This window comes from Mesoplodon densirostris, chromosome 1 (assembly GCF_025265405.1).
Source record: "Mesoplodon densirostris isolate mMesDen1 chromosome 1, mMesDen1 primary haplotype, whole genome shotgun sequence".
Taxonomy (NCBI): Eukaryota; Metazoa; Chordata; class Mammalia; order Artiodactyla; family Ziphiidae; genus Mesoplodon; species Mesoplodon densirostris.
In genome coordinates this window covers 237,789,633-237,861,721 of record NC_082661.1, presented here as the reverse complement: position 1 = coordinate 237,861,721, position 72,089 = coordinate 237,789,633, and the positions used below count along the sequence as shown (strand labels likewise).

The 72,089-nt window shown below is 37.4% G+C and overlaps 1 protein-coding gene across 2 annotated transcripts; it reads left to right on the top strand.

Moving 5' to 3' along the window:
* The first annotated feature begins 17,836 nt into the window (after positions 1-17,836).
* MAP9 (microtubule associated protein 9) lies at positions 17,837-53,224 on the top strand. 2 transcript variants are annotated; one of them, XM_060116620.1, is made up of 14 exons: positions 17,837-17,926; positions 19,529-19,676; positions 20,422-20,506; positions 21,830-22,147; positions 28,206-28,435; positions 35,738-35,831; positions 37,632-37,792; positions 39,591-39,661; positions 40,679-40,847; positions 41,606-41,695; positions 43,192-43,353; positions 43,474-43,619; positions 43,798-43,930; positions 50,804-53,224. In XM_060116620.1, the coding sequence occupies exons 2-14, from the start codon at positions 19,602-19,604 to the stop codon at positions 50,924-50,926; spliced, it is 1,857 nt and encodes a 618-aa protein (XP_059972603.1). In that variant the 5' UTR covers positions 17,837-17,926; positions 19,529-19,601; the 3' UTR covers positions 50,927-53,224. The 2 variants fall into 2 exon arrangements, with proteins under 2 accessions (XP_059972603.1, XP_059972594.1); XM_060116611.1 differs by having other exon boundaries at positions 37,557-37,792.
* The last annotated feature ends 18,865 nt before the right edge of the window (positions 53,225-72,089 follow it).

Below are 72,089 nucleotides of genomic sequence, written 5' to 3'. Positions count from 1 at the left end.
GCGCAAATCAGCCAATCCTCACCCCTCAGGGACTCACAGTTGCAGAAAATGAAACTTGCTAAACGGGCCACGCCCAAGGAACAGGTGTGGGCTCTTGAGAGTCAGGATAGACAAGGGGCTGCAGCTGCGGCTTGTTTTCTTCTCATTTTATCTGGTCCATGAGTGGAAAACAACTTCAAGAAGACCCTATACTAATGAGAGGAACCCAGGAGTCAGGGAGAGGAGTGATGGTGGGTGGAGACAGAGGTCTGGTGCCTGGCTGCAGTGGAAGTGTCTGGAAGACCAGGCAGAGAGAGGCTGCACAGAGTGATAGCCAGGGTCACAGACCTGTCAGAGCTGCTGTTTGTTAGTTCAAGTCCTGCTCTGTGGTGTTCTGTGTCAGCTGTGAGCGACAGGTGAGCTGGGGGTTCTCTGCATGGTGGGCTATGTGCACAGTTCCTGTGTTTCCAGCCCTGCTGGGGTACCTGCCCAGGGGAGCTCCATATCCTGGGAAGGGCCTGACTATGAGAGCCCCATGGGCTGCTGGGTAGCTGCACAGGTGAGCTCCATACCCTGGGAGGGACTTGACCACGAGAGCCCCGTGGGCTGTGGGGTGGGGGTGCAGCCCAGGTGAGCTCCATATCCTGGGATTGGCCTGACCACGAGAGCCCCATGGGCTGCTGGAAACCTGGTAAAGGATATCAGGACAGTCAGTGAAGCCACCGAGGATATATATCCAGTAGCTCCTATTTCCTACACCCTGCTGGTCATTCTACCATCCACCAGGCCATGGCATTCTGTATTAGACTTCAATGATGCCTTCTTCTGTATTCCATTCATCTCAGAGTCACAAGAATTTTTGGCTTGTGAGTGGCAGGACACAACATGCAACCAAAGCAATAATGCTGGGCCGTCCTGCCCCAATGGTTCAAAAATCCCCACACCATCATTGGGGAAATGTTCTCTAAAGACCTAAAAGTTCTACCTCTGTGAAAGGGAACACTCCTTCAATATGCAGAGGACATTCTGATCGCCAGGCCTACTAAAGACGCCTCTGAACTACCTAGCCAAGAAAGGATATAAGGTGTCCAAGAAAAAGGCTCAAATATCCCAGGCTAAGGTGACATGCCTGAGCTTCATTCTCACAGATATTCGGAGAAACACATCCCAGGATAGGGAAGAAGCCATTTGCAGCCTTACCTCTTCTAAAACTAGAGGACAGCTTAGGGGTTCCTGGGGAGGCCAAGGTTTTCTGCATCTGGATCCCTAACTACAGTCTAATAGCTGGGCCTCTACATGAAACACTGACATGAAAAAATGATGATCCCTTTGAATAGGATCCAGAAGCAGCCTCTCAAGAATGGAAAGAGCAGTCAATTCAGACCCTTGCCCAGGAACTCCCTAATTTAGCTAAACCCTTTGACCTTTACATACCCGGTCAAAGGTTAATTGCCCTTGGAGCCTTAGTGCAAAAACTGGGACCACTTGAAATGGAGCAACACAAGAATGCCCTTCATGTATGATAAACTATGGTCACCAAGGGCTTTGCCCACCGACTCATCAGGCCAGGATACTGGGGTATCTAAAAAGATGGAAATCAGCAGCCCACAAGGCCAGCTCCCTCCTAAGGGAAAAGGACCCCACGTGGTGATCCTAACAACGCATCATGCCCTGAAGTTGCAGGGGTCACTCTGTGGACACACTGACCTCGAGTGAGGAGGCCCTCCAACGCCAACCTACAGAGAGACAAACGGGGGCAACGGGCCACCAAGATGACTCGTGTGACCATCACTTGACCTGGAGTTTCTCTCAGAAAACAACAAGACTGTGCCCCGAAAGAGCAGACTACTGCTTGCAGGACTTACTGCACCCAGAGGGGAGCTAATAAGCTTGGCGGGGGAAAGGTATATCACGCTTTCACCATAGAAAACCCTACAGACACCACAGTGATGGTGGCCAATATGACCGGCTGGACTGCTGGCTACTTCTAAAGGCCATTGACTCAGTGGACCTCATGGCCCTGGATCACCACTGGCCCTGGACTGTCTGGGAGTTGCGCAGGCAGGGCTCTCACACATGGTGCTGTTTGTACATTAATTCAGGGACCTAATTAAAGAAAGCACAGACTACTGGTCAGAGCATCTAGGCTGGCAAAAACCGTCAGCCTAAGGTCGCCGAACAAATGTGGGGTGGGGTGAAACCTGCCACCGCAGCATCTCTGCGCATCTCTTTCCCGGACCTTAAAGGTCATTAGAATCTAAAACACTTCCAATGCTGGTGCTCAGGTGGACGAGAAGTGAGGCAGGAGGCCTTGGGACAATCAACCTCACCTGGAGGCTGGTGGGGAGACATTTTGCCCCTCCCCCCATGTATCAGGGCTCCCACCACAGCATGAAGCAGTTACAAAAGAGGGGTCTGCACCCTCAACACCCCAAGGATGAGGAATGGAACAAAAAGCAGAGGAGGTGTTCATCTCCGGCAACATTCATTAAAAATTCCTGGGAGATAAAAAGAGAATCTGGGCAATAAAATAAAGTCTAACCTGTTTTTCCTTTGTGCTTTGTCTAATTTCATGTGTTCCTAGGGTTCCGCATGCAGAGGTCCCACACCCGTCACTTCAGACCCGATTTCCTAGTGCAGAATGGCTGGGTCGACACCTCAGCTAGCGGGGTCCCATGCAGACTCTGCGGCATAGAGCCTGAGCTGCAGCCAACCCAGCCCTCGAGAGCTCCATCCCCTCCCTCCCACTGACGCTGCTGGGATCCCTACACAGCAGCCCAGCCCACAGCCCGTGGGGCAGTGCACGCTCTCACCTCTCCATTCTGTTTTCAAAATAATGTTTCCTTTGCTTCTGAACCAAACTCAGTCTTGATCTGTTGGCTCCAATGACACTGGGCGCGGGGACTCCTGTTGGGGTCCACTCTGGAGGATCAGTAACAGAAATTGAGAACATTGTAACTTCAATGAACAGGTGTGTGAGCCAAACTGTAGTTAACATAGAGCAGTGTATAAGGCTCGGGTAAAGTAAGATGTTTCTAAGACTTCCATTTGATATTTCCATCACTTTATTATAAGCAAGTTCAGTGAAGACATTTGTCTTATTTGTCAGGTCAACATTAGAGAAATGAAGTGATTTCTTTCCAAGGATGTACATCTAATACACTTGGCTGAAACTTCAGTCTTGTTTTGAATGCTTTTCCATTGAGAATTATAACTCTCTTTCAGCTCCCCCATTTCTGAGAAGTATAAAATCTTATAATTTATTATTACCAAAGGGGAAAGATGGGAGGAGGGATAAATTAACAGTTTGGGATTAACACATACACACTGCTATGTATAAAATGGATCATCAACAAGGAACTACTGTATAGCACAGGGAACTATGCTCAATATTTCACAATAACCTATAAGGGGAAATAATCTGAAAAAGAATAGATATTTTTTATCGACATCATCTATCAACGACAGATAAAATGTAACCTAAGGGAAGCCGATGGTGAGCGCTTCTGACCCTGAAGACTTCAGTCATCTAATGTTCAGACTCTGACTACTTCCCAAGGCCCTTAATGAACACACGTGTAACTGTAGCTTAAAAATTCCCCAGTTTGGGGTTCAGGGAGGCACTGATTTGGAAAAATCCCTGGTGTTCTCCTTACATGCACGGGACCCTTCCTACTGCTAAAACATGCCTGTCACACGCAGAGGATGGTACACCGTTTGATCAGGAAGAGTTTGGAAAAGGCACCTCATCTCCTCATCTCCTGGTGCTCGGGTTCACCCCTCCAGCATCTTTCCTAACAATCTCCTCACTTGGGGATGTCAGCACCGTCAACATCCTGTTGCGCACAGTTTGGGATTTGTCCAGAGGATGAAGCGGAAGGATGAGAAACAATGAGAGACAAGTCCTAGGTGCTTGGACAGGCACATGTCACTCTAATTTCCAATCATGAAGACGAATTCACCAAAGGCTAGGATTGCCCATGGAAACAGAATAGGGCTAGAGGAAATCCCACTGTTTTGTGGCCAGTTTCCAAAAACACTAGTTGAAAAAATGGAACTCAGGGGCACTAAAATTCACGAAACTGCAGAGTTGTAAATATCTATCGTCAAAAAATGTCTTGAGGTAAGTCACACAAAAGGACTTGTAAACAAGGGAGAATGGAAGGAAACTGATTTGAAGAGGTAGAAACGACTCGCCATTAAAGCACAAGCAAAGGGGTTGAACATTGCCAACGATGCAGCTGGCCAAAGAGAGCGTATGCATTTTTTCTGAATATATTCAAGGAAAGGGCATACACCCTTTTTAGCCAACCAAACAGGTGGGCACTGGAAATCAATATTACAAAATGTATCACTTCCCATTATTCAGAAGAGCAATCGTCATAAAGTGTAGACACCAGAAATTCAGGACAGGGCGAGGAGAAAAGGGAGCCCTGTGAGGCTGATAGTGGAAATGTAAATGGCCAATGGCCACTCTGGAGAAGTGTATTGTGTTTACTAAAACATATGAAAAATGAGCTACAGAGCATAGGGCACTTGCACTCATGGGCGTATATCTTGGGAAAAACAAAAATCGACAGGACACAGGCACACCAACGTTTACCACCTCTCTGTTACAAAGAGCCTCCACTTGGATATAACCTAAATGTCCCTGGAAGGATAAAATGGATAAAAAAGATGTGGTACTTATGTAGAGTGGAATATTACTCATCCAGAAATCAATGAAATAAGGCCATTTGCAACAACTCCGGAGGAGTTATGTACGATCATTCTAAGTGACATAAGTCAGAAAGAAAAAGACACATATCATAAGATGTCACTTAAAGGTGGAATCAAAAATGGCTACATATGAAATAAATTACAAAACAGAAACAGAGTAAAATATGTAGAAAACACACATAAGGCTGCTAAAGGGGAAAGGTGGGGAGGGGTGAGGCATTATCCAGGAGGTTGAAATTAGCAAAGATACCATTCCAAGTACCAAATTGGTAATCGACAAGGCCTACACGTACCTCAAAGAACTGCACTCAGCACACTCAAGTCACCGGAAAATACTATATACGACTGGTAAGAATCTGAAAAAGAACTTATTGATGTCTCTCAGTATGTGAATCAAGTGGATGTACAGCAGCAAAAAACAGAGCTTGGAAAATCAGCTGTAACCAGTATAATAATAAATTTTAAAAAAAGACAGACAGAGAAAAATTCTTACAAAATTTGCTCAAGGGCTATGATGCAACATGGATTGAACACATCTAGACCCACAGCAGGATGAGATATAAGGCTGGAAACTATTCACGCTAAGAGATATTAGTGAGGTTGTGTGAGGAAATGCAGACCTTTTCAAGTAATACTGCCTGGTACCCAATCCATGGCTCCCAAATCTGCAGGCTCAAGGGAATCTTCCTACAGAAAAAACATGCATGGGAAACCCAGAGGACTGTACACTGTGTGATTGGGAAAGGTGTGTAAAATGCACCTCATTTTTGATCTCCTGGTGCTCGGGTTCGCCATTCCAGCCACGTTACTAAAAATTTCCCAACTTGGAGAATCAGCGCCTTTAACCTCCTGTTTCACACAGTTTGCAATTTGTGTGGAGGATGAAAGGGAAGAGGGGGAACCATTGAGAGACTAGCTGTAGGAGTTTTGACAGGCACATGTCACTCTAATTTCCCATCAGGAAGAAAAATTAACCAAAGGCTCAGCCTGCCTCCCCGGAACCAGAATAGGGCCTGAAGCAATCGTGCAAATTTGCAGCCAGCTCACCAAAAAGAGAGTTGATAAATGGAGCTCAGGGGCAGTGCAGTTCACAAACTTGAAGAGTTATAAATGATAACTAACGTCCAAAAATATGTTGAGGTAAGGCAACAAAGAGGATCTGAATACAAGGCAGAATTGCAGGAAACAGATTTCAAGAAGTAGATTGCAATCGCCTTTAAAGCACATGAAAAGCAGCAGAACTTCGACAATGATGCACTTGGACAAAAAGGGCATATGCGTTTTTTCCTGAATATATTCAGGAAAAAACGCATATGCACTTTTTGGCCAACCAAGCAAGCGGGTAATGCAAATCCGCAGAACAAAGAAGTCTCACTTCCCACTGGTCAAAAGGGCCATCCGAAAAAATTGTAAAAACAAGAAATGCAGGACAGGCCATGGAGAACAGGGAGCATTGTTATGCTGATGGGCGGGGTATAAATTTCCAAGAGCCACTCTGGAGGAGTGTATGCTGTTTCCTAAAACATCTAAAAAACAGAGCTACAGAACATAGTGCACTTCCACTCACGGGCATATAACTTGTGAAGACTAAAAATCAAAAGGAAACAGGCACCCCAAAGTTTAGGGCTCCTCTGTTTACAAGAACCTCGACTTCGGTACACCTTAAATATCCCAGGAAAGAGAAAAATGGATAAAGAAGTTGTGGTACTTTTGTACAACGGAATATCACTCAGACATGAAATCAATGTCATAAGACCAGTAGCAGCATAATGAGTGGATTTAGGTACAATGATTCTAAGTGAAATAAGTCACACAGAAAAAGAAACTTATCATAAGATATCACTTATAGAGGGAATGTAAACATCGCTACACATGAACTGAATTACAAAACAGAACAGAGTCACACATTTAGAAAACACACTTATGCCTGCTTAAAGGGAAAGGTGAGGTGGGGTGATGCATAAAACAAGACTTTGAAATTAGCACAGATACCTATCTATAAACCAAATATGTAATAGAAAAGACCAACTCCTTGCTCAGTGAACTGGACTCAACACTCCCTATTCACTGCAGAGGAATATATATGACTAGTAAGAATCTTAAAACCTATGTATTGATATGTCACCGTAGGTGAATCAAGTGTGTGTAGAGCGGCATAAACACAGCAGTGAAACTCAGGTAAATGCCATTATAAAAATAAATATCAAATACAAAACACAAAGACAGTGAAAGAGAAAGAAATTCTTACAAAATTCTTTCAGGGGCTGTGATGCAACCCAGAATTACCACATCCACATCCACAGCTAGATGAGACATAAGGCTGAACACTCTTGGGGCTGAGAGGATTGGTGCGGTTGAGTGAGCAAAGGCAGACCCTTTAAAGTAATTCTGAGTGCTACCCACTCCATGGGTCCCAACTCTCCAGGCTCAAGGGAATCTTCCTACAGTTAAAAGATGCATGGGAAACCCAGTGGATGGTACACCGTGTGATCTCGAAAGGTTTCTAAAGCGCAATTCATTTTTCATCAACTGGTGCTCCAGTTCGCCATTTCAGCCACTTTACTAACAACCTCCTCACATGGAGAATCAGCACCTTTAACATCCTGTTTCACACAGTTTCCAATTTGTGCGGAGGATGAATGGGAAGAAGGGGAACCAATTAGAGACTAGCTGTAGGAGTTTGGGCGGGCACATGTCACTCTAATTTCCCATCAGGAAGAAGAATTAACCAAATGCTCAGCCTGCCTCCCCTGAACCAAAATAGGTCCTGAAGCAATCCTGCGGTTCTGCAGGCAACTCAGTATAAAGCGAGATGAAAAATGAAGCTCAGAGGCAAGGCGATTCACAAACCTGCTGAATTACAAAAGACAACTATCGTCCAAAAATATATTGAGGTAAGGCAATGAAGAGGATATGAAAGCAAGGCAGAATTGCAAGAAAAATATTTCAAGAGGTAGATTAAGGTCACCTTTAAAGCACATGAAAAGCGGCAGGACTTCGACAATGATGCAGTTGGCCAAAAAGGGTGTATGCGTTTTTTCCTGAATATATTCAGGAAAAATCACATACTCCGTTTTGGACCAGCCAAGCAAGCAGGCCATGCAAATCTGCACTGCTAAGAAGTTTCACTTCCCAATGCTCACAAGGGTCATCTGATAAAGGTGTAAAAACCAGAAGGGCAGGACAGGCCATGGAGAATAGTGAGCCCTCTTACGCTGATGGGCGGGATGTAAATTGCCAACAGCCACTCTGCATAAGTGTATGGTGTTTCCTAAAACATCTAAGAAACAGAATGACAGAGCCTAGGGCACTTCCACTCAGGGCCGTATAACTTGGGAAAATTAAAAATCAACAAGACACAGCCACCCCAAAGTTTAGGGCTGCTCTGTTTACAAGCACCTCGACTTCGGTACACTTTAAATATCCCAGGAAAGAAAAAAAAAAGGATAAAGAAGTTGTGGTACTTATGTAGAATGTAATGTCACTCAGCCATAAAATCAATGTCATAAGGCCAGTAGCAGCATAATGAGTGGATTTTGGTATGAAGTTTCTAAGTGAAATATGTCACACAGAAAAAGAAACTTATTGTAAGATATCACTTATAGAGGGAATATAAACATGGCTACACATGAACTGAATTACAAAAGAGAAAAGAGTTACACATTTAGGAAACATACTTATGCCTGCTTAAGGGGAAAGGTGATGTAGGGTGATGCGTAAAACCAGAGTTTGAAATTAGCACAGAAACCATTCCAAAGGCCAAATATGTAATAGACAAGACCTATTCCTTGCTCAATGAACTGGACAGAACACCACCTATTCACCGAAGATGAATATATCTGACAAGTAAGAATCTTAAAACCTATGTATTTATATGTATCCATAAAGGAATCAAGTGTATGTAGAGCAGCATAAACACAGCAGTGAAAACCAGTGAAACTCTATTATAAAAATAAATTTCAAAAACAAAACACAAAGACAGTGAAAGAGTGAGAAATTCTTACAAAATTCGTTCAGAGGCTGTGATGCAACCTGGATTGACAACATCTACACCCAGAGCTGGATGAGACATAAGGCTGGACACTTGGGGCTGAGAGGATTGGTGAGGTTGGGAGAGCAAATGCAGACCATTTAAAGCAATATTGCGTGATATCCATTCCAGGGGTCCCAACTCTCCAGGTTTAAGGGAATCTTCCTACAGCTAAAAAATGAACAGGTAAACCAGAGGATGGTACACCGTGTGGTCAGAAAAGGTTTCTAAAGTGCACCTCGTTTTTCCACTTCTGCTGTTCGTGTTGGCCATTCCAGCCGCTTTACTAACAATCCTAACCCATACACTAACACATATCCTAACACGTACACTTACACTAACCCGTTGTCATAGTGTAAACTGTACCCTAAATCGAACCCATTCCCAAACCCTAACTCTAACCCTAACCCTAAACCCTAACCCTAACCCTAGGACTATTCCTAACTCTAACCTTAACCCTAACACTAACACTAAACCTAAACCCTAACCATAAACCTAACACTAACCCTAAACCTAGACCCTAACCCTAACCCTAACCCTAACACTAACCCTATACTTAACCCTAAATCCTGACCCTAAGCCTAACCCTAAACCCTAACCCTATCCCTACGCCTTACCCTGAACCGTACCCTAATCCTAACACGTACACTAACACCAACCCGTGCCCTAACACGTACCCTGACCCTAACACGCTATTGTACCTTCACCTGTATGCTAAAACTTACCCATTCACTAAACCTAACCCTAACCCTAATGCTACATCTTACCCTAACCCTAAACCTAACCTTAAACCTAACCCTAACCCTAACCCTACTCCTTACCCTAACACATACACTAATCCTAAAGCGTACACTAACACTAACCCCTACCCTAACACGTACCCTGACACTAGCATGTTTCCATAGCCTCACCAGTACCCTAAACCTTACCATTCGCTAACCATAACCTTAACTCTAAACTTAACCCTAACCCTAACCCTACACCTTACCCTAACCCGTACCCTAATCCTAACCTGTACACTAATCCTAACCCGTGACCTAACACGTACCCTGACCCTAACACGTTTCTGTACCCTCACCTGTACCCTAAACCTTACCCTTTTGCTAACACTAACCCTAACCCTAAACCTAATCCTAAACCTAACCCTACACATTACCCTAACCTGTACCCTAATCCTAACCCATACACTAACACTAACCTGTGCCGTAACACATACCCTGACCCTAACAGTTTTCCGTACCCTCACCTGTACCATAAACCTGAGGAAACCGTGGTAATGAAGCATTGCCAGTGGAATTTTTGCCTTATTCAAAGTGATCGAAGAGTTTCCAAAGTGGATTCAACCCAATGTGTGAAGATTCTGAGATGTAGCACACATCAGACTCCCCCATGGCCTTCAGAGAGCAGCTCGTAGGATACACATTTTACACATCCTTCACTGTAGGCCATGCTACCGTGCTCACTGTGGTGAATACTGGTTTCAAGTGCCTCTTGTTAATATGCCTTTTTGTGCCCTTAAGGGCACCCCACGTACTTGACTTCCATTAGATCATCCACCTAAGGAGAGGGCTCGGCACGTAGAATTCCCTGCAGTTCCCAGAAAGCAAACCTTACTCTCTGTGTAAGAGACAGGTCTCCCCAAGTAACACTAAAGACTCGGCCTTTCAAATGATTCTACCAGTGGTCACCATTCCCAATGAAAGCTGCCCTCGGCAAAACTCCTTTGAGCAATGCCAGGGCTCCACACAGAGTGGGAATTTCTCCTTCTGTAACATTACCTTTTTCTCACCTGCCAGGAAGCAAGTCCCTTCAGATGGCATTTCAAAAAGGCTTTCTGCCTCACGAATAAAAGTCCTTCCCCTTGGCAGTTGGAATGCTTTTTCCTGTCATTCTCAGTTAAATTCCACAGGGAGGAGGGTGTTCAGCTTAAGCTATAAAATCAGCAGAGACCAAAGCCCTATACATAAAGCTCTTTCTTGAGCCAAGCACGAAGTCCCTCTCCACTGAGATCGTTGTCTTCTCAACCATCCTCCTTCAGTCTAGGAAATCTCACATATATTTTACCAGTTGGATACCAGCCTTTCATGCAAACTAAAGGAATTTACCTCTACTCACCCTAGGAAAGTAAACTGAGTGCTTCTCGTCTTTAGGCTTAAGACGAAGTGTATTTCAGAGCTCTGCAACATTTCACCCACCCATCCTGCTTCCTCTGGTGGGGACTCCATGACAGAGACAGTACACCGTGAGTGAAATCCCGTTTGTCTCCATGTGACAGGACAACAAAATTTACTGTTCCGGAAAGGTGCCTTTTTACATAGAGGAAACACTGTGTAGCCAACACAGGCTTGCACCTCCTACCTGAAGGCAGCTTTGAACTAAGGAGAGGAGACCATTGTAGTGCCGGCTTGCCGGGTGAATAGTAGCCTGTTCCATTGTGACTGAGGAGTCTCACATTCCGAATCAATACAGTGTGTGAAATTTCTAAAATCGAGAGTGGCTCCGAATCACCCATGACCTAAGGAGAGCAGCTCGCAGGATACACATTTCACAGAGTGTTTGCTTCTACCGGGTACGTGAAGATGAGTGCATTTTTCAAGTGGCTCTTCACATCTTGCTTGGACTGTCGATTTAACAGAGCTCTCCAGGTACTTGACCTCTACATGGTCATCCCCCAAAAGATAGAGTGCTGATCCTAGACTTTCTCTGCAATAGAGTGTATGCAAGCCGGAATTCTAGCATTATTCCAAAGTGCCCAAAATGTTTCAATGGCTGAAACGGTACAATGTGTGAAATTTCTGAAATCTCGTTTGCATCAGACTCCCACTTGGCCTTTGGAGTGCAGCTCGTAGGATACTCATTTCACACAGTCATCACTCTAGAGGATTCTACCTTTTATGCTGAGATGAGTGCTTCTTCTTTTTTCCAGGTTTTCCCTTTAACAGTGGTCCCCATGCACTTGCCTTACATTTGATCCTCCACCTAAGGCGATAGCTCTGCACCTAGACTTTCCCTGCAGTATCCAGTAAGCAAGTCCTAGCCTCCATGTACGAGAGACAGGTCTAACCAGACAAGATTAAACTTGTCCTTGCAAATGCTTCCACCAAACGGTCCACGTTCACAATGAAAGCTACCCTCAGCAAAACTCCTCTGAGAATCCCCAGGATTCCATGAACAGTGCGAATTTCTCCTTTTGTAATATTATCTTTTTCTCAGCCATCTGGAAGAGAAGGCCTTTCATATAACATTGAAGAAAGATTTTATCCTTCTGAAAGGAAGGTACTTCTTTGTGGCAGTTTGAAGTTTTTTCCCTACCATTCTAAGTTAAATACCACCGGGAGGAGGGTGTTCAGGTTAGGCCCTAGAAGCAGCAGCGACCAAAGCCCTATGCCTACAGCTCTCCTAGCGTGATCCAAGCATGATAGTCCATCTCCACAGAGGTTGGTGTCTTCTCAACCATCCTTCTTTTGGCTTGAAAACTCACATATATTTTACCAGTAGGACACCAGCCTTTCAAACAAAGTAAAATGCATTTTTCTGTAGTTACCCTAGGAAATTAAGCTGAGCGCTTTTTGTCATTCGGCTGAAATGAAGAGTGTTGTAGAACTCTACAGCCATTCTCACACACTGCTCCCTCTGTGGATGACTCTTTGACAGAGACAGTACACAGTGCCTGTATTTCCCTTCTTCTCAATTTGAAAAGACAAAAAAATATTTTCTGGTCGAAATACAGATCTTTTAAGGCAGTGGAAGCACTTTCTAGCTGACTCACCCTTGCTCCTCTTACAGATATAAACTAACGTGGGGAAACCATCATTGTGTAGGTCTGCCAGAGGAATTGTAGCCTTATTCCAAAGTAAGCAAAGAGTTTCAAAAGGTGAATGAATACAATGTGTGAAGTTTCTGAGATCTAGCATGCATCAGACTTACCCATGGCCTTTGGAGAACAGCTCATAGGATACACATTTCACACAGCCTTCACTCTAGACGATTCTATCATGTACGCTGAGATGAGTGCATTTTTAAAGGGCCTCTTCTTAATTTGCCAGGTTGTCCCTTTAACAGGGCTCCCCATGCACTTGACTTTCATTTCATCATCCACCTAAGGAGAGGTATCTGCACCTAGTCTTTCCCTGCAGTACCTAGTAAGCAAGCCCTTCTCTCCGTGTAAGAGAGACAGGTCTAACCAGGTAACACTAAGGATTCGTCCTTTCAAATACTTCCACTAAACTGTCAACGTTCGCAATGAAAGCTGCCATTGGTAAAACTCCCCTGGGCACTGCCTGGTCTCCACGCACACTGCGAATTTTTCCTTCTGTAACATTACCTTTTTCTCACCCACCTGGAACACAAGGCCCTTCACATAGCATTGCAGAAAGGCTTTCTGCTTCAGAAAGGAAACTATTTCTCTTTGGCTGGTTGTATGCTTTTCCCTCTCATTCTCAGTTAAACACCACAGGGAGGAGGGTGTTCAGTTTAGGTCATAGAAGCAGCAGATATATAAGTCTTACACCCACAGCTCTTCTCTCATTATCCAAGTGTGAAAGTGCGTCTCCACAGAGGTCAATGTCTTCTCAACCATCCTCTTTGTGGCTAGGTATACTCACATATGTTTTACCAGTAGGACACCAGCCTTTCATACACACTTAAAGGCATTAGTCTCTAGACACACTAGGAAACCAAGCTGAGCCCTTCTCGTCATTCGGCTGAAGACGAAGAGTATTTCAGAGCTCTGCAAACATTCTCACATCTGCTTCCTCTGGTGGGGACTCTTTGACAGAGACTGTACACTGTGAATGAAATTCCTTTTGTCTCAGTTGGAGATGACAAAAATATTTACTGGTTGGAATATGGGCCTTTTAATAGTGGAAACACTTCCTAGGCAATTCAGGCTTGCACTTCTTACTTGAAGGCAACTATAAACTAAGCTGAGGAAACCATTGTAGTGCAGGCTGTCAGACGAATAGTAACCTGTTTCCAATGTGACTGAAGAGTTTCACGTGGTGAATCAATACAATGTATGAAATTTCTGATATCTAGCATGCATCTGAATACCCATGACCTAAAGAGAGCAGCTCGCAGGATACAGATTTCACACAGTAATTGCATGTACCAGCTACCCTAAGATGAGTGCATTTTTCAAGTGACTCCTCTTATCTTGCTTGGCTATCCCTTTAACAGGGCTCCCCATGCACTTGATTTCCATTTGATCATCCACCTAAGGAAAGGTCTCTGCACCTAGACCTTCTCTGCTATATACAGTAAGTACGCCCTACTCTCCGTGGAGGAGAAACAGGTCTAACCCAGTAACACAAAGCCTCTTCCTACGAATTGTTTTCACAAACGGTTTCACTTGCCATTTCATACCGCCCTTGGCAACGCTCAGCTGAAGATCACCAGACCTCTAATTGCAGTGGGTATTCCATCCTTCCTAATATTACTCTTCACTGAAACGTCCGTGCCTGGCCTTGGTACACATGGATGTGAAGAAAGGCCTTGTACATAGGAAAGGAATTGTTTCTGCTAGGAGGGGTGAAAACTTGTGTCTTAACCATTCTTGGTCAAACACCTTATGGAGAAGCATTTCAACTGTAGCCCATATAAGTCTCGAAAAGACCAGTCCTTCCCCAATGCTTTCATTTCTCGGTCACTGGCCTAAGGTCAGTCTCCCAGTCTTTGGTATGTTCTCCCATTCCTCCTGGTAGCTTGCAAAAATCCGTATGTTTTACCCAGTAGGATGCAAGCCTTGCAACAGTCTTAAAGACATTCACTTCTAGTTACCCTAGGGAATTAACCTAAGTCTGTCTCTTCATTTAGCTGAAGATGCAAGAATATTGCCGAGCTCAGGAACAATTCACGAAGTCCTACTTCCTTTGGGGATGATTTTTTTGTTTTGTTTTGTTTTGTTTTGTTTTTACAGAGAAAGTACATCATGCCTGAAATTCCTTTCCTCTCACTTTCAGAAGACACATAGGATTACTGCACAGAACACAAGCCTTTTCAGGCAGTGGAAGTGCTTTCTCTCCCAGTCACATTTGCATCTCTTAGCTGGATGCAGTTGTAAACTAACATGGGGAAAAAATCACACTGTAGGTACTTGTTTGAATTACAACTTCTGAGTTCGAATTATGAGGAATCATGCTTCTCTTGCTGTATTCATGTATGTCTGCTTAACAGCCCAAAAGAATACATACTGCTATATTTGACTAAAGATGGCCATTGTAGTTCATCATGTTTGTCTTTCTTCAAGATTCTGATATTCACCTTCTATAAGCTTCTTGCTGTTCTTCTCCCACAAATCGGCCCTGGTATTGATTGGTAAGTGCACTTGAATCTGGGCTCTTTCTCCTATCCTCTGACAACATAGGTATTCAATGTTTAATGCAAGTATAATCTTTATCAATTGACAACCAGAGGGATTTGCTTTTGTAGCATACTTCTCAAGATGTTAGACACGTGCTGTATGTTTTCAACCACTGCTGCCTGTGAGTTCAAGATCAATTTTCTCTAACTGCCAGTCAAAAGACATTAACAATTTGCCTGTTCTTGTGAAGGCAGGGAAATTTTGGAGAGTCACTTTTCATTTCCTTCTTGATCTGGAAGTGGAGCTTCTCACTCCCCTCCTTGCCTCTCAGATAGAGCAATGTTAGCCTCCATATTCATAGACCATTTCCTCTGCTTAAAATTCTTTCTTATCTTCTAAATCCATTAATCAACTTGAATTCACTTTCTCTGTGAAAACTCTTTAGAACCTCCAGGAAGAATTTTTCTCTCTTGAGAGCTTCTTACTTTGTATTCCTATAGAGAAATTCTCACAGTGTACAGTCATTATGTGTTTACTCAGCCTTCTAGCTCTCTCTAGTCTACAGGATCCCCAGGCAGGGACGTAGTCTTCTTTACCTTGGAACTCACCAAATCTGACCCAAAATGTTATGGGTATACTTACTTATTGAATGAAGGCAAAGTTTGGAAATGAAAAGAGTAGTAAACTCAAAAAAGGTTGCTAGGCAAATACTTCTGTGATCAAATACATATTAGAAAAGTGAAATATAGAGAAAATGTTACATAAGCTACTGAAATTTTGTCTGTTGGAGTGTTTTCATTTTCTTAGGTGAGTATCCATGAGCTTTTATAGGAATGTTTCAAAAATTATTTTTCAGCTTTAAATGCTATTTGTTTATTCTTGATTTCATTCATTCATTCAACAGTTATTTATTGCAAACTATACATCAGAAAACATCATGTTATTAATTCAGGTTTATTTAATGTCATTATTAACATATTATTATACTGAAGCTACCTGAAAATATTAATAAAGTGCATGATATTCTGCGGCTTAACATAATAGTGGAAAAACATTGTGCTTTAGGGCTTGTAAGAAATTAACTAGTTCAGGTTAACTGTCTTATTTACTACAGCTATGTATGATATAGCTTTTATATCCTGTATTAATTATTTTGAATGAAGTTAAAAATATAAATCTAGTGGGTTCTGTAAAAAAAGATAGACTCTTTCCTTAAAGGCTCTTTTTATTAATATCTTTTTGAATTTTATTTTCTTAAGCCATATCTAAGTGAAAACTATATTAGCCAAATGGATGAAAAAAATGAACAGAGCATTTTGAATGAATATAAATATTTCAACATAAGCAAATTAGTACCCCACATATAAGGAAAATGTGGACATTGTCCTTTCTTTGTAGACACAGGTACTATGATGGAATCATATTTGTTGATTAATAACTTACATGGGTCAGAAAGTTAACAGTAAGTGGTGAATGAAAAATCTTTGATGCAGACATCCAAAAATGTTTGAAAACATCAAAGTTAAGCAAATGTTGATCAAAATGAGTTTTTCAAACAAGGACAAGTTGAGCATAAACTGAACATGGTATTTAAAAAATTGCACTGCACATATTGTTAAAAGCATAGGTTGTTTTTTACACTAAATTTCGTATTTCTTGTTATGCACATTTGGTTTCTCAACACATTGATTTATTAAACTTATATCTCAATGTGATTTGTTTATGAATAATTGTTGAACAAGTGAAAATAAATTTCAGAGTCAGGGGAAAAATACCGGCAACAAGTTTAATTACTTGTCAATGAATAATAACTGCATTCAGACAATTTAGGATTGAGCTCCTTCTAAATTAAAAAAAAAAGTAGAAATCCTTGTTATTTTAAAGTCTTTAAAGAAAAGTCTTTGTTTATTTGTTTAAGGATTACCTATGCTAATTAAGTGATGTTGATTTTGGTTACCTTATCAGCACACAGTCCTCTGCCTATTAGATCATTTTGTGGACTGGTTTGATTTTAGCCAGATTATCCACTGAGTACATATACAAAGCGGGGAACTTTACATTAAAGAAACACTCGGAATGGGTTTTCAGCTGTGTCGACAAGGGGTGACTTCTATCCAGGCCCTTTGTGGCTGAGTTGCACAAAGAGAGTATCTAACATTGACAGAATGCAATCCCAGGCACTCTTCCAAATATTCCATCTGCATGATTTCATTCAATACTGACAGCAACGCTCTTAAGTTGGCTATTAATATTATTATCTTTATTTATTTATTTTACAAAAGAGGAAACTGGGGTGTCCAGACGTTAACTTGCAGGACGTCACATGGACAGAGGGAGGTGCACCAGGATTCAAACGCGCAGTTGGACTCCTGAGCCTGCAAACGTCTCTATCTTGCTATTCTGACCCGTCTGTCAGTGCACTAGTCCGTTAGTGCACTACCTCGATTCACAGAACATCATGTCTCTAACAACTGTGGCAAAACGATGGATGTGCTTTGTGCGGCTGAAGATCTTAACGCCACTGACAAGCGCCAGCTCTCAGCGCGCAGGTGGGAGCTGGACAGGTCCTGTCTCCTAGGTAATGACTGAAGCACAGGCGGCCGATAAAGCACCCTTCTCCCCAGACCCAGAAGGCTGATGTCATTTCCTTCGTCTGGGCGGTTGCACCAGTGACACGGAGGGCTGTAGGGCGGTGTTAGGTACCCGAGAGACCCTGCGGCGCCGTATGTCACTTCCTCCCGGAGACGCTGTTTCCTAGCAACTGCTTCCCACCTCCGTTCTTAGTACCGCCTCCTCGCTCACTGCAGAGTTGGTCTCTGAGAGCAGCCAGGCGCAGGCCCAGGAGACGGGCCAACAGCTGGTTCCTCCGGTCGCGGGGAGACATCCGCAGGAATGCAGTGAGTACAGAACGCGGGACTTGCGGGTTGTGGAGAATCGGGGCGGAGGGGCGCTCGGCTGTGCACCGACCTGGCTGGTGGCGGGTGCTTGGTCGGCCACGCGGGGCAGAGCGGGCAGGGACAGGGCGCCACCTGGCCGGGTCGGAGCAGTCCCCCGCCCCGCGCTGCTGAGGGCGGCGGGGAGAGTGAGCAGCCTCCTCCTGGAGCACTGGAAACGTCCACAGGACCATTTAACAGAGATTTTAATGCAGTTCATCGCAGAAGCTTCTTTTTGTTTTATCTAATAGTACTTCAACACTTGTGAGAGGGAAGAGTGGCTGGAAAAATATCATTATTTACGATCTTTTTCTTTCCCAGCACTGTATGTAAACTTTAAAAAAAAATGGTTATGTTCTTAGTTATGTACACTAAGTCCCCTACCTATGAACCTTCAAGTTGCGAACTTTAAAAGATGCGAACCTGCATTCTCATGTCCAATCACGTACGTTAGTTCATGTGTATGGTGTACACTGTCACGTGTGTGCGTCCTCTACAAGTGGTTGTGCTTTTGTGTACTTTACTGTACAGTACTTTATAGGGCACAGTAGTTCAGTATCTTTATTTCAAGCCCAGGATCCCCGGAAGCAAGAGGGTAGATAGAATTGAAGGCAGCCAGGAAGGAGAATATGTGCCATCAAAGTCAGGCGTGAGTGAAATTGCAGCTCGCCCTCCGTCTCCTATTGCTGACAGTCCTTCAGCTCTACCGTCTCCCTCCTCCTCTCCCTCGTCCAATCAGTAACTCTTCTTGCCTGTTCACTTGATGCCGGCCCCTGTATGCTAGTTGTTGTACTGTACTACTGTTGGGTACCTAGGCTAAATTTGTTGGACTTACGAACAAATTGGACTTACAAACACAATCTTAGAATGGAACTCACTGGTATATAGGGGACTTCTGTACTTCAGAGGCCCCCAACCCCAGGCCGCAGACCCCTGTCAGGAACGAGGAACTGGACCGTACAGCAGTGGGTGAACGGCGGGCGAGTGAGCGAAGCTTCATCTGCCGACCCCTATCGCTCCCCATCGCTTGCATTACCGCCCGAACAATTCCCCCCACCCACCATCTGTGGAAAAATTGTCTTCCACGAAACTGGTCCCTGGTGCCAAAAAGGTTGGGGAACGTTGCTGTACTTTATGCTGACAGTCGTCTTCTTTGTAGCCTTTTAAATAAGTATGGCTGTTTTGTAGGCTATATTATACTTTTTGAATGGAAGAGAGGTGAAAAAGTTTCTATTTCAATTGGCAACAACCTATTGCACTCATTATTTAAATGAGTGCAATAATTGTAAAACTTATTTATGATAATAAAATAGTTGTAGCAATATTTTTGGATAACTTCAGTTTGAATTTTATTTTTCTGAAAACAAGTTTGTTGGTAGAATTTGCTTTTTCTTTACAAGAACTCTGTTTATTACTCTGCTACTTAAAAGTGAAGATATAACTCAATGTTCATATGATGCTTTTCTGGTTTTAGTTTGGCTTTGGGGTCAGGGAGGGAGTACTAAGTGTAGTAATGGAAATTCTCAAACATGAAAAAAAGTCTAATTTGTTTTTTATATATTTCAGCCACCATCAGAGGTTGAATTATCCCTATCATTTGTTAGCCATTTTATAAAATTAGAGAATTAAAATAAACACTATGTCTGATGAAGTTTTTAGCACAACTTTGGCATATACAAAGAGTCCAAAAGTCACCAAAAGAACTACTTTCCAGGTAAAGTATTTTTATTTTGAATGATTTTACCAGATAAACACTGTATTAGGAATATTGGACTTGAAAGTGCTTCCATTCAATACAACAGTCCTATGTAAAGCTGGAGTAAATCTATGTTTCTTTTGAAATTTTGTAGATGATTGTATTTGTGCTCCAGTATTACCAACTCTTCTGTGTGGCTTTAAGTCTACCAAATAAACTCAATACTAGGTTCTTACTATATTAAAAAGTTAAATTAGCTTTTAAAAGTTGAATAGCAGCTTCTAATTGCCATTTTCATATAAAAATTGTTTTTTTTCCCCCCTGGTGTAACATTATAACATTTAGGCTTTCTCTGTCCAGTCACTACAATTTTGAACTCAGCCTCTAAATTTGCAGTATTGATTACATCTGTTAACAGCAATATGCTGAAAAAAAGATCATAAAGAATACCAGTTTCTTCCATAATGCCAAATTATAATGAACCCTGTCTAAAATGAGTCCTTCAATTAATTTGCTTGGTGTTGTCTGTCTTCTTTAATTTAACCCAAAGCTCCATGAGGAAAGGAATTGTTTGTGATGTTCTGCATTGAGTCTTAGGGGTTGGGTGCATGGCATAAGGTAGGCTTTCAGTGAATATCTGTTAAATGAATGAAACTTAAGTTTTAAGGCAGTTATTAATCAAGCATTATTTGTTTAAAGAATGAATTCAATATATGAGACCTCCACATTTGGGTAGAAATTGATTTTAGTTATTTCATTTCAGGATGAACTAATAAAAGCAATTACAGCTCGCTCAACCAGACAAAAAAGTTCTGAATACTCAGATGACTTTGACAGTGATGAGATTGGTATGTGAGAACATGGGAAAGTAAACCACTTCTTTTCTTTTTGCTTCTTTAGTTAGGTTTAGCCCAACTCTGCAAAAAAATCACTATGTTGAAATAATACTTATGAACTCATAGGTTTTAGATCTCCAACTTTTCTTTTTTTTTTTTTTTTTTTTTTTTTTTTTTTTTTTTTTTTTTCAGTACGTGGGCATTTCACTGTTGTGGCCTCTCTCGTTGTGGAGCACAGGCTCCGGATGCGTGGGCTCAGTGATCATAGCTCACGGACCCAGCTGCTCCGCAGCTGGTGGGATCTTCCCAGACCGGGGCACGAACCCGTGTCCTTTGCATCAGCAGGCGAACTCTCAAGCACTGTGGCGCCAGGGAAGCCCTCCAACTTTTTAATGAGTAAAAAGCCACTCTTAATTTTAAAGAAGTTGTATGATTGTCCTTGGTTTTCTTCTGAATGTGTGTATGAAAATAAAATTTAACTGACAGCAGATTTGCTTGTTAGTGGTAAACCACATTGGAGATAACAAGTTCATCTTTAAGGTCAAGCCTATAAGGTAATAACTAGGGCCCATAGAACTAAACTTTGTGCACGTTAGGATCACTTTTATAATGCTTTTTTATAAATCAAGGGTTTTTTGGCTGTGAAAGGGAATCAGTTTAAAAAACCCAGTATATCAGTACTGTATGGTTAATTTGGTTTCTTTTGATTACGTAAAATATTAATATTTTACATTTCAGGATAAACATACAAAATTATAAACTTGAAATTCAGTGTTTTATACTTTCAGTGAATAACTCTCAATGTTCTCTGTAAAAGTAATCAGAACAATAGTTAAATCATTGCTTTATAGTTCAGTTAGCATTCTTTATTATTCTTCTCATAGTAAAATCTAATACTGTGGTATGGATGGAATTGCAGTTCCAAAATTTTTATGAAAAAACATTATTAACAAATTCTTCCATTTACAAATATTATTGATTTTATGAAGTTTTTGAAAAAAATAGAAAAGATTTAGAGTCCAAAATCTAATTTAAATGTCCATGGCTGATTATTACTTTGAAGAACTTTTGAAGGACTTTTCTCAGAGTAAGCACAGTGCTTGGCTTGACAAACTATTCATACTCAATAAGTATGTTTTGAATAAATTAATGAAACTGAAATTTTTATTTTACAAATGCCAGTAAAACCTGCCAAAGTTAGCTGTTTTGTAGGGCTGCAAATCTATTCACAGTTGTAAATTCATTTCCAGTCTTTAAGGTAATCTTTTTGATTGATGTAATCTTCAAAACTTTAAAATATACTATTGAAAATATTTTTTCTCTTCTATTTTTCAGTTTCCTTAGGTGACTTTTCTGACACCTCAGTAGATGAAAATTCAGTTAAGAAAAGGATTAATGATTTTCATATATCAGATGATGAAGAAAAGAATTCTCCAAAACTGTCTTTTTTGAAAACCAAGAAATCAATGAATGATGTGAGGAAAGATGAGCCAGTCGTCTCTATCAAAAACGATGAGATGGCACCTGATGGTGGTAACGGCATGATTGTAAATCCCTTATCTGAATCTCAAAATAAACAACAAGAAACTGAAAAGGAGAAAATTAAAATGGCAACGAAACCTAAAATTCTTCCAATCAAAAGCACATCTTCAGGTAATTTGTTAGGTTACTGTAATTGCATTTCTTGAAAATTTATTTTAAGATAATCAGTCACAAAATACTTTTATATGGTAGCTAAGAGATTCTTTTAAATTTTTATTTATTTATTTATTATTTATATTTGGCTGCGTTGGGTCTTCGTTGCCGCTCACTGGCTTTCTCTAGTTGTGGAGAGCGGGGGTTACTCTTCATTGCAGTGCACGGGCTTCTCATTGCGGTGGCTTCTCTTGTTGTGGAGCATGTGGGCTTCAGTAGTTGTGCTGCATGGGTTCAGTAGCTGTGGCTCATGGGTTCTAGAGCACAGGCTCAGTAGTTGTGGTGCATGTGCTTAGTTGCTCCGTGGCATGTGGGATCTTCCCAGACCAGGGAACGAACCCGTGTCCCCCACATTGGCAGGCGGATTCTTAACCACTGTTTATGGTGGCTAGTAGATATTTAAGAAAAAAAAATCAGACTTAACTTTTCAATTTTACAGATATAAATAAAAATAATAGAACCATAGAGAAAAACCATAATTCTGATGTCCAGTTGTACATTCAGTATTGTATCTCTGCTAGTGCCTGATAGCTGGCCAAAGTACCTTCAGTCATCCACAGCTGTGGCTCCAAAGCTCCTGGGTTCAGCCTTGCTTAGGCCTGTGAGCTCCAATTTTGTTTTTAGCAGTGGAATTACAATGGAGTCCTTTCTAATCCATCTCACACTCCACACATCAGGGTTATAGCAGCATTGGAGCTAGTCCTTAAAACAATCATTTCCATACAGCCATTTGCCAGAATTTTTTTGGCATTTGTATATTTGTAGGGGGTAGTGGGGGAGGTGTTGTTGCTGTCATTGTTTAAGCCTCCAGACTTTCCTTAAGAAAAGAGAATCTCCATTTGGTTTCTGTGTTCCCCAGGAAAATCCACTAAAACTCAATTTTCTGTGAGGATGTTCCTGGTGTGATTACAGTAGTTTCTCCACAGTTCTACTGAGCTCTGTGCATAGTGCAGCAGAGATGGAGTGAAGCAGGCACCAACTGCTGTGACGTCCTCTGGGCTGTCATGCAGAAACAAGGGCATAGAAGTTTAAGGATTTAGAGTCTTCCAGTCTTTTTCTTTTCTATAGAAAAAAAAATAGTAGTTGATGCTAACCTTCACAAAAACCTCTTTCCTCCATATCGTCATTAAATATGGTGCTGGTAAGTATTTCATACTTTATGTAATAGCACTGGTAACCTTAGGCAGAGCTATATTTCAGACACTCCTTTTTCCACCCCCACAATTCCATCCACTTTCAAATGAGGAGAAGATATGAGCAAGCAGGGATACTAGGGGAAAAGCTACTGCAAGTTAATTATGTGTGACCTCAGCCGTAGGGTAAGCCTCACTGTCTTCATGGGGGGTATGGGGAGGAAACCTGCTCTCCTTTCCTACAGAATTGTTTTAAGAATCTACTGAAGTCTGTCTCAAACTATAAACTTCTACAAAAGTGTAAGCACAAGGCCTAATGAAACAGAATTAACTTGCTAAAATGTACCTTCCCAGTGTACTGAGTAAAATCAAAAATGGGGAGAAGGGAAATGTAATCAAACAGTGAATAATCCATTACATCACCATTTCCCAGAGTATGTTCCACAGTTTGTTCATTGGTATTGAGGGGAAAACATAGAGTTATAGGAATTTTAAACCAATTTCTTTATGAACTTCTTGGAAGTGTTAATAAAGATATATGCACGATGAATCTTCAAGAAAGAGTATGCAGTATTTCCTAGTCTTAGTTGAGTTTAAAAACCTATTTTTATGGATTACGTTTATTCTATTTGTCCTGATTCTAAAAAGCTTTTCATTAGGTTAATAAGAAAATGTGAGCATATTATAGAAGCTAAAAATTAGTCTGATACAGATAGAAGTATATAATTAGAACATTATGGTAGATAATCAGCAATAATCCACCCATTTAATACCTTTTTTAAAACCTGTGAGAAATTAAAATGAATGGAGATATACTGTATTTTGACCACAAGATAGCTCAGGATTCTAAATGTGCAATACTGTATTTTTAAACAATCATTAACCATTTGCAATTCAGTATATGTAGGATAAAAAAAATTACCAAAACAAGTAATCATTTACATTTGATTGTAAAATAAAACATTTTGATAATGTATAGATGTATTTTTTTTTTTTCTGAAAACTTGATGATGCTTCTGGAAGTGGAATTTTGGTATAAAATATATTAAAATCATTATTCCTAGGTTATTCAAGTTGAAGAAAAAAGTTGAGGTTGCTGGTTAGTGCCTGGCATGTAGAATTCATTAAATATTTGAATGTATAAATGAATAAATGAATAATTCATTCATTAAAGAAGGAAAGTGGTTAATGAAATTGGCTTTATCCTCTAAATTTTTAGACTTTTTTTTTTCTTATAGAGTTAAGAACTTAATATTTTTAATGTGATGAGATATTGCTGAGTATCACTTAATCTTTTATAAAAATATTAGAACCTGAAAATTTCCTTTGTTCTTGCTTGTCTTCTGTAACTAGTACAATAATCAAACTCTTTCACTTTTATCAGGTAATGGTCACATTGGTAGTGATTGTAGAAAGTAATTTTTACAGGTTATGCTGTTTTTATTTTAACTTTAAAGCAGGAGAACCTTGATTCCATTAGCATTGGAGTCTGGGTGCTCCTGCTTTAATCCCACAAACTAGAGTTTATGACTATGGGCACGTGACCTCTTTGTTCCTCATTTTATTTACCTGTAAAATGGAGACAATAGTTGAACCACCACTAGGGGTTTGAGGCAATTAAATTGAGTTCATGTATTTGAAGTGCTTAGAGCAATCTTGGCATAAATTAAGTACTCTATAAATGCTTTTACTATTCATTTTATTATTCAGCATTTGTTCATAAGCAGATCATTTTATTTATCCCACATATTTATTGTGGGTACGATATGTTTCACTGTTACAAGCACTGTGATAGTAGCTATCACTGCGGCATTACAAAGACCTAGTACCAATCCTCCAATACTGTCTTAGTCCGTTCGGTCTGCTGTAACTGAATACCACAGACTGGGTAGATTATAACCAACAGAAACCTGTTTCTTACAGTTCTGGAGGCTGGAAGTCTGAAATCACAGGGCTCACATGGTTGGATAGGGCCCTCTTCCGGGTTTCAGGCTTCTCATTGTATCTTTTTGTGGTGGAAAGGGCAAAGGAACATTGTAGAGCATTGTTTTAAGGGAATTAATCCCATTCATGAAGATTCTACCCTCATGACTTAATCACCTCCAAAAGGCCTCACTTCCTAACACGTCACTTTTGGGGTTAAGATTTCAACATAAGAATTGGGTGGGGGCACAAACATTCAGACCATAGCAAAGACTTTACAATTTGGTGGGAAGGTGTATAAAAGGTATAGTAAGAACACAGGAAAGTGGGCATCTAAATTTACCTGAGGGCATTAAGGAAGGCTTCCTAGAGGAGCTGGTGTTAATAGATATAACTGACAAATAATAGTACCTGTAGTCAGGACTGTGAGATGCAAATGATCCAATTCAAACATCAGTGGAAAGAGTTTATCTCTATTTTGAGCATGGATGTCAGAAGTCCTTGCTTTAGGTGTGATTAAGTGTAGAGAATCGGTATTTCTATATCATCAGGATTCTCTCTTTTTACTTTTGTCCTCCCTCCCTGACCCTCTCATTCTCTCCTCCTGCACTGTCACTGCCCCATTTACTCCATCCCCTGGTCCATTTTTCTGTCATTTGGTTTCTTTGTCTCAGACAGCCCTTCACTTGGCAGCAGAGAATGCCACTAGCGGTCTCTAAATCACATCCTTCTAGCTCCATGGCCTTAAAGGCACATCCACCAACTCCAAGTAGAAAAATCCTTACCTCCTGACTGCCTGCTGTGGTCAGGGGAAATGAAGTTTCTGTGATAAGCTGCACAGGAAGGAGGGGGCTGCATCACGTGCCCATCATTCTCACTGAGGTATGGAGGAGATATTTATTAACCCACCAGAATCACATGGATAGAAAGGAGGAGGAGAGGATACCCAAAAAGAAAACAGGAGTGTTGGACAAACCAGAACAGGAAATGTCTATATAATCATTGATATTCATTGAGCACTTCCCATGTGTCAGACACTGTGTTGTGTGCTTTGTATGTATTATCTTACTCAAGTCCCATGAGCACTTTAGCAAATCTCAGCTAATTCTACCTATAGGAAAACTGGAGTGTGTGACAGTTATCTGATTCGTGTAAGTTTACAATGCTAATAAGTGTCAGAGCAAGATTCAAATATGAAATATCAGAAATAGGCAACCCATACAGAGAGTGGGTAGAATGGCGGTTATGAGGGGCTGGAGGGAGAGAGAAATGGGAGTTGCTAGTCAACAGATGTAAAGTTTCAGTTATGCAAGATGAATAAATTCTAGAGCTCTGCTTTATGGCATTGTGCCTTTAGCTAAAAATACTGTAATGTGCACTTGAAAATTTGTTGAGAGGGTGGACCTCCTATTAAGTGTTCTTACAATAAAAAAAATGACTCAAAACCAGGCATTACACAATATTCTGCTAAAACTGAGGTTCCAAAGACAGGCAAACATTTGTCAGGAGGAGAAAGAGGAAGTGGACATCCTAGGCAGAGGGAGAGCTTGGCTGGGAAGCTCTGGTGTCAGGAGGGATGAGGCACAGCTGCAGAAGGACAGTGAGCCCAGCATTTCAGGACAGATTACTAAGAGGGTGTGTCAGTGATAAGGCAGCACAGGTAGCCAGGGACAAAACCATGAAACAGTTTATATTGTTCAGAGACCATGAGCTTTTTATTCTGTAAGCCTGGCTGATGGGGAGCCACTGAAAAATTTTGTGGAGAGGAGTGGTGACCCGATTTGTGTTTTATAAATATCACGGAGGCAGTAATCTAGGCAAGAGTAGATGAGGAACTGAGAGTGGGGATGTAGAAAGTGGGATAAATGAGAGAGAAATTTAGCAAGTAGAACGGATAGGGTATTGTGATTCTTTGGATTTTGTGGGAGGAATCTAGGATGACTCTTGGATCTTGGATTGGACATTTGACCAGAGTTTAGGACACACATAAAATTGGCAATGAAACATTTATAGCAGTTCCAATTACGTATGTTTGTAGAATCTTCTAGCAGGATTTATAACTCCACTTATTGATAAAAAGGATAAAGGTATTCATTAGTTCAGTTTTGAAGTTTCATCAGAAAAATACATTGGTAGAACAATGGAGAGATGGATATATATAACAGGTAAACTTTAGGGAAAAGTTCATGTAAAATGTTTCTTATCGTGTTTTGAGGGCTGGAAGTATACCAGCATTAGACTGTTGTTTTAAACTTAGAAGTAATGAAATAGTAACTGAGATATTTTAATAACTGCTGGAGAGGTTTTATGGACTCAGAGAACAGCAGCTCACAAGTTACCCAATTGTCTGTTCCTCCTTCCAGGGACATTTAGCTCTTCTATTCCCTGTACTGACATCATCTTTATACTTGTAACAGCGCTTACCTTTGTCTTATAATTTTATTTGTTTAGAATCGTCTCCTTTCCCAACCTCTAAATTCCTTGGACAGGGCCATTGCCAGTGTCTTGATTCTGAGGTCCATTAATGTGAGTGATGTGTATGGGGCCTGACAGCAGATACTCAATAAAGGTTTGATGGATGAACTGCCTCATTTTATAAAGGCTGAAACTCAGGCAGTTTGGTTTTGTTCGTTAAAAAAAAAATCTTTTTTTAATACCATGAGAGTTGATGAGTTAACTACTCACAAAAGAGAAGTATATTAGTTACTTCCAGGATGACAGCCATTAAAAAAATTTATTTGGTTATGAACTATCGCCTCCTTGTACTTTCTGGAGTTCTGTGTAGAGAAGGGTGTGGGCTTCTTCTAGACTCTCCAGGATAGAAAGCCAAGGTGCTTGGGCACAGGAGGGAAGTGTGGTGGCACCTGCGGTGTAGGAGAAGCCATGGTCATCTAAAAAATGTATTTTTTTTACTGTATTAAATTGTATTTAATGTATTAAAATATTGTATTTTTCTGCAGAAAATAACAGCAGCCTTGAAGCAGACAACCACTTTAAGCCTTCACCTCGGCCAAGGAGCATGTTGAGAAAGCACAGCCACAGGGAGGAGAAAGACAGGCTAGGAGAAGACAAAGACACTGCCCTCCATGAAGAGTTAGAGGCACATTCTGCACCATCGTGCCTCCCAAGGCTGAATGGCAGACAACCAGAAGCTGAGGAAAATGTATTCTCTGAAAACCTTGACCCTGAGGTTTGCACTACTGCTAAACTGTGTTTCTAATTCAGGTTTTTGCATCTGATTATGAGAGAAAGAATATTTGTGTGTGCGCGTGCATGTGTGTGTGTTTTACATGATTTATTCAGCAATTGATAAGGAAATACTTTTGTTTTTAAAAATATATTATATTTTATTGGATCTAAAACTCAATTGTAAGATATAGCAAAAATACAACATTATTTTATGTACTGCTAAGAAAGAAGAAAACTGCTAAACTGTAACATACGATGCATCCAATTTCAGACAAAGTAAAATGTGAAAAAAAATGTTGCCTTTTTGAATCTATGCAACACTTTAATTGCAAGAGTTTTTATTTACATATCTTTGAATTATATAATTTATGGCCAGCATCATTTTATTCATTTGGTTTTAGTCACTCAACAAATGTATACTGAGTGTTCACGGAACAGTCCTATATTTTTTGGGATATACCAGAAGGGATGTAGATATGATCCTTCAGGACTTCATCAGGAGTTTACTGTGTATTGTTATTAGGGAAGAACACTTGGCCGCCTGTCTTTACATTTCACTATAGTTAGAGAAGTTCCACCTCACATTTCAGAAGGGATAAGTATGGGAAGAACATTCCTCCTCCACAATCTGCTTGAGCAGATCAGAGAAAAGGAACTAAACAGTACTGGCTAAGCTTCTTGCTTCTTCTCCTGACTCCTCTGTGCTACTGATGTGAGAAAAGATCTGCTCCCTGGGAGGTGGTACAAAAGCAGACAGAGGAAGTCCTTTGTATCACAACTAAACAGATTAAACTCTCCAATTCAGGTCAGAAGTATGAGCACAGTAGGCTCTGATTCCACTCATCCTGTAGGTTAGCTTTACCAGAAAAGCTGGCAATTTGATATAAATTTGCCTGACTTCAATGTGCTATGTCGTAATTTGTTCTGAAAATCAGGTGAAGAGGGGGTGTTATCAAAACCAAACAATTATTTTATGTTTAATAAATTCATCTGGCCAAGTGGACACTGTGTTAGTTCACTGGAGCTGCTGTAACAAATTGCCACAAACTAGATGACTTAAAATAACAGAAGTTCTCTCAGTTCTGGAGGTCAGAAGTCTAATATCAGGGTGTGGACAGGGCCATATTCCCTCTGAAGGCTCTAGGGAAGAACACTTCTTTGCTTCTTCCAGCTTCTGGTGGTTGTCAGAAATCTTTGGTAGTCCTTGGCTTGTAGCTGCATCACTCCAGTCCTTGCCTCCATCAACCCATGGTCTTCTTCCCTGGGTCTCTGTGTCTCCCCTCATTTTTCTCTAAAAAAAGACACCAGTCATTTGATTTAGGGTCCTCCCTACTCCAGGAGGTTCTCATCTTAACTAATTCCATCTGCAAACACCTTATTTTCAAATAAGATCACGTTCGGAGATTTGGGATAGACATGAATTTTGAGGGAACACTATTCAAACTGATAGTGATACCTAACTTTAATTGCTCTTTGTGATGTATTCTATATCCCTTGATTAAAGAAAAAAAGTATTCCTAAAGTTTTTAAAGTAACATTATATTATGACAGAAAATTTAATTGAAAAATATCTACCCGTAATCTCACCACCTAATAACAACTATATTCATTATTCTTACTCCCCTTTTGGGCTGTTTTCCTATACTTGTTTTTATATTTGTCATCTTAACATTCACAATGTTTTGTATCATGCTTTTTTGTTTAATCTCTTAACATTAGGTCATGAAGTGTTTCCATGTTGCTGGGTGATCTTGAGACTATGTTCACCTTAATGACTATAACATAGCCCATATTGTAGAGATATTATCTTTGTTGGGTATATTAGATGCTTCTGTTTTTAATAGTCTAAATTTTCCTTGTTCCTCATTATAAAATTTTCCTGACCATGCTCTGAATCTTCTTTAAACCCACATTTTCAGGGATTTCCCATTAATTTTGTGTCCAACCCTTCTCTCTCCTATGTCTATAATCTTTGGCTCTGGAAGAGTCTATTTTCATCCACATTCAACTATGCTGAAGCCTCTCTAACTTTGTATAAGCTTTCACATGACACTGTACCTCTCTCCCTATTGCCTTACCTTCCTGCAAATGTCACAGCTGGGTATCAAAAGGGTGACATTTTCTTTCTCTCTACAACCTCACTTCCCACCTTTCCTTTGTGTGTGCATGTGTGTGTGTGTGTGTGTGTGTGTGTGTGTGTGTATGATGATATATATCTATGTTTTAATGTTAAATTAACTCATTATTCCTGGGATAAAATCTAGTCAATCATGGTAGACCATTTTTGTGTGGGATTTGATTTTTTAATATTTTGTTAAGATTTCTAGATCAATATTTATGCAAGTTGTCTATAATTTTTTTCCTTATAATGTTGTTATCAGGTGTGAGTATCATATGAACTGGGGAGTGTCTCTTCCTCCTTTATTTTTGAAAAGTTTGTTTGGTATGAAACCAAAAGTTTAGTGTCATTTTCCCCTTAATTGAGATAATTCACCAGCGAAATTATCTGGGCCTAGAATTTTCTTTGTGGAGAGGTCTTTGACACTAAGTTTGATTTTTTTTTTTTTTTTGGCAAATATTTGGTATCCAGATTTTCTCATCAGTTTGGTAATGTATATCTACTTAGAAATTTGTCCACTTTATCTGAGACGTTGAATTTATAAAGTTTTTTGTGATACTCCCATATCCTTTTGATGACAGTAACATTATCATGACATTCCATCTTTCATTTCTAATATGTAGTTTGTGTTTTCTGTCTTTCTTGTTAAATTTTGATAGGCATTGCTCAGTTTTGTTAAAACTTTCCTAAGAACCAGTGTTGGCTTTGTTAGCTTTCTCTGTTGTTTGTTTCCAATTTCATTGATTTTCACTCTTTATTATCTCTTTCTTTTATTTTCTTTGGATTTAATTTGCTTACCTTTAAGTTAGAAAATGTGTCCATTCATTTTAAGCTTTTCATCCTTTCTGTCAAAACCTTTGAAAACTATACATTTTCCTCTAATGCACTGATTAGCAGCACTCAATTTTTTTGATGCCATTTATTTTCATTATCATTCCTTTAAATATATTTTCTAATTTCCTTGTGATCTCTTTTTTGACCAAATGGTTATTTTATGGTGAATGATTTTATTTCTACATATTTAGATCTTCTCTAGATATATTCTTGCATAAATTTATAATTTAATTTTATTATGATCAAAGAATATATCTTATATGAATTCACATTTTTAAAAATTGTTGAGATTTTTTTTTAATGGCCCAGACTAAGTGTGTCTTGTGAAAGTTTCATTTGTATTAACAAAGAATGTGTGTTCTGCAGGTGTTAGATATAACGTTTTGTAATTTCAGTTTGGTCAAGATGGTTGGTAGTGTCATTCAGATCTTCTCCATTCTTACCGAATTTTTGTCTAGTTGATTTACCATGTACTAAATAGAGTGTGTTAAAATCTCCAGTTATGTTTGTGAATTTCTCTGTACTTCCTTTTTGTTCTGTCAGCATTCCATGACTCTGTAATTAGACACATACACATTCATCATTATTAGTTCTTGACCCTATTTAGCATTATGAAATTTTTGTATCTCTGGTAATGCTTCATATCTTGCAGTTTGTTTTGCCTGATATTTCAACATTTCAGTATTTGCATGGTATCACTTTTTCCATCGTTTTCTTTCAAACAATTTTTTCCTTTTTCTTTAAATGACTCTTGTAATAGCAGTTTGGTACTACTTTTTTATCAAGTCTGACAATCTGCTTTTTAATTGCGAACTACTTATGAATTCATTATTCCATTTATGAGTGTTTAGTCCATATACTTTTTAAAAATAAATTTATTTATTTTATTTATTTTATTTTTGGCTGCATTGGGTCTTCGTTGCTGTGCACAGGCTTGCTCTAGTTATGGCAAGTGGGGGGCTACCCTTTGTTGTGGTGTGCGGGCTTCTCATTGTGGTGGCTTCTCTTGTTGTGGAGCATGGGCTCTACGTACACAGGCTTCAGTAGTTGTGGCCCTCAGGCTCAGCAGTTGTGGCTTACGGGCTCTAGAGTGCAGGCTCAGTAGTTGTGGCTCATGGGCTTAGTTGCTCCACAGAATGTGGGATCTTCCCAGACCAGGGCTTGGACCCGTGTCCCCTGCATTGGCAGGTGGATTCTTAACCAATGCGCCACCAGGTAAATCCAGTCCATATACATTTAATATAAGTACACTTAGGGCCAATTTGTTGCTGTTTGTTTTCTATTTATTTTATCTATTTTTTAAAAATTGAAGTTGTTGTTCCTCTATAACTTCTTTCTTGACTTTTTATTCAGAGTTAATCACATAGGTTTTAGTTTTCCATTAGTTTTCTCTGTTGCCTTTTGACTATACCTATTCACGTTATATTTTTAGTAGTTGTCTTATGGATTACAAGATGCATCTATAAATGATCAGAATAGAGTTGACACTGTATTGTTTCACATTTAAAATAGAAACCTTGTAACAGTATAGTTCCATATACTCCCTCATCCATCATGCTGTTGATATCATGTATATTACACCTAGATATGATATAATTTCCACAACACAGAGTTATAACTTTTCTTTAAAGAGCCTTTTAAACTTTTTGTCTTAGACTTTTAAATAACTAAAAGAAGAAAAGAATAAACATTTATAGTTTTCTTAGATATATATACCATTTATACGGATCTTCATTTCTTCCTATAGATCCAGATTACCTTCTAGTGTTATTTCCCTTCAATCTTAAGAACTTATTTTTGCATTTCTTGGTTTACCAGTGATGGATTCTCTCAGTCTTTGCTTATCTAAAACATATTCACTTTATCTTCATTTTTGAAGGATGGCTTAGTTTAATATACACTTCTTGGCTGACAGTTTTCTTCTCCTATCCTCAGCTCTTTATAGGTTACCATTGTTCCTGGCCTCTATTATTTCTGTTAGGAAATCAGCAAATATTTATTTTGCTATCCTCATTATACAATGTTTTGTTTTTTCTAGTGGCTTTCAGAATTATTTTCAAGATTTAATCTTTTTTTCTTTGAATTACAGCAATTTGACTATGAGGTACCTAGATGTGGTTTTCTTTATATTTATCCTGCTTGGGTTTTGTTGAGATTTCAGGATTTGTAAACTGATAATTTCCATGCAGATGGGAAGTTAAAATTATTTTTTCTGTTTTATTTTCCTTCCTCTTGTTTGTAATTGCATGTACACTGAAATTTTTGATATGTCTCACTGATCTCTAAATTTCTTTCATGCTTATTTAATCTTTTTTCCCTTTGTTTTTTTTAGATTGAATAAGTTGTATTGTTCTGTCTTCAAGTTCACTGCCTTTTTCTACCATTCCTGATCTGCTGTTCAGTCTATCAGTGATTTTTTTTTTAATTTCAGTAGTGTTCAACTCTAGAATTCCCATTGGTATTTTTTGTATTTTCTGTATCTAATAATAAGATATCCCATCTGTTCAGTCACTATGTATATATTTCCTCCTAAGTGATTGAACATATTTATAATCCCTACTTTAAAGTTCTTGTTTGCTAATTGCAACATCTGGGTCATCTCTGGATTGGTTACTATAGAGTGTTTTTGTTGTTTTTGTTTTCATGAGTATGTGTCACCATTTTTTAAAACTTTACTTATTAACTTTTTGATTGACTACTTAACATTATGAATTATATGTTGTAGAGATTCTGGATTCTGTTATGTTCCTCTGAACATGTGTTCTAGCACACAGATATTATGGCTAGACAAATTCCCAGCTCTGTCTCCCTTGCCATGGACATTGACTGAAATCTCTGCTTAGTTTTTTTCACTTTCTAGCTACTGTGATTTTATAGGACCCTCTGAGGTCTTTCCCATGCCATGCATAGATGAGCCAAGTGTTTGAGGTGGATTTATATGCAGATATTTGGGTTCATGCCTTCTGCAGCTCTTCTCCAAATTTATTGGCTGGCCTTCTAATCCTAAACTCTATCTTCTGACCCCTCAAGCCAGTCTAGTAATGCTGCAGCCTTCTACTAAGCTGCACAGTTGGGGGAATTTCCTCAGGAAAAAGGCGACTAACTTGCAAATCTCCTTGGCTAAATCTTCCCTTCTCAGGGTAGACTCCAGTGTTTGAGCCCTTCTGCCATCTGCCCAGATGGTTTCTCTCTATTGCTTTTGACATATAATTTTCTTTGTAAATATTATGGGAAAGAAAATTAAAATTTATTATCTATGCAACAAAATCAAACTTCTTACATTATAATATCATCACCTTTAGACTAGAGTATTATTTTATAAAGAGATGTTTAATTTATGCACACAAATATAATTACTTCATTTCAAATATAATAATTATTTTAATTCAGATATAGGAATTTTGAGGAAAACTAAAGTGTATGAAATCTATGTAGTTTTTTTTTTTTTTTTTTTTTTTTTTTTTTTTTTTTTGCGTTATGCGGGTCTCTCACTGTTGTGGCCTCTCCCCTTGTGGAGCACAGGCTCCGGATGCACAGGCTCAGCGGCCATGGCTCACGGGCCCAGCTGCTCTGCGGCATGTGGGATCTTCCCGGACCGGGGCAGGAACCCGTGTCCCCTGCATCGGTAGGCGGACTCTCAACCACTGTGCCACCAGGGAAGCCCCTATGTAGTTTTTTATCTAAAATATTTGGAAGTAACTGTCTACTTGGTTTTATAAATTGCTTTCATTTGGTCAACAAGTAATATTTGTTTGAAACTAGGTTTTTACCTACTATTTCCTTTATACTTTCTAATAAAGTATATACTTAGAGAAGGAGATGTCAAATATTTACCTTAAGTATTTCTGAGATTTGATTTTAGAGCAGGAGTTTTGAAAATATAGAGGTTTCAGTCAAAGAACTGGAATAGCTCTTAGTGACCTCTTTTATTATTATTATTTTTATTATTATATATATTTTTTACGGTATGTGGGCTTCTCACTGTTGTTGCCTTTCTCATTCTGGAGCAAAGGCTCTGGACGCACAGGCTCAGTGGCCATGGCTCATGGGCCCAGCTGCTCCATGGCATGTGGGATCCTCCCAGACTGGGGTATGAACCTGTGTCCCCTGCATTGGCAGGCAGACTCTCAACCACTGTGCCACCAGGGAAGCCCTGACCTCTTTTAATGATCAAGATATAAAGGCTTGAAAGTTAAGCATATTATAACCTCCTTTGACTTACTTTTGGTGTTTAGCAGAAAACTAATAATGCAGATTTCAGAGTTATGAAGTAGTTTTAATAATCCTATTGCCCCCCCCCCCCAAATCTTGAGAACTAAACTTACTAGTAAATACATTTTCTTTAAATAGGATGCATGGTTAACAAGTCTATCATCATCATCCCTTAAAGAAAGTCTCGGAAATTCCTCTTCACCAGTATCTGGGGAAAAAGCCTCCATTACAGGTGATTATATCAAATTATTTTCCCTTATTTTATTTATGAACTCAATGTTGCTTAGAATGCAATTTGTAAAAGAAATAATACTTTACACAGTTATAGGGAAAATATATGTTTGTGTTTGCCTGAGTTTTAATCCCCAAAATCCAATTTATTAACCATGTGAGTGTAGATGCAGAGCTAGATCTCTCAATGCCTCAATCCCCCAAGTTATAATAAGACCAATCTCATAAGGCTATTGTGAAAATTAAGTGATACTATGCATTTTAGCCACTAACTCAATTCCTGGCACAAGTACAGTATTCACTAAATGTGAGCTATTATTTTGTGGGTGTTGCTGCAATAGTCAGCATAATGGTTAGGTGAACTTTTAGAGTGAGACTAAGCTGGATTTGAATCTAGGTACAATTACATGAGACAGTAACTAACCTTTCTGACCCTGAATGTTGCTCTTTAAAATGGGATTAATAAGAGTAGGGTGGTTGTGAGAATTAAATTAGTTTTAATATATGTAAAGCATATAGAACAGAACCATCGTTAGCACATAGTAAGTGTGAGGTATGAGTAGTTAACATTGTTTCTTTCCTTAGTCTTATGACATATAACTTAATGAGAGCTAAAGGCATAGCTGTTTTTAAGACTGGGATGTATAACTTACATTTATTAAGTGCTTACTATGTAGTATAATTTTTGTCATATTACGGATGAGAAAAACTGAAGTGCAAAGATATTGGGAAACATATCCAAGGTCAGTGATGGAGCCATAATTTGAATCTTTGGCTCCAAAGTCCTTGTTCTTTTCACTGAGTACTTTGATTAGCAGCTCTAAAGAATCAATTAATGATACTTTGAATCATGAGTAGTCTCCAAATATGAATGTATAACTGGAATTATAAAGTGATATTATATCTAGCTTACCTCAAAATGAGTTCCCCAGAAATGGCTGTAATGAAAGCCTCGTAATTAAGACTTTGACAGTAAAGATACAGGTTGGCCAGTAGGTGGATCCTAGTAGAACTGAAAGTTGGTGATCAACGCAGAAAGCACTGGTTTTCTGTTTACACATTCTAAAAGAACTGTTTACACATTCTAAAGTGTGGTAGAATCAGAATAATAGAAGCAATTCTGTAAAAGCAAAACTGAATCCTCCATGCCAGAGTTTAAGCCTGTCCCTTGAGCACTGAGAGGGTAAGTACTAGGCCTTCCTTTCCTGCCCTTTTGGTATCAGAGGCAACACTGTATCTAAGTGGGAGTAAAACTCTAAAGGATGGCTTTATTCTCTCTGTGTGGTGGCCTCTTCTAGAACTGCATTGATTCTTTGTTCTCTCTACATCTGTACAGTATTATAAGTGTATTGTTAGTAACTGTAGTATCTTAGAAATCTGTGCCTCTTGCTCCAGCTAAGAAACACAGGCTTTTGAATAGAATAGATATTGCCATTTCACTTACTTGGTTTATACACCAACAAGGGCTTGTGACATGTCTATGGTTTAGGGTTGTTTTTCCATTTTCTAAGGTGTGTCAAATGCTTTAGTAGATTTAGTAGCCATTTTTTTCTTTTGTAGCTCACTTGGGAAAAAAGTTTATTCAAGTTGAATATGATAGTTTTCTCTATTATTTTGCAAGAAAGAGATTATAGACAGTTTTAATTTAGCAGAAAGCAAATGAATCTGTTATCCACCTTATTAATTCAGAAGGGAGATTTAGTTCTGTTACTCTGTCACAAAATAGATCAGAATGAAGAATGCACTGAAAACCATAATTCCTTGAAATCAATTGAAAATGAAGAGAACTCATTTTTGATAGACTTTGTTACTACACTTGAGAAACCCAAGGAAAGTCAAGTGACTACTGATGACCTTGAAGAAGAAAAGGAGAAAACTGAACTGATTATGAGTGATGACTTAACAGTTGATGATCCACCACTATTTCAACTTCAGAGTATCTTATGCACTGAGTCTGTAAAGGTATTTATATAAAATTGTACCTGCTATACTACAGCTTAAAATTCAAAATAGAACTTTTAAATATTTTATCTTCCATGTTAGGTACATCTGAATTATCTGTGGAAATAATGGTATTATACTGTCAAGTGATTCTTATTCAATAGAATTTTAACTTCAGGGGAGGTTTGCAGTGAAAATAATAAAACCCAACATTTCATTAAAAGTTATTAGAGTATATGATCATAATATACTTTTAAATGTTTCAGAAATACATACCCAGAAGTGGGTAGGTTTCTGTAGGTCTTCATGTTATAAAAATGAAGCTGTCTGGAATAATTTCTAAGGTTTCAAGTTAGTGAAGGATATTCCTTTGGATATCATTTTTAAATATTTTATAAAATTTAATAAAAGTCTTTAAGAAAAGTTTATCAACATCCATACCTATTTAAATGGATGGACAGGATCATTATCAGGAATATTATTATTATTACCTTGAGAAGATTTGTGATATGTAGGATTACTTGTCCCTACACTACATTGCACCAGAGTACTATACTGTTAAAATTTATGGGGAGCACTTTAGTCTTTATTTCTCCTAAATTTTCTTTTTCTTTCTTTTTTTTCTTTTTTTGTGGTACACAGGCCTCTCACAGTTGTGGCCTCTCCTGTTGCGGAGCACAGGCTCCGGATGCACAGGCTCAGTGGCCATGGCTCACGGGCCTAGCTGCTCCGTGGCATGTGGAATCTTCCCGGACCGGGGCACGAACCTGTGTCCCCTGCATTGGCAGGTGGGCTCTCAACCACTGCGCCACCAGGGAAGCCTTATTTCTCCTAAATTTTCTTTATGCAGTTTCTCCTGCAGTTAATTGGTGGCTATGTATACTTATTACTAGGGGAGATAACAGTTAGCTGAGAACTTGTGGTTGAACAGGACTTTTATAATACAGAGTATTAAGTTTTTATTAAATTTTATGGAGAAGGTTCATTAAGCCACATTCCAGGTATATTGTCATTAACCAGTTTCCTTAGGAAAAAGTGCTAATGCCAAGCTAGGGATGTGTTTACATCTGCTCTCACTTTAGTGTTAACACCCATCTGTCCGTGTAAAGTAGAAAAGTTATTCCTTAAAAGGAAGAAGGGTACTCTGGAATTTATAGACAGGTCTTAGAAATGTTTAACAGAGGTAATTCTAAATTAGAACAGGTGATTTATATATAACAAGTAAGATTATAACATAGTTCTTTCGAATGAATCCTTAGCTTTATTCTTACTCTCTACTGAGTAATCTGAAGTCTAATTAATCATTCCCCTCTAAGGTTTCTTTGTTGGATTCTCCCCATGGAATAAAATGCAGACTCCTCACCACTGGAGATCTCATACGATTCTTCCCGGACCTTATACTCCTCAGCTCTCCCTGCCATTCACTGTGCCTCAGCATCTTTCACCTTTTTTGGTTTCTCAAAATTATCAAGCTCTCCATAGAACATCATGTGACCCTTTGTTATTCATCATTTGTCTCAGCTCTGATGTCGAGCCTTCAGGGAGGCCTTCCCTGATCACATTCATTATTGTGGCTCATCAACTCCACTCTGTCACTGTCACTGGACCCTAGTTTATCTCCTTCATGAGTGACATTAGTTTACGTGTTTATTGCCAGTCAACCTCCCTAAAATGTAATATCCTTATTTGTTCCTGGTGACAGAAATACTTGACACATAGTAGATGCTTAAAAGACATCGATTTACTGGAAGATTGGCCTCTAAGTCTAACTGTGATAGATACAGTGAGTAATCCATCTTTGGCTTTTTCTATTTAATAGAAAATAATTCAAGATAGAAATATGAAGAATAAAAAGTCAACAAATAATAGAGCATCCAATGCATCTGGCAGGTAATAAAATTATCATTTTCCCTCACTTATGGGTTTACATTCCAAGAAAACTAGTTTTAGTTTAACTTCTGTACAGTGAATTTCATTTGGTGTCACTTAATTTTCTTCTTATGAGAACAATGAAGTAGTTTCTTCATAGTAAATCTCCCTAGTTGAATATATTCATTTATAAAAAGGAATTGATCAATGATCCTCTATGTTCTACATTGCTCCTGGGATATAGTTTCTTTCTTTTATTTTTCCTGAGACAGTAGATATACAGTGGTAATAAAGCTGAAGTCCAGTATTCACCTTCTATATTAAATGTCTTTGTCCAACACATGAAAAATTGTACTTTAAACTTAGAGGTTCTATGGACTAAGTTGGTTTATTAAAATGATAAGAACTCATAAATGCTATTCAAAACCTTCTGAATCTTTTAAATTATCATTAGTCAAATAGAACAGGGGTCAGCAAACGTTTTCTGTAAATTTGCCATTTAGTACATATGTCAGGTCTTGTAGGCCATATTGTCTCTCTTGTAACTACTCAGTTCTGTTATTGTAGCAGGGAAGACACTGTTGGTATTATGAAAATAAATGAAAAAGCCAGGGTGCAATAATCTTTATATACCAGAATAGATGGGGGCCAGATTTCCCCACGAACCCTGAAATAGAGGTTACTAGTCTAACTTTATATTTAAGATGGTTTATGTAGCAAAATAACATAAGAAACTTTTAAAACCTACTTATTAATACTGTCTTTTCCCATGTAACTTGAGTCCATGTTTGTTAAAAATGTTTTAATTACAAAACCTAAAAAGAAAAATTGCATTGAAGCTATATAACTTAAAGTAATAAAATTTAAATTATGTTGAATAGGGGTCTTTGTGTACTAAGAACACATCATTTTCAAAGTAATTATAATTTATTAAATTATAATGTAATTTTCAAATATAGTATTTGCAAAATCTAATGAATCTCTCTTCTACCAAGTGCAATTGTAATAGTTAATTTTGATTCATTTGGATCTTTTCAGATTAGTGACCTCTGAGTTCTTAAAGAAACCTGGTTCTCTAAGGAGAACTCCGTTGACAGTTCCCACTTCTCACTATTTAGGGACTTTGAGAGTCTTGGACCAAAAGCCTTCACAGAAACAGAACACAGAACCTGACAGAGCAGATAACATAAGGGCAGCTGTTTATCAGGTAAAAAGGAAAATATTTTTTTTAAAAAATTAGAAGAATTAATCACTTACATAAGGTTTGTTTATCAGGAAATAAAATGACCCTGTCAGAGATGATGATTTAATGTTTAATTTATTTCCTTTATAATACATGAGCAATCCAAAGCTTTTTTTCTTTTTATACTAAATTATCTCCTTCCAGGCTTTGTTTAACTGATCATAGTTGTTCTTAAGGAAAGAGAATATGCCATGGCAATTGATAAAAATACAGCAAAAGCAAAATATAGTTGAGGTACACCTATGTTCTATACTTTTTCTCCTTAAAGTTTATATAGTTATGAACAAAAAGGGTTTTAATTTTTTTTCTTTCCTGAGACTTTCTGCATTTGAGTTAAACTGACATAGAAGAAAGCTGTCCGAATTTTTTTACAATTCTAAAAAAGAAGTCTTTTTTTTTTTTTGTCTTATTTGTTGTACAGAATATTGTACACTTTGGAAAATTGTCCATGTGAATTTCAGAGAAAAATGTTAATATATGTAGTCATTATATTACACATTATATTACACATATATAAATCATATAAACACATGATTTTCTTAATTCTTGCTCATCTTTACTATTAGAATATTATCAGAAAAAGAATGATACTAGTACATATAAAATCTATGTTTTATGTTTTGCTTTTTAAAAGTTTTAATCATATATTTCAGAAATAAATAAGAATTCTACTTCATTTGCAAAACTTTGAATATCATATTGCCTTTTTCTTTTTCCCACAGGAGTGGTTAGAAAAGAAAAATATTTATTTACATGAAATGCACAGAGTTAAAAGAATCGAAAGTGAAAACTTAAGGATTCAAAATGAACAGGTATTCTGAATATAGAAGTGAAAAATATTCTGGATTTTTAAGTCAGTAAAATAGTCTGAATGTTTAGTATTTCTAAATCAACTGTTTTTTAAATGGTGAAATAAATTGTATATAAAAGAATTGATTTTTGATTTTATTTCTCTGGTACTTTATACACTTTTAGTTTGATATAAATATAACTGTTTTACATGAAAACATGGATGCACAGAGATTTTTATTATTTATATGTGAGCAATAGCTTTGGCACTACTGATTATGAACTTATTTTTTCTGTGACCATGTACCTATTTCATTATTAAAAATTGACTTTGATATTGCAACTTAGCCAGGAATATAAAGGATCATCAGACATTAACTTCAGTTTTCCCCTTTTCTATCTTGAGTTTTGTATGTATCTTCAAGAGCAGCCTGTACCTGAGTATTTGCCCCTATCCTTCCCACTGTCTGGAGCTGGGCTCTCATTTCATTCTCTCCTGTACTTCACCCTCTGCCTCTAACTCCTGCCTACAACATGCTCCAGTTCTTTCCCATCTTCTAAAGTAAAATCCCAGAAAAAAACAAAAGAAAAAAAAAAACCCTTCATTGTGCTTTTAATACTACCATGGATAGAAACATATTTCTCCAGTGTACAGCACTGTGTGGAGCAGCCCTGCAGGGGACGTGCCTGGACACTGGCACTGCCTTTGTAGCATTATCTGCCAAAGTCAGTGCCAGATACCTCATTTGCTCTTCACAAATCAGTGAGGGAGCTCATACTTTTACTTCTAAATTATGTTATCTCTGTAATAAAGCTTTATATCATTTAATGCTAAGCAATATTATAAGACAAACATAGAATATTATGGGATTAGATTGAAGTAAGTAAAGTAATAACATACTTGCTATATGTTCACCTACATATTTTCTAATCTGGCACATGTTTTCAACACTTGGGATATGTTTATGCAGTAAGAATTTTATGCTCTGATGTCAGTCAAAACTCAGGGTTAAAACACAGACCTGTAGTTTACTGTGTGACTTGGCCAATTTACCTTACTCTGACAGGCCAGAAAGGTCAAGTTAAGGTTAAAATATCAGGAAAGTTACAGGCCAGAAAGGTAAAGTATATAAATTTACCTTTCTGGCCTGTAACTTTCCTGATATTTTTCTTTTAGTGTGATATTGCATTATGAGCACTTTGCAGTACCAGTTAGCCTTTTACAGTTTATTTTCATAGCATTTGTTCAGTATACTTCCAAAAAATTCCTTCCCATGCATGGTAGTAGATCAATATCTGATAAATGCTTAAGAAAGGACATTTTAAAATGTAGTGAATAATTCAGATAACATTTTTATCAATTACCTTCTCTAAATCTATTTTAAATAGATTGCTTTGAAACCTAAATTGGTGAATATGAAAGGAATTAAAAAAATGAATGTATGTATATCTATATCTATCTATATTTGTCTATTTATACACATACATATTACTGTCTATGTAATATTTTCCAAAATAGAAAAGAGCTGTTAAGAGAGAAGAAGCCTTAGCATCATTTGAGGCCTGGAAATCCATGAAAGAAAAGGAAGCAAAGAAGGTAGCTGCAAAAAAAAGGCTTGAGGAAAAAAATAAGAAGAAAACTGAAGAAGAAAGTGCTGTGAGAAAAAGAGAAGCACTACAAGTATACAGTGGTTTTGAATATCTTAATTATTTTTAAATATTTGAAAATTAATGATTAACTGTGTTTTTACTATTTTATTATATTCACATTAAATAAGAATGTAACTCTGAACTTTTTCAGTCTTTTGAAAAATGGAAAGAGAAAAAGATGGAATATCTTAAAGAGAAAAGTAAAAAGGAGAAAGAATATGAAAGAGCAAAGAAACAGAAAGAGGAGGAAACTGTTGCTGAGAAAAGGAAAGATAACTTAACTGCTGTTGAAAAATGGTAATCCAAAATGATGAATGTTTTGATAGATCTTAAATTAGTAACACTTTAGGCTTTTCTAAAATTCATTTACTTGAATGTTACTAATGCACTCAGTCTCATTATTGCAAAGACACATTAGGGAATCTTTATTATATATTCTCCTTTAACTTGCCAGTGTTTTGACTATCCTACATAGGAATGAAAAAAAGGAAGCTTTTTTCAAGGAAAAGGAAAAAGAGAAAAGAAATGAGAAAAGAAAAGAAGAACTGAAAAGAGCTGAGAAAAAAGATAAAGATAAACAAGCTCTTGATGAATATGAAAAATGGCTGGTAGGTGTTATTTGTTAATGCACTGTGCCTTTTAAATGTACCTGTTCTGACTTTTCTGTCCCTAATTCCAGTTCTATTTGTCCCATGACTACTGACCATTTCTACATGGAAGCTACCTTGTTGAATTCATTCTCTCCTACATATATCATAATTTATTTGATCTACTCATTTCTATTAATGATTCTACTATTCCTTAAAACACTCAGGCTTAAAATTTTAATCATAATAATGTTCCTTACCTACATCCCCACATTTAGTCACTTACCAGTCATGCCCATTCGTCCTTTGCAATGATTCTTCTACCTAAAATTATAAAAAAGTGTACTGACAAGTGTATTACTGAAGGTATACCAGGTTAATTTAGGTGGAACTTGGTCCTGAGACACAGTAAAATTGTATTTAATGAGAAAGTTATTCCATTTTTTATTTTCTTTTGACCTTTCTGATGACCTCAAGGAGAAGGTCTTATTTAAGTGGTTTTTTAATGAAAGCAATCAAGTATGAATGTTGGGAGAAATGATATGTAGCAGGACTTTATGTTCTTTGTTTCAATGTACTTATGTTTATAGTTACTTTTCAGTGATAGCAAGCAAAATACTGTTTTCTGTTTTAAAATATCAATAGAAATATGTATTTTATTCATTTATTTTTGAATAAGTAAACAAGTAATACATTTCAGATGCATAAGTACTTTATGTGAATAGTTAACACATTCACGTGTTCAGCAATCAAAAAGTGCAAAATTTCTCCACAGGGCTTAGGGTCCAGTAGGGTTTCTTATCAAATTTTTTGAATTCATGTCTATCAGCAAGTTAAAAAAAATGTCATCCAGAGTATTTTTTTATTTGCATTTCTCTGGTTAGGATTGAGCTTGAGTATCCTTTCAGTTGTGTGAAGATAATTTGTATTTTTTTTCCTGTAAAGTGTCAATTCATAAACTGAACATTTTTTCATTAGTCTTTTTCTTACTGATTTCTAGAAGCTTTTTTAGGTACTAGGGAAATTAGCCTACCATTTCTGATATGAGTTACAAATTCTTTTCCCATTGTATTGTTGGTCTCTCAACTTTGCTTATATCATTATTTTAGTAAATTTATTTATTTATTATTTATTTTTCACTGTATTGGGTCTTCACTGCACACAGGCTTTCTCTAGTTGTGGCAAGCAGGGGTTACTCTTCATTGCGATGTGTGGGCTTCTCATAGCAGTGGCTTCTCTTGTTGTGAAGCATGGGCTCTAGGGTGCATGGGCTTTAGTAGTTGTGGCACGTGGTCTAAGTAGCTCTGGCTCACGGGTTCTAGAGAACAGGTTCAGTAGTTGTGGCACATGGACTTAGTTGCTCCACAACATGTGGGATCTTCCTGGACCAGGGCTCAAACCCGTGTCCTCTGCATTGGCAGGTGGATTCTTAACCACTGTGCCACCAGGGAAGTCTTATATCATTTTATTCCATGAAGAATTTAATTTTATTTTCAGGTTTCAAATGTATCAGTCTTTTTTTATGGCTTCTGATTTTCAGGTGTAGTTGAAAGGACTTTCTCCAAAATTTAGGGTCAAAGCTGCCATTTTTCTTCTAATAACTTTATGATTTTAATATTTAACATTTTAACATTTGCTCTACTTAGAATTTATCCTAGTGTATGATGGGAAATATGATTCCATCTTTATTTTTTCCACATACATCTTTCATAAAACAGCACATCTTTTACCCACTGATTTGAGGTACTGTCTTTATTATATGATACATTAGATCATTCCCATATTTTCAGGTCTGCTTGTTTCTTAACTTTCTGTTCCATTGGTCATTCTCACTGTACATATTCTAGTACGGCACTGTTTCATCATCAGGACTTTATATATTTTCATATATGTTTGGGTTAATCTCACTTCATAACTCTTCATTCAAAGTATTTTTGAATATTCTTGGGTTTTTTTTTTCCACATACATTTTAGAATCGGTAGTAGCTAGAGACACACACAGGACCCAAATCAGGCTATTTAAAAATAGGATAAACAGATGTAACACTTAGGAATAAACCTAGGAAATGTGCAATACCAATATAAAGAAAACTTCTGAAGGACACAAATGAATACCTGAGAAATTAGAACAAAACTGTCCTTGTATAGAAACAATCTTATAATAGTGCTATAAAGATGTCAGTTTTCCCTGAAGTAATTTACAAATTTAATGCAATCCTAATAAAAATACAAACAGAATTTATTGTTGTTTATGTGTTGACTTTAGTACTGCTATAATGCTAAATCCATGCAGAGAAACAGTAATAAGGCAATCAAAATTAGTTCAGTCGTTTGAATGAGGATAGTAGTGTTCTATGATGATTTCCTTAGATTAAACTCTTAAATAATGCTTTGTTCAAAGAAAAATAAAAAATCTTCTTATATTAAGGGGACATATGCTAATTCTGCTAGTATCTTTTAGAGTAGTAACTGAATGTAAATGTTTCAGTTTTCAGTTTTATTTTCACATTGTCTTGAAAATGAGATAGAATTTCCTTAGTGACTAAGTCATAGGTACACAATGTTTTATTACAGTGGTTAGTCACTTTCTCATTCTAATCAATCCTCTGGAAAACAAAAACTCATCAAAGACCTAAGACAAAATAACTTGCTTTGGTATACAATATATCCCTACAATACAGCGCTACCTAAAAAAAAAAAATCCATGTACAACATGTTACAGCTCTATTCCCCATCTTACCAGTTTCTTATTGAAATTTGTTTGCAGGGAGAATGGAAAAATACCCCTATAAAGAAGAGCTAATTACTTCAATTTTCATGTAAAGTAACATCTCAAAATTTTGATGTAAAACCTAGTTTGGGGAGTGAGCAATTGATGGGTCACTGTTTTAGGTGAAAATTGTAGCCAAAGATCAGGTAAGATGCTTCTTCAAGCTGGTTCCCAGATTAATTCATAGTTACCTTTAATAAGAAAATAAGCAAAAGATTCAACCCCCAGCAAACAACAGACAGAAGGACTTTTTAAGTAACCTCTTTTAATTATTACTCAAGATAACATTGATTCATGTAAATTGATATTAAGTTTGATAATTATTTGCCTATTTCCTGCCCCGACTTTTTAGCACCTACCGGCAAACTCAAGGTTGTGTCCAGTTCCTCTCTCTCCCTATGTTAAATGGAATGGACAATGAGGTTTTTTCAGTCAGTTTCTGAGGACACTGTATGGTCACTGCTTTTCTCTCATCTAGCTAGAGGGCCTGCCTCTCTCTAAAGTAATAAGATGATTGACCGTGGTCCAATTACAGCTTTTATTTTCTCAGTTAGGATTCTGAAATGAGGTTCTCTGTTTATTAGAAATAGCAAGGATGAAAACATTCTCATGATGAAGAGCAAAATGTTAAGACAAAAAGAAAAATTCACACCTCTCTTCAATCCTTTTGTTATATGTGAATAATTATATGTTAATGGAACCTTACATTACCATATTCTCCTTGTGACATTATCAATTCCATTTATGTACTGATGAAAGAAGCATAGACACCTAATAATTTACCAAAATACCACTCCTCCCGAGCCATTCAGCCTACAGAGGCAGGGTTGCCCAAGTGTTCCGTGACACCACTGCTCTTTGGAATACAAGGAAACCACTAAACTTTATAGTTTTAGAAGAAACTTGAAGAAACAGAGAGACAGTCCAAGCTGCAGGATGAAAGGCCAAATGCTATTAACATTTCAAGTATTCCTAGATCATTTTTTAGATTTCATATTAATCCTCAGATAGTCATTTCTTGGAAGGGAGTATAGCAGGGAAATGAAATGGTTCTAAAATTCACCTGGTATCATAAAAATGTGAGATGATGGAAGATAATATTTTCAAAATAATATGAAGCAGGACTATACCAATCAAGCAATGAAATATGAACTTACCATTTCACTCTCCTGTGAATCTGCATTCTTCTACCCTCCTGGATTATTCCCATCAAGTCTCAGGATAAGTAATCTTAATAAAAATAAACTCTCTTAATTCTTCATTTCCCTCCAGCTATGATCCTCATCTTTTTTTTTTTCTTTTCTTTTTCTTTTTTTTTTTTTTGTGGTACATGGGCCTCTCACCACTGTGGCCTCTCCCATTGCGGAGCACAGCTCCAGATGAGCAGGCTCAATGACCATGGCTCATGGGCCCAGCCCCTCCACGGCATGTGGGATCTTCCCAGACCGGGGCACGAACCCATGTCCCCTGCATCGGCAGGCAGACTCTCAACCACTGCACCACCAGGGAAGCCCCTCATCTTTTTTAATAGCTGAACTTCTGGAAAGTTTGTTTACACTTCCTTAGTTCTTCATATCCTTTTCTTCCTCAGTAAACCCCCATCTTATCCCTTTTCTGAAACTAAACTTTGAGAGTTATGATTTTGCCAGAGCATCTAGCCTATGGTATGTATTCTTTTCTGCCCTGTTTCCTAGACCTCTGGGCATTCTGCACAGTCGATTTCCCCTTCCACTTGAGCTGTCTCCTCCTCTGCTGCCACGTTCCCCAGTTTACCTCTCAGCATTCTGCCTTTCTTCTCCAAATCACCTGTTGACAACTCTTTTTTTTTTTTTCCAAACCTGTGTTCTAAATGTTACCATGGCCTGCCAGGCCCCGTCTGATCTTACACATATACCTTGTCATTCTCATCTGGAACCCCGCTCCCATCTCCCACCAGGCTTTATTCACACTGGCTCTCTGGCTTCCTCTCCCATCCCAAGTTTTCCCCACTTGTCAGAGTCCTCACACACACTCTTCTGTCTGCATGGGGTGCCCTCCCCTCAGTGCACATCACCAGTGGCTCCTCTTACCCATCACGTCTCAAAGTGACTTTCCCTGAATCCACTTTTCTTTGAAAGTAAGTACTTCCTTTCACTTTTTATCAATCACAACAGCTTGTTTATATGTTTCACAGAATTTCACACAATTTGGAATTATCTGTTGTTTATGTACTTGTTTATTAGCCATCTATTTTGAAAGTTCCCTAAGGGACAGGAACAGTAACCTGTGTGTTTGTATTTTATAATCATTTCATGCATGGCTCCCTGTATACTTCTTGACCCAGAGTAAGATCTCAATGCTTAACATTGAATGAATGAGCACAAATTACAGTATAGTACAAGTAGAATAATAGCCTCAGAACCTGTTACCTATAAGGATGTACTATATAATACAGAACACAAATTAGTGGATGCGAGGCAATAACAGTTAGGATTATTTGTGACATTTGGACATAAAATCACTTCAAGCAATTACTTTACTGCAATACAAACTTCAAAAGATTTAAACATTAAATATAAAGTGCCAAACAATAGAATACAGCATATTAATAATACAAAATAAAAAACCAGTATATTTGCTGGCTGGAGGGTAATTTCCTACAACTTTGGAGATTAAATCATTATTGTCCAGCAAAGTCGAATATATTCATACCCTACAAACTGGCAATTTCACTCCTAGGAATATACTTGGAGAGAAAATCTTAGCTTATAAGCACAAGGAATCAAACAGGGATATTTACAGCAGCATTGTCTTTGTGTGGAATAAACATTAGAACATCATGTCTTCAACACAAAAATAGATCAGTAAACTGTGATATGTTGATATACTGGAATTCTGTGCATCAATGAACTAGAGCTACAGCTCCATATAGATGGATCTTAGAAATATGGTCATAAATAAAAGACAGATGCAAAAGAATATATAGCATGGTACCTTTTAACATAAACTCAAAAAACCTGCAAAACAAAATTATTTGTTATTTGGTGATGAAAACGTGTGTGTGATAGAGGTATTAACGGATGCACTGCAACTATAAGCACTAAATTCAGTAATGGTTATCTCTGGGTGGTGGAGAGAAAACAGGTGTGGTGAGGGAGTGGGTACAAGGGCTGCACAAGTGTTGGTCATGTTTTATTCCAAAAGGCAGGTAGTGGGTACACAATTTTTGACTATATTACTCTTTAAACAGTTTAGTTCTCTATGGTTGAAATATTAATATTTTGGTAAAAAATTAAGGACTAAAAATAATGTAGATAAAATGCTGCAAGGATAATATTTATTATATGAAAATATGTAAATTGCTAAAAATTACAAGCACAAATACCCATACAGTTAGAAGAGTCAAATAATAGAGCAAAAATTTCACAGAAGCACTAAAGAAATGAAAATATGCTCAAGCTCAATAACAAGCAAAGAAACATGAACCTCAATATTCAAATATTTTTAAACACTGTGAAGTATCCTCTGCTGCCATCACATATTCAACCTTTGCACCCAGTAAATTTATTTCTGAGACTCTGTTCTCAGAAAGTCATCACTAACTTCTAATAATTATTCCCTTTGAATTATAGGATTACAGGTCTTTTTTACCCTATTTTACATAATTCTTTTAAAATATCACTTTTGGGGCCTCCCTGGTGGCGCAGTGGTTGAGAGTCCGCCTGCCGATGCAGGGGATACGGGTTCGTGCCCCGGTCTGGGAGGATCCCATATGCCGCGGAGCGGCTGGGCCCGTGAGCCATGGCCGCTGGGCCTGCGCATCCGGAGCCTGTGCTCCGCAACGGGGGAGGCCATAACAGTGAGAGGCCCGCATACCGCAAAAAGAAAAAAAAATAAAATAAATAAAATAAAATATCACTTTTAATATTTAAAAAATTAAGTGGTGCGTTAACGCCTATTGATAGTATACTCATAAATTAGCAATATTCTCTAGCTGCTATTACTTTATAACCAATTAAGCTAGCAAATGACATTTAAATACCTTATAATGATTATTTTGTTCTTCAGCAAGCAACTTGATTTGAAAATAATGGTCATATTTGTATATAACTTTATATATAAATAGTTTTGTATTTTCTCTTTAGGAAAAAAAAGAAAAGAAGGGAAGAACTGAACGAAAACCAAAGAAACATCATCCCTTTCTTGAAAATGAGGCACTTCCTCCATGGAGCCCTCCAAGCAGAACTGTGTTCTCAAAAGTGTCTTGATAATTCTTATTCTTGCATTATTTAGTTATTTATCAATTCACCAATTTTAGCCAATCTAAATTTAAAACTATTCAATTATTTATAGTTAGAAGAGTCTATTTTAATTAAATGCTGGTCACTTCTGCTGACAATGAAAAAGATGCTTTATAGTTTAATCAGTGAAAGCATTGAAAGCATTTTGAACTGTAGATAAACTGCTTCAAATGAAGAGCTAATAATCAGATTGCTTTTATCATTGAAATACATAACCCTTTATCATGTCCTGATAATTCTTATAGTCTGATGATCCATGATCACTTTCCCTAACCTGTTCATGTTATTAGTATGTTTATTCTCCAATATAAAAAGAAAACCAGGGCTTCCCTGGTGGCGCAGTGGTTGAGAATCTGCCTGCCGATGCAGGGGACATGGGTTCGTGCCTCGGTCCAGGAAGATCCCACATGCCATGGAGCGGCTGGGCCCGTGAGCCATGGCTGCTGAGCCTGCGCATCCGGAGACTGTGCTCCACAACCGGAGAGGCCACAGCAGTGAGAGGCCCGCATACCACAAAAAAATAAATAAAATAAAAAAATAAAAAGAAATAAAAAGAAAACCATCTAGGTACCATAATCATAGAAATAATTCATTTTGTGAATGATTGCACATCTAGATTCGGGTTTTAAAATGAATGGTCACTGGGGTGTATGCAAAGAAGGTGCAAGAAATGGTTAACAAAGACCTAGAAGAATTAAAGAAAAAAACAACTGGAAGACTTAAAGAACAAACAGAGATGAACAACACAATAACTGAAATGAAAACTACACTAGAAGGAATCAATAGCAGAATAACTGGGGCAGAAGAACGGATAAGTGATCTGGAAGACAGAATGGTAGAATTCACTGCCATGGAACAGAATAAAGAAAAAAGAATAAAAAGAAATTAAGGCAGCCTAAGAGACTTCTGGGACAACATTAAACACAAAAATGTTCACATTATAAGGGTCCCAAAGGGGAAGAGAGAGAGAAAGGACCCAAGAAAATATTTGAAGAGATTATAGTTGAAAACTTCCATAACATGGGAAAGGAAATAGCCACCCAGGTCCAGGAAGCACAGAGAGTCCCAAGCAGGATAAACCCAAGGAGAAACAGGCTGAGACACATAATAATCAAATTGGCAAAAATTAACGACAAAGAAAAATTATTGAAAGCAGCAAGGGGAAAAAAACAATTAACAAACAAGGGAACTCCCATAAGGTTAACAGCTGATTTCTCAGCAGAAACTCTACAAGCCAGAACAGAGTGGCATAATATACTTAAAGGGATGAAAGGGACAAACCTACAACCAAGATTACTCTACCAGACAAGGATCTCATTCAGTTTTGACAGAGAAATCAAAAGCTTTACAGACAAGCAACAGCTAAGGGAATTCAGTACCACCAAACCAGCTCTACAACAAATGCTAAAGGAACTTCTCTAATTGAGAAACACAAGAGAAGAAAAGGACCTACAAAAACAAACCCCAAACAATTAAGAAAAAGGTAATTGGAACATACATATTGATAATTACCTTAAACATAAATGGATTAAATGCTTCAACCAAAAGACACAGGCTTGCTGAATGGACACAAAAACAAGACATATATATATATGTTGTCTACAAGAGACCCACTTCAGACCTAGGGACACATTCAGTCTGAAAGCGAAGGGATGAAAAAAGATATTCCATGTAATTGGAAATCAAAAGAAAGCTGGAGTAGCAACACTCATATCAGATAAAATAGACTTTAAAATAAAGAATGTTACAAGAGACAAGGAAGGCCACTACATAATGATCAAGAGATCAATCCACCCATCATAGGAGCACTTCAATACATAAGGCAACTGCTAACAGCTATAAAAGAGGAAATCAACAGTAACACAATAAAAGTGGGGGACTTTAACACCTCACTTACACCAATGGACAGATCATCCAAACAGAAAATAAATAAGGAAACACAAGCTTTAAATGACACAATAGACCAGAGAGATTTAATTGATATTTATAGGACATTCCATCCCAAAACAGCAGATTACACTTTCTTCTCCAGTGCACATGGAACATTCTCCAGGATAGGTCACATCTTGGGTCACAAATCATGCCTCAGTAAATTTAAAAATTGAAATAATATCAAGCATCTTTTTTGACCACAACACTATGAGATTATAAATGAATTACAGGGAAAAACACATAAAAAACACAAACACATGCAGCCTAAACAATACATTACTAAATAACCAAGAGATCACTGAAGAAATCAAAGAGGAAATCGAAAAATACCTAGAGACAAATGATAATGAAAACATGATGATCCAAAACCTATGGCATGCAGCAAAAGCAGTTCTAAGAGGGAAGTTTATATCTATACAAGCCTACCTCAAGAAACAAGAAAAATCTCAAATAAACAATCTAACCTTACACTTAAAGGACCTAGAGAAAGAAGAACAAAGAAAACCCAAAGCTGACAGAAGGAAAGAAATCATAAAGATCAGAGCAGAATTAAATGAAATAGAAACAAAAAAACAATAGCAAATATCAATAAAACTAAAAGGTGGTTCTTTGAGAAGATAAATAAAATTGATCAAGCATTAGCCAGATTTATCAAGAAAAAGAGGGAAAGGACTCAAATCAATAAAATAAGAAATGAAAAAGGAGAAAAAACAGACACCACAGAAATAAAAGCATCTTACAACTAAGCATCTTACAAGCTGTAGTAGTTGTTTGAATACTACAAACAATTCTATGCCAATATAATGGGCAACCTGGAAGAAATGGACAAATTCGTAAAAAGTTATAACCTTCCAAGACTGAACCAGGAAGAAATATAAAATATGAACAGACCAATCACAAATAATGAAATTGAAACTGTGATTAAAAATCTTCCAACAGGGCCTCCCTGGTGGCGCAAGTGGTTAAGAGTCCGCCTGCCGATGCAGGGGATACGGGTTCGTGCCCCGGTCTGGGAGGATCCCATATGCCGCGGAGCGGCTGGGCCCGTGAGCCATGGCCACTGAGCCTGCGCATCCGGAGCCTGTGCTCTGCAACGGGAGAGGCCACAACAGTGAGAGGCCCACATACCGCAAAAAGAAAAAAAAAAAAATCTTCCAACAAACAAAAGTCTAGGACCAGAGAACTTCACAGGTAAATTCTATCAAACATTTAGAGAAGAGCTAACATCCATCCTTCTCAAACTCTTCCAAAAAATTGTGGATGAAGGAACACTCCCAAACTCATTCTATGAGGCCACCATCACCCTGGTACCAAAACCAGGTACTTCAAAAAAAAAAAAGAAAAAGAAACTTCAAAGAAAATTACAGACCAATATCCCTGATGAATATAGATGCAAAAATCCTCAACAAAATACCAGCAAACAGAATCCAGCAACACATTAAAAGGATCACACACCATGATCAAGTGGGACTTATCCCAGGGATGCAAGGATTCTTCAATATATGAAAAATCAATCAATGTGATACACCATATTAACAAATTGAAGAATAAAAACCATATGATCATCTCAATTGATGCAGAAAAAGCTTTTGACAAAATTCAACACCGATTTATGACAAAAACCCTCCAGGAAGTGGGCATAGATGGAACCTACCTCAAAATAATAAAGGTCATATATGACAAACCCACAGCAAATATCATTCTCAGTGGTGAAAAACTGAAAGCATTTCCTTTAAGATCAGGACCAAAACAAGGATGTCCACTCTTGCCACTATTATTCAACATAGTTTTGGAAGTCCTAGCTATGGCAAACAGAGGAGAAAAAGAAATAAAAGGAATCCAAATTTCAAAAGAAGTAAAACTGTCACTGTTTGCAGATGACATGATACTATACATAGAGAATCCTAAAGATGCCACCAGAAAACTACTAGAGCTAATCAATGAATTTGGTAAAGTTGCAGGATACAAAATTAATGCACAGAAATCTCTTGCATTCCTTTACACTAATGATGAAAGCTCGGAAAGAGAAATTAAGGAAACACTCCCATTTACCACTGCAACAAAAAGAATAAAATACCTAGGAATAAACCTACCTAGGGAGACAAAAGACCTGTATGCAGAAAACAATAAGACAGTGTTGAAAGAAATTAAAGATGATACCAACAGATGGAGAGATATACCATGTTCTTGGACTGGAAGAATCAATATTGTGAAAACGACTCTACTACCCAAAGCAATCTACAGATTCAATGCAATCCCTATCAAATTACCAATGGCATTTTTCACAGAACTAGAACAAAAAATCTTAAAATTTGTATGGAGACACAAAAGACCCCAAAGAGCCAAAGCAGTCTTGAGGGAAAAAAGTGGAGCTGGAGGAATCAGACTCCCTGACTTCAAACTATACTACAAAGCTACAGTAATCAAGACAATATGGTACTGGCACAAATACAGAAATATTGATCAATGGAACAGGATAGAAAGCCCAGAGATAAACCCATGTATCTATGGTCAACTAATCTATGACAAAGGATGGAAGAACATACAATTGAGAAAAGAGTCTCTTCAATAAGTGGTGCTGTGAAAACTGGACAGCTACATGTAAAATAATGAAATTAGAACACTACCCAACACCATAAACAAAAATAAACTCCAAATGGATTAAAGACTTAAATGTAAGACAAGACACTCTATAAAACTGTTAGAGGAAAACTTAGGAAAAACACTCTTTGACATAAACCACAGCAAAATCTTGTTTGACTCACCTCCTTGAGTAACAGAAATAAAAATAAACAAATGGGACTTAAGTAAACTTAAAAGCTTTTGCACAACAAAGGAAACTATAAAGAAGACAAAAGACAACCCTCCGAATGGGAGAAAATATTTGCAAATGAAACAATAGACAAAGGATTAATCTGCAAATTATACAAACAGCTCATTCAGCCCAATCTCAAAAAAACAAACAATCCAGTTAAAAAAATGGGTGGAAGACCTAAATAGACATTTCACCAAGGAAGACATACAGATGGCCAAGAGGCACATGAAAAGATGCTCAACATCACTAATTATTAGAGAAATGCAAATCAAAACTATAATGAGGTATCACCTCACCCTGATCAGAATGGTCATTATGAAAATAGCTGGAAACAATAAATACTGGAAAGAGTGTGGTGAAAAGGGAACCCTCCTACACTGTCAGTGAGATTGTAAATTGATACAACCTCTATGGAAAACAGTATGGAGCTTCCTTATAAAACTAAAAGTAGAACTACCATATGACCCAGCAATCCAACTACTGGGCTTATACCTTGAGAAAACCATAATTCAAAATGAGACATGCACCCCAATATTCATTGCAGCACTATTTACAATAGCCAGGTCATGGAAGCAACCTAAATGCCCATTGACAGACAAATGGATAAAGAAGATGTGATACATATATACAATGGAATATTACTCAACCATAAGAAGGAACGAAATTGGGTCATTTGTAGACACGTGGATGAACCTAGAGACTGTCATACAGAGTGAAGTAAGTCTGCAAGAGAAAAACAAATATCGTTTATTAATGCATATATGTGGAACCTAGAAAAATGGTACAGATGAACCAGTTTGCAGGGCAGAAATTGAGACACAGATATAGAGAACAAACGTATGGACACCAAGGGGGGAAAGCAGTGGCAGGTGAAGGTGGTGGTGTGATGAATTGGGAGATTGGGATTTACATATATACACTGATGTGTATAAAATGGATGACTAATAAGAACCTGCTTCATAAAAAGATAAATAAAATAAAATATAAAATTCAAAAAAATAAATATGAGTCCTTTACATATTTGTCAAAATACCTCAATCTTTAACATTAAAAGGGTAAAATTTATTGTTTGTAAATTAAACATATATAAATATAACTTGAAAACTCTGAAAAAAATATATCTTACCTTATGCCTTAGGGGAGTTCAATCAGTCTCTCTCATAGTTTTGAATGAACTTTTCTTTGCCTATTTACTTGTCTGGTGCACTTTTTATCTGACACTCCACAAGAAGACAAGCACCATGAGGGCAGTGATTGGTCTGTTTTGTCACTGTTGTGTTTCTAACACCAAGGTACTTAATCACTATTTATTGGATAAATTAATCATGTCTTCTACTGTCAATTAGAATAAGATTTGAATCCTTTCTTTTATTAGCTATGTGACCTTGAACAAGTTGTTACTCCCTCTAATTTTCAGTTTACCTTGGTAAAGTTGGGAAAATAGAAGTACTCTATTTTCATAAGTTTGTTATTTAGTGTATGTAAAACCTTAGCAATATATGAAATTTTTATTCTTATTTTTATCTGGTTGATATGGGATATATTTGAATATTTAAAAGTTTTTTCTTTTATAAATGCAAAAATGAATAATAGAGAAAGTCTAGGGAAAAGATAAAGGACAGAGAAGCTTAAAATAGTAATAAAAAAAGAGAAGGATATGTCTCAGGGAAAACAATAAAGAGTGTGTAATAGAACAGACTAAGTGTATTTCCACAGCTTTATCATGTTTATTTCTTTGGGAGAACGGGAGTGTGCCTCCACACAAATTTTTACCATGGCTAGATCTGTAGCTCAGTGAGAGGTCCAGCAACACTCCCAGAAGGATGACTTCCTGGGGTTGTGCCTTCTGAGTGATCCAGTCATGTTGATTACAGGATCACCTGCCTGTGACCCATTACAATAAGTAATATCCCCTTAATCCCCCCAACCCAACACACAGCCCTGACACTTGGTTCCCTAGCTCTCAAGGAAATAATATATCTTATGAGAAAGAGAGAAGACAGGTTTAAATTTATATGTAAATAGTAAAATATTGTCCTGGAGCCAAGGGCAATGTTTAATTGTATTGTTGTCTTAAAAAATAATGTACAATATGAGAGTTGCGAGTTAAGTTTTATTTGGGGCAAAATGAGGACTTCAGCCCAGGAGACAAAATTTCAGATAACTGAGAAACAGCTCCAAGGAGGCGAGGGGGGAGCCAGGATATACAGGAGTTTTTGCAACAAAGGACAGGTAGTTGCAAACATCAAAAGATTATTGTTAATTAAAGAAAACCAGATATCTCAAGTTAAGGAATTTAGTGCTTTTCTATGTATGGGAAGATGCAAGAATCTGGGATCATTGAAATCATTCCTTTGATATGCACCTCAACTATCTGGGACCAGTATCCTGACATATCCTGAGCTTCCTCAGGGTTCACCACAGGGAGTGGCTGCTAGATGGCAGGTATTCTTTTCAGCCCTGAGTTTCCTTGGCTCACTGGCTCACATTGGATGACTGCAATAGTTATTGACTGTGACATCCTTTGTTTATTGATATGGCAGGAAATATTCCATTTCTTAGGTCTCCTCCTCTTGCTCAGGAATTTGACCAATATTTAGAAGACATTTCATGACCAAATTTTGTCCCATGGTGCTGGGAGCCTCATCCCAGATCAGATGAATATTCCTTTTGATATGCCACTACAGGTGTTAATTTTTGGATTAGACCCTATTGATAATTAAAGATTCTCTAGATCCTCGTTCTTACTAATCTAATTTAATCCAGGAAATGTTTTCCCTAGTTGCATCTTCCCATATCTAGAGTTACAAGATTACAACCGTTGATCGCATACAGAACTACATATTTGATCAACTGCTTCAAGTCGCCTATTCATCATTATTTTTGTTATAACCTAGTAATAATAATTACTAGTAAACCTAGTAAATAACCTAGTAAATCAGGCAAAATACAAATAATATAACTAACAACATTAATAGAGTTATAATTAAATATTTAAGCCAAGAGCTTCCCATGCCAAACCAGTTTTTGAAGAGGTTGTCAAAACTAGGGAATGGGTCACTTAAGGCAGAAATCTGATTTTTCATACGGGTCATTAAATATGTTATATTAGAGGATTCATCAGCTATGAAAACACAGCATTCAGTTTGAATTATGGCACAGGTGCCTCCCTGAGGTACTGTAAATATGTCAAAGGCCATGTGGTTTTGTCGCACTGCTTTTCACATCATAGAGACCTCAGAATTCAGTAGGCTAATAGCCTGGTAACTATCATTGAGTACTATAAGAGACAATGATCTTATAAAACAGACAGGATATGTCATGCAACTAGTAATACTGACAAAGTCATAGTGCAGCAGAGAGATATAATCATAAATAATTTGGGAACAAAGAACAAATTAAAGCAATGATTAGTATAACTAGTTATAATCCAGTTGCAATAAACCATCAAGTCCACAGGAAACCCAGCTGGAGCAGCCAAATTCTGGCAGGATCAGGTAGAGAGAAAAAGATAAATGTTTTATCTTTGTTTACAAAGGTATACCGTATCAACTTGTTGTAGGTCATAGAATGAGAGAAAAGTTTTTCCTGGAAAACAAAGATTAAGGCTAGTATATTTCCCAAAGTCATAAAGTTATCACATTCATCAGTTCATTTAGTCTCATGTAATTGATTCCTGTTGATTTGGATGAAGTAATCAGGTTTTCTGTCATTTGTTAAATAATTCAGTGGGATATTATCTAAAGGCCATCAGAAACTTATGTTCGTTTAAAAAGTTCTTTTTATGAGTCTTCTTGAAAATCTTCATTTTGTAAAAGCATCAAGACAGAACTTAAAATAGCATGGTTAAAGATTTGAGTACAATTCAATTAGTAGGAAACTTGGATATTTCTGTGACATATAACATTTTAAAATAACTAGAAGTATGACATCATATCAAGACATATGAGATGTTAGGGATTTAATATAAATTTTGGATATGTATATTAATAATATGTATCCTTACACTATAACTTAAGGTTCCTCTCCAATCACTTGACAATGTTTCTGAAGTAATTAGACATACCAAATACACTTAGTTGGTTTAATATTTATCTCATTTGAATATTTATGCCCCTTTGAAGCATCCCAGAGTCAGCTGGAGACTAAAAGAGCTTTAGTTAGATTTTAAGAAGTTTGTTAAAAATACCAAAAAGGTTTTAAAACACAACGGGATCATAGATCACTGTGAAACAGTACTTATTCATTTAACCAAAGTTGCAAAATGATTAAAAGAAAACAACATATATGGCTCACTTAAGGGCACAGAAACTCAAGCAACACAAGTTGCTTTATACATCTGCATGGTGTCTATTTCTTATGTGGAATTGTCTGGAACCAAAAAGTACAGGGTAAATGCAACCTCTCAGCAATATCATTAAGAAATAATGTCCTACGTGTTTTCTGACATCACAATTATAACTTTCAGGATAGAGTCAGGAACACAGGGCTACTAGACATATTATATGAAGGTGTTCACTACACAAATTAGACCCAACACAAATATGGTAAGACCTGGAGAAAGGAGAGAATGTCAGAGAAGGGCATCAACCAAGAAAGTATAAAATTAATGGTGTGGGTGGACATGTTGGACCTTGCAGGAAGATTCAAATTGTAGACTGGAACATAATGATAATTAGAAACAAATAAAACTACCTCATATCCCAATAGTTACATATTTTAAAACATACTTCAGGGGGACTTCCCTCGACAGAAACCATTTTTTAAATTTATTATTTATTTATTTATTTATTTATTTATGACTGCATCGGTCTTCATTGCTGCACATAGGCTTTCTCTAGTTTTGGCGTGCGGGGACTACTCTTCATTGCAGTGCGCGGGCTTCTCATTGAGGTGGCTTCTTGTTGTGGAGCACAGGCTCTAGTTACGTGGGCTTCAGTAGTTGTGGTATGAGGGCTCAGTAGTTGTGACTCATGGGCTTTAGAGCACAGGCTCAGTAGTTGTGGTGCACAGGTTTAGTTCCGGCATGATCTGCAGCATGAGGGATCTTCCCGGACCAGGGCTCAAACTCGTGTCGCCTGCATTGGCAGGCAGATTCTTAACCACTGCGCCACCAGGGAAGCCCCCATCCCTATTCTTTTGTCTCTGTTTTGTCTTTTGCCCTCCTCAGGTACGTGGGGAGTTTCTTGTCTTTTGTGAACTGTGAGGTCTTCTGCCAGCATTCAGTAAGTGTTCTGTAGGAGTTGTTCCACATGTAGATGTATTTCTGATGTATTTGTGAGGAGGAAGGTGATCTCCACGTCTTTCTCCTCTGCCATCTTGAAGGTCTTCCTGTCCCAGAAGGCCAAAATTAACTTTAAGAGTCATTTCAGTATTTGTAGTTTGTGAATGTATTTGTACTGGGTATTACATAGATAAGAAAGAGACAAGGAATAGGAACTGGGCACAACCATGCAGGGGGAACAGATTGCTATATAATCAAGTTCTGTAAGAGGAAGGGAAGTAGTGGTAGATATCTGGTGGGAAACCAAGGTTATCGACTATAAAGTATAAAACAATACTATAGAAATCAAGAGCAAAATAATCTTCATTCTTTAATATATACTGTTAACGAGCTGCTTTAGCTTTCCTTCTACCTACAAATATGGGATCTCTCACAACATGAATATGGTCCTGACTGCCACAATGCAAGTTTTTTTTTTATTTTTAATTTGACATGTCTTTACTGCCAAGAATGGATGAGGACAAATTCTCTCACTACTTCCCTCTATTTGAACTCCTTTGAAGATCTCATTTATATAGAACATTGTGATATCAGTTAGTTTTAACATGGAACAACTACATTTGTATAAGTAAATGCAAATAAATTTTGTGTCAGTATTAGGTTATAAAGTGATCTTGATATGCTTTTTTATTATTTTAATTTTATAATACAAAAAAAGTAAAAATTCTCATAGAATACTCTTAGACCAACTAGAATATTTTCAGAAACTCTCAAACTCAATTTGATAAATAAGTTATGGTGAGAGACATATGGAATAGCACTCTAGGACAGTTGTGGCAGAAGCAGAGATCAAAGACTAATAAGACTGACTAAACAGAATGCTCATTTACTGGAGGAGAGATGAGTGAGGGTACACAGAAAGGTCTGGAGAGAAAAAAACAAGTCAAACAGGACTTCTCCCCTCTGACCACACATTTCTAAATGATTTTTTTTATATTTGCAAAACAAAATCTTGAATGGGTTATTATTTACAGAAGCATTGGAAGATGAAATTCTGCTCAAGAATAAATGATTTTCTATGCTCTTTATAGTGACTCAGAAATAACTCCCCTAGCACTTGACTTAAACAGCTCATGGGTAGTTCCAGAGTAGATAACTGGAAGAGGTACAGGGAGAATGAGTTCTCTGCTTTCAGCCTTCCTAACTTTGTGAGTGATGGCTGAGTGACCACTGCTGACTGTGCTAGCATAGCAGACCATCAGCCAGAGAGTTGTGCCTCTTTTCTCTGAAAGAAGACTAGGAGGATTGAAGTGCTTTGGGTTCAACATGAGAAGTTTAAAAAAAAATCTGAGTATAAAGAACTGATTTTGGTTGCTTTAGGTCTCCTTAGTTGGATTATGTGTTTTACAAAGTCTACAAATGAACAGAAAATGATCTGTGTGAGCTGAAAGGGCTAATAATCAGCCCAAATGTCTCCTTTGCAACTATAGGTGGTTTTCAGTGGGGAAATCTGGACACTCGAATTATAACTGTTCAAACAGATTTTATTAGTGAGAGTATTAAAGGTCTCTAGAACCTTACATTTATGTAACCATATATTTATGAAGATAGTATTTTATCTTGGCTTTTATATTGACACCAAGAACGCAGGGTGGTAACATGTGGTCAGCCTGGCACAGAATGTCAGTAGTGCTTCAGGAACATTTTTCATATCCTTGACAAAATATTGTATTTTCTATAAGCATTGGCCCCTCCCTTTCAAATCTGAAATAATGGCTTGTCAACGAAACTTCATAAATTTATGAGTATGCATGCAATAGCAAAGGGGGGGGAAGACTCAACATTCCCTTTGTGAGTGGGAAATAAGTCATGAGCATTTATGAAATGACTGTGTAAGAGTAGTTAATCATTTGGGAAATGTGGGTTGAGGTTACTTAACTAAGACCTATTATTAGAGCTAATGCCATACCCCTGTGGCTTCATTCACCCCAAAATATATCTAATACAGCCCAATGTGGTCAAGAGTGTACTTACTGCTGCTTCCCCCACTAATGAATTTAAAATGACTTGCAGCCCGGATATCTTTTGATTCTGATATGTGGCCCTAATGTGAATGCACGCAGCTTAATCACTACTCACCTGACTGAAAATACAATGCTATAAAGCCAAATGGTGAAACCAGCCTCACATATTCTGACTGTTGTTACCTGGGGTAATTAGTGATGGTTCCAGGTTTTGCAAGAGGTGGCTCTGTTATGTTTCTATGTGCAAGGAAAGGAGGTCTGTTCACAATGGCACGCTTGGGGAGAGCAAGTTCTCTGAATGTCTTGAGATTTACTTCTTAGTCTTTAAAAATACATTAAGATTGGCATTTTCCAAGTTAAGTGGCCTAGGAAGATTTTATTGCTTTGGTCAGTTAAAATTAAGAATATAAATTATTGAGCCTATACTTTAACGTTCTCTTGCTTTAAATAGTTGACAGGCATATTGAGAGCTGAAAATCTCACTTATTAATAATGAACCAGTGCTTCAAAATTACATTAGATATACACAGATTTTCTATAGGGTTACGTAACTTTAAAAGTTAGCATTACTATTGATTTATCTACAATATCAAAGGTAAAACATAAAATAAATCATTTTCTGTTTTTTTCTTTATATGGTGATAATGAATAAAATCTATTAACACTAATGACTTTCTGCCCTTTATATATTCCACCACAGAAACAGGTGTACAGATATACACACAGAACCCAGAACACCATTTATTTTTGCTAAGAAGATGTACGCTTCTTTGAAAATGGTGTATTCCTGAGCATTTACCCATAAAACAAATTATTGTGAGTTAATCAGTTATATTGTGAAAGATGTGTTTTTTTTTTAATAAAGAGATAAATCTGCTTAGGCTGAAAGGGGGGAAAAACAGGCAGTAGATGTGCAAGTTGGTAAAATCACAATTGAGACTGGTCAATTGTGCTTTGGAGTCAGATCTATCTGATTTACACACCAGCTGTGCAACTTTGGAGAACTTAACATCTCCATCTCAACATCTTCATCTTTAAAGCTAGGTAATAATTCTAACTTTACAAGTTTTTATAAAGATTAAATAAATCTTATAAATAATGTAGCTCAGAATTTTACACACAGTATATTTTTAATAATTGGTACCCACTAGAGTTACTCCATCAAAATTAATTTTAAAAGTATTTATGAGATCTATTTTGTGTTCAGTATTTAGGGATAAACTGGTGAGCAAAAGCAAACATAGTCTGTATTAAAAACAAAAAACAAGCACAGTGCTAACCCTGTTGGATCTTCCCAGTCTAACAGGGAACATAGTCAGTCAAATAATCCCATAAATAAATTTAATATAATTATGACTGTGAAAAGCATATGACACTGTCAAAGCATGTAATGAGGGAGATGAATTAGTTAAAGAACAGGGGTGATTTCCTTGAGAAAATGATGATTCAACTGAAATATGAAGGAAAAGAGGAAGAAAATAATTGAAGAGAGAAGTGAAGGATTTTCCACGTAGCATTTATGAAGCATTGTTCTTTAGAGGAACTGAAAAGAAGCTGTTGTTACAGAACCACTTCAAGTGAGGGAGGACGGAGTTGAGGCGAGGCTCTCCTAGGAAGGGCTGTTTCCATTCACAGGAGTCTTGGAAGGTTTTAAACAGAGGGCAACATGAATAAACCTGAACTTGAAAAGATGCCCCTGGCTGCAGTTATAAGAATGGATTAGAAAGGAGCAATAGTGAATATGTATAAGCCAACTAGGAAGACAACTTAGTAGTTTGGGCAAGAGGCAGTGGTCATTTGGACTAAGGTAGCAGGGGAAATGGAGAGAAGTAGATGAATTTGAGAAAAATTTATGAGTTAAAATTTATATGGCTTGGAGTTGAGTTGTATACGGGCTTTATTGCTAAAGACGTATAATACTACAACCCATCCCTTGTCCACTCACTCTCTTTCTTTTCTAGATGTCTATTTCATACCTTCTCCTTTATTTTCAACCCCCTATACTTATCTCCCCATACTCATTCTTAGCTGATAACCTAGTTCCTGAGTCACTAAGGAAATGGAAGCAATCAGAAGACAAGTCCTGAACTCCTTAAACTGCACCTACCTACTCACATAACAGCATCTGCACCAGCATCTTGTCTCCTTGCTTTTAGCCTGGTTATATTACCCAAGCTCTGCCTCAAGCTAGCTTGTCCACATGTCCACCTTATCCCATCTACTCTCAACTTCTTCAATAATTCTCCTCTTATTGTACTCCATCATCTCTCTCTTTCTGTCTCTCTGGCTCTCTCTCCTGGATCATTATCATTAGTATTTTGTTTTGTTTTTTAACATCTTTATTGGAGTATAATTGCTTTACAATGGTGTGTTAATTTCTGCTTTATAACAAAGTGAATCAGTTATACATATACATATGTTCCCATATCTCTTCCCTCTTGCGTCTTGCTCCCTTCCACCCTCCCTATCCCACCCCTCTAGGTGGTCACAAAGCACCGAGCAGATCTCCCTGTGCTATGCGGCTGCTTCCCACTAGCTATCTATTTTACATTTGGTAGTGTATATATGTCCATGCCACTCTCTCACTTTGTCACAGCTTACCCTTCCCCCTCCCCATATCCTCAAGCCCATTCTCTAGTAGGTCTGTGTCTTTATTACTGTCTTGCCCCTAGGTTCTTCATGACTTTTTTTCCCTTAGATTCCATATATATGCGTTAGCATATAGTATTTGTTTTTCTCTTTCTGACTTACTTCACTCTGTATGACAGACTCTAGGTCCATCCATTAGTGTTCAAAGATGCCCTTTTGTCTCATAGTTTTAGAAAAAATCTTGACTCTATTTTTCCCCATAGCTAATGTTCCAATTTTTTGGAGAGGGAGTACAGTGACTTTGGTTTTAAAGAAAATTCCTCAAAAGAGTTACTTGTACTTTTTTCTCCAATCCCTACTAGTCTTTCTTTAAACCCACCAAACAGACCTGTACCATTCCACCAAAAGTATAAAAAATTATAGCCAACACAGTTTAGTCATGCACATTTATGTAGGGTGGGCCTAGGACACACAAGAAAAGACTTAGTCACACTATATCATCATGTTAACTAATCATTATTACAAACTAGCAATCTAAACCTTTTGTGAAAATTCACATCAATTAACCTTCTAGCTGAGATACTGGGGGTTGTGGGGGGGGATGTTATGGACAAGCATTAGCATGAACATTTACAGCCTTTTGTGTCTCTTTCTCTTGACTTACTTCAGCCTCTTACTTCAGCTATCTCAAAAATTTAAGAATTTATTATTATCATTATTATTATTATTATTATTATTGCAGTATGCGGTCCTCTCACTGTTGTGGCCTCTCCCGCTGCAGAGCACAGGCTCCAGATGCACAGGCCCAGCGGCCTTGGCTCACGGGTGCAGCCGCTCCATGGCATGTGGGATCCTCCCAGACCGGGGCATGAACCCGTGTCCCCTGCATCTGCAGGCGGACTCTCAACCACTGCGCCACCAGGGAAGCCCCTTAATTTTTCAACTATATTGCATTTATAGTTTTTTCTGTGAAATAATCATACAGGTTCTTGTCTTTATAGGATCACTGCAAAGATGAAAAGTAAAAAAAAAAAAGATGCCATTAATGATCACAAGAACAGCAGAATTTAGAACATATCCAGGCAGAGAGAGAGAAAGAAAGAGAGTGAGAGAAATCTTAGAACTCATTTCCTGAAACGATTTGTCTCAAGTGGAATGTGTCTCATAGTGAAACAAATGAAGGCAGAAAACACTACAGTACAAGAAGTGAAATGAACAAAGATTTATTTTAACTGGAGATTTGAGATCAGAGTTACAAATGTCACAAAAATAAATGGTCTGGATGAATGTATTTTTTCTGAGAAAATAATGAATTTAATAAAATAAATAAACTGTAAGACATCTTATATTTCTGTTATTATAGACTTCCTCAGCATTTCCATTTAAATTCTACATTAGGTATTCAAATTCTCATTTATACATCTGGCATAAATCAAAACTCATGAATTTGTTAAAGGATTTTTGGTGTTGCTATTCAAGCAAAAGAGTTTATTCATAATATCTTACAACTTGTTTCTGGTGGTTTAAAATATTGTTATTTTGGTGTTGAGTAATAATAAGGGTCTGAGCATGAAGAAGCTGAAGATGTTTGCATATCATTCAAAAATACATTAATATAGCAAAAAATACATTAATATATCAGTAGCATGAAGGATGGGAGAGAAAGATTGAGAATATACTATTTTGAGATCTTCATGCTGCACATGAAGTGGTATAATGTTTAAAGGGATACTGATTAATTAGGAAAGCATATTGTAATAAAGACAAAGGGAACAAATAGAACAAGTAGTGAGATGACTCTAAGCTGTCCCAGGCACCAGCCTTTGTGTCAACCCAACTGAGGGCCCAGACATTATGAAACAGAGATGGGCCACACTTTGTGCACTCTGTTCAAATATTCTGACCAAAAAAAAAAAAAAAAAAGTGATATAGAATAATAACAAATTTTTGTTTAAAATATTATGTTTGGGGGTATTTTATTATGTAGTGATAAATAATGCAAACAGTCAGGAATTATTAAATTGCAAGAAACAAAAAATTCTACCCAAATTAGCCCAAATAAAAATATATTTATGATAAGTATACAGGGATGTCTCAAACACTTAATTTATTTTTTCATTTAACAAATATTTATTGAGCACTTACTACCTGCACTTACTGAAGATATTATAGTGCTTGGTAATTTACATGCATTATTTCATTTGATCTAAATATTTTACAGATGAAGAAACTGAGGTCTGAAGCTGAATTATATGTCAAAGACTCATAGCTGCTAATAAGCAGTTGAGCTGGGATCCAGATTTAGGTCAGATTGTAGCTCTTATAATCATAAAGATCTTCTCTTTTCACATAAACACTTGATTTTAAGAAACAGTTCTGCCTCACATGCCATCAAAAGTTTTTAGGCAGTAACTCACCTTTCCTTCTGTCTGGTGCCACATGGTCTGTCGTGTATACATAGTTCAGGTCAATAGACTAGCATGTCAGCCATGACTTTGTCACTGACTCCTTTGTGGAGAGTCAGTATGAAAAGACAGTAAAGAGACAGGTGATTTCTGGTGAAAATGAAGGAAAGAGTGATTCAAGGATTCTAGTTCAGCATAGCCATTATGAACAGAGGCTTAAGGGTCAGACAAACTGATTCAAACCCCAGCTACTCTATTTTCTAACTGTGAGATGGCTGGAAGATTGTGAAGAAATGGATAGAAGATGTTGTTTAAAGGTATTTAGTCATCAGATTATCAAGTCATGTATATCATATTAAATAAATTTTTTCATTGCCTGTAATTTTGGTGTCATATCCAAGAAATTGTTGCCTAGGCCAATGTTATGAAGGTTTCCCCCTGTGTTTTATGCTACGATTTTACACTTGTGAAAGGTCAGTTGCTCTTATTTGCATGGTTTTTTTTCTGGCCTCTATATTCTGTTCCATTGGTCCATCTGTCTGTCTTTTGTCAATACCATACTGTTTTAATTTACTGTAGTTTTGTAATATATTTTGAAATCAGGAAGTGTGATATGTCTTCAGCTTTATTCTTTTTTCTTAAGATTGTTTTGGCTATTTGGGGTCTATTGTGTTTCTATATGAATTTTAGAATTGCTTTTTCTATTTCGGTGAAAAGTGCTATTGTGATTTTTTTTCTTAAAATTTTTATTGGAGTATAGTTGATTTACAATGTTGTGTTAGTTTCAGGTGTACAGCAAACTGAATCAGTTATACATATAATCACTGTGTGTGGTTTTTTTTTAAGATTCTTTTCCCATATAGGCCATTACAGAGTATTGAGTAGAGTTCCCTGTGCTATATAGCAGGTTCTTATTGGCTATCTATTTTATATATAGTATATATGTCAGTCCCAACCTGCAAATTTATCTCTTCTCCACTTATAACCTGGTAAACATAAATTTGTTTTCTACATCAATGACTTTATTCTGTTTTGTAAATAAGTTCATTTGCATGCTCTTTTTTTCTTTTTAAGATTCCACATATAAATGATGTCATATGATATTTGTTTTTCTGTGTCAGACTTACTTCACTCAATATGACAATCTCTAGGTCCATCAATGTTGCTGTAAATGTCATTATTTTGTTCCTTTTTATGGTTGATAAATATTCCATTGTATATATGTACCACATCTTCTTTATCCATTCCTCTGTTGATGGACATTTAGCTTGCTTCCATCTCCTGGCTACTGTAAATAGTGCTGCAATGAATATTGAGGTGCTGTATCTTTTTAAATTATGGTTATATCTGGGTATATGCCTAGGAATGAGATTGCTGGGTCATATGGTAGTTCTATTTTTAGTTTTTTAAGGAACCTCCATATTTTTCTCCAGAGTGGCTGTACCAATTTACATTCCCACCAAGAGTGTAGGAGGGTTCCCTTTTCTCCACACCCTCTTTAGCCTTTATTATTTGTAGATATTTTGATGATAGTCATTCTGACTGGTGTGAAATGATACCTCATTTTAGTTTTGACTTGCATTTCACTAATAATTACTGATGTTCAGCATCTTTTCATGTGCTTTTTGGCCATCTGTATGTCTTCTTTGGAGAAATGTCTATTTAGATATTCTGCTCATTTTTTGATTGGGTTATTTGTTTTCTTGATATTGAGCTGCATGAGCTCTTTGTATATTTTGGAGATTAATCCCTTGTTGGTTGCCTCATTTGGAAATATTTTCTCCCATTTTGAGGTTGTCTTTTTGTTTTGTTTATGGTTTCCTTTGCTGTGCAAAAGCTTTTAAGTTTCACTGGATCCCATTTGTTTATTTTTGTTTTTATTTTCATTACTCTAGGAGGTGGGTCAAAAAAGATCTAACTGTGATTTATGTCAAAGAGTGTTCTGCCTATGTTTTCCTCTAAGAGTTTTACAGTGTCCAACCTTACATTTAGGTCTTTAATCCATTTTGAGTTTATTTTTGTGTATGGTGTTAAGAAGTGTTCTAATTTCATTTGTTTACATGTAGCTGTCCAGTTTTCCCCAGACCACTTATTCAAGAGACTGTCTTTTATGCATTGTATGTTCTTCCCTCCTTTGTCATACATTAAGTGATCATAGGTGCATGGGTTTATCTCTGGGCTTTCTATCCTGTTCCATTGATCTATATGTCTGTTTTTGTGCCAGTACCATACTGTTTTGATTACTATAGCTTTGTAATACAGTCTGAAGTCAGGGAGCCTGATTCCTCCAGCTCTGTTTTTCTTTCTCAAGATTGCTTTGTCTATTTGGGGTCTTTTGTGTCTCCATACAAATATTAAACATTTTTTTGTTCTAAATCCGTAAAAAATGCCATTGGTAATTTGATAGGTATTGCATTGAATCTGTAGATTGCTTTAGGTAGTATAGTCATTTTCATAATGTTGATTCTTACAATCCAAGGACATGGTATATATCTCCATCTGTTTGTGTCATCTTTCATTTCTTTCATCAGCATCTTGCAGTTTTCTGAGTACAGGTTTTTGCCTCCTTAGGTAGCTTTATTCCTAGGTATTTTTTTTCTTTTTGTTGTGATGGTAAATGGGATTGTTTCCTTAATTTCTCTTTCTGAGATTTTCTTGTTAATTTATAGGAGTGCAAGAGATTTCTGTGTATTAATTTTGTATCCTGCAACTTTGTCAAAGTCATTGGTGAGCTCTAGTAGTTTCCTGGTAGCATTTTTAGGATTTTCTATGTTTAGTATCATGCCATTTGCAAACAGTGACAGTTTTACTTCTTTTCCAATTTGGATTATGTTTATTTCTTTTTCTTCTCTGATTGCCATGGCTAGGACTTCCAAAACTATGTTGAACAAAAGTGGTAGAGTGGACATCCTTGTCTTATTCCTGATCTTAGGGGAAATGCTTTCAGTTTTTCACCACTGAGAATGATGTTTGCTGTGGGTTTGTTGTAAATCACCTTTATTATGTCAAGGTAGTTTTCTCTATGCTCACTTTTTCTTTTTCTTAATTTTATTTTATTTATTTTTTTATACAGCAGGTTCTTATTAGTAATCAGTTTTATACCCATTAGTGTATACATGTCAATCCCAATTGCCCAATTCATCACACTCCTACCCCCACACCCCCACCGCTTTCCCCCCTTGGTGTCTATACATTTGTTCTCTACATCTGTGTCTCAATTTCTGCTCTGCAAAGCGGTTCATCTGTACTATGCCCACTTTCTGGGGAGTTTTTCTTTTATTATCATAAATGGGTGTGGAACGCTGTCAAAAGCTTTTTGTGCATCTATTGAGGTGATCATATGATTTTTATTCTTCAATTTGTTAACATGGTGCATTCTATTGATTGATTTGTGTATGTTGAGGAATCCTTGCATTACTGGGAGAAATCCCACTTGATGATGGTATATGATCCTTTTAATGTGTTGTTGGATTCTGCTTGTTAATATGTTTTTGAGGATTTTTGCATCTATGTTCATCAGTGATAAGGTGTGTAATTTTCTTTTTTGTGATATCTTTATCTGGTTTTGGTATCAGGGTGATGGCAGCCAAGTAGAATGAGCTTGGGAGTGTTCCTTCCTCTGAAAATTTTTGGAAGAGTTTGACAATGATAACTGTTAGCTCTTCTCTAAATGTTTGATAGAATTTGCCTGTGAAGCCATCTGATCCTGGACTTTTGTTTGTTGGAATATTTTTAATCACAGTTTCAATTTCATTACTTGTGATTGGTCTGTTCATATTTTCTATTTCTTCCTGGTTTAGTCTTGGAAGGTTTCTAAGAATTTGTCCATTTCTTCCAGGTTGTACCTTTTATTGGCATATAGTCACTTGTTACAGTCTCTTGTGATCCTTTGTATTTCTGTGATGTCAGTTGTAACTTCTCCTTTTTCATTTCTAATTTTATTGATTTGACATCTCTCCATTTTTTCTTAATGAATCTGGCTAAAGGTTTATCAATTTTCTATATCTTCTCAAAGAACCACCTTTTAGTTTCATTGATCTTTGCTATTGTTTTCGTCATCTCTATTTCATGTATTTCTGCTCTGATCTTTATGATTTCTTTCCTTCTACTAAGTTTGGGTTTTGTTTGTTCTTTCTCTAGG

Bases quoted from the DNA above. Each gene is read 5' to 3' on its own strand.
- MAP9 (XM_060116611.1), top strand. From the start codon at position 19,602: ATGTCTGATGAAGTTTTTAGCACAACTTTGGCATATACAAAGAGTCCA. The intron at 20,507-21,829 runs GTATGTGAGAAC...TCTATTTTTCAG, and splicing joins CTTTGACAGTGATGAGATTG to TTTCCTTAGGTGACTTTTCT. The intron at 28,436-35,737 runs GTTTGCACTACT...TTCTTTAAATAG, and splicing joins CTGAAAACCTTGACCCTGAG to GATGCATGGTTAACAAGTCT.